The following is a 72,089-nucleotide window of genomic DNA, read 5'->3' as shown; positions in this document are numbered from 1 at the left end:
TCTCATCCTTCTGTGCCACACATCACCTTGGCTGCCTTTGTAGACAAGTTGTGCCGGGGGTAGCGACCTGGGAGCTGCCTGCCGCAGCAAGTCCATCCTGCTTTGCGGCGGGCTCTGGTGAAAACCAGCGGCTCCTTAGACTCCGCTCCCTGGTGAGGCTCACGCCAACGTCCACTCAGGTACAGCAGATCCACACCACCAGCCGTTACAATGAGAAGTGGTGGGTGCTTGTGTCAATTATTGCGTGATGTTACCGATATTGCGTGTGGGTATGGTCAGTACAAGAACCCATCCACTCCTCTCCCGTTACAGTATTCTTCTGAGATGTCCATGGAAAAGAAGTGGAGCACTCGGAAGCAGAACAGGTATGACCTTTTCTGCTTCCCTGACCACCCACTTATTTTCCGTTGTGGTGGTGCTGCAGGGAAATGGAACACTTACCATGAGGGTTTTCCCACAGAAAACAGCTGATCCCTAATACCCCACACATTGGACCCTGTACCTTATAGATGCAGAGAACAATGTTCTGACACTGTTCTGTTGTGTTCTTTGCAATGCCACACTAAGAAAACAACTTTGATTAGCTCTTGATAATGTATGGACGCATATGCGTTGTGTGCACCACTTAATTTGGGTACAATAGTGTCCTATTTCTGGGACCAGTGGAGGTCCCAGTGGTTAAAGGGGTACTCCAGTGGAAAACCTTTTTTTTATTTTTTATTTTTTTTTTAAATAAACTGGTGCCAGAAAGTTAAACAGATTTGTAAATCACTTCTATTAAACAATTGTAATCCTTCCAGTACTTATTAGCTGCTGAATACTAGAGGAAATTCTTTTTTTTTTTAACACGAGCTAGAGCTCTGCTGACATCACAAGTACAGTGCTCAGTGCTGACACAGTACTGACACCTCTGTCCATTTTAAGAACTCTCCAGAGTAGGAGAAAATCCCCATAGCAAACATATGCTGCTCTGGACAGTTCCTAAGATGTCAGTAGAGAGCACTGTGTTCAAAAGAATTTCCTCTGTAGTATTCAGCAGCTAATAAGTACTGGAAGGATTAATATTTTTTAATAGAAGTAATTAACAAATCTGTTTAACTTTCTGGCACCAGTTGATAGAAAAAAAAAAACGTTTTCCACCAGAGTACCCCCTTTAACCCCTTAAGGACCACGGACGTATGAGTACGTCCCTGCGCCCTGGGTCTTAAGGACCAGGGACGTACTCATATGTCCCAGCGAATTTTGCATCCCGCCGCGCGGGTTGCAAAACCAGACGCCTGCTGAAATCATTCAGCAGACGTCCCAGGCATACGCCGAGGGGGGTCCTGGGACTCCCACATGTCAACGATCGCTGCAAATCACAAGTGAATTCACACTTGCGATTTGCGCGATTCCGGGTCATTACGGATCTATGGTGACCCGGAATATAAGGGGGATCGCGGCTGTCTAAGACACCCAAAATCCCCCTGAAAAGATAGGAGTGAGGTGGCAGGGGTGCCAACCCTCCTATCCCTGCTATTGGTGGTCTAGATGCGACCACCAATAGCAGATCGGGGGCTGGGGGGTTAACTTTCGTTTTCCCCGTTCTGCCCACCCACAATAGGCGGGGCAGAATGGGGAAACGACAGAGGACCGGCGCTGGAGTCCACTTACCGATCTGTGGAGGCTGCGGGCGACGATCGGCGTCGGAGATCGGCGGGCGGCGATGTCGTGCAGCAAGCTCCCTGGATCCGACGGAAGCCGGTAAGTTGCCTAGCAACATCTGGAGGGCTGCAGTCCGAGACCACTATATAGTGGTCTCTATACTGTAGCACTCCAGATGTTGCAAAACTACAACTCCCAGCATGCCCAGACAGCTGTTTGGGCATGCTGCGAGTTGTAGTTTTGCAACAGCTGGAGGGCTACAGTTTGAGACCACAATATGGTAGTCTCTGAACTATAGCCCTCCAGATCTTGCAAAACTAGAATTCCTAGCATGCCCACACAACTGTTTGCTGTCTGGGCATGCTGAGATTTGTAGTTTTGCAGCATCTGGAGGGCCACAGTTTGCAGTGGTCTCTATACTGTAGCTCTCCAGATGTTACAAAACTGCAAATCCCAGCATGCTGGGAATTGTAGTTGCGATCCCTCCAGCTGTTGCATAACTACATCTCCCAGCATGCCCTTCAGTGATCAGTAAATGCTGGGAGTTGTAGTTTTGCAACAGCTGGAGGCACACTGGTTGGAAAATATTGAGTTAGATAACAGAACCTAACTGAAGGTTTTCCAACCAGTGTGTCTCCAGCTGTTGCAAAAGTACAACTCCCAGCATGCACGGTCTGTCAGTACATGCTGGGAGTTGTAGTTTTGAAACAGCTGGAGGTTTGCCCCCCCCCATGTGAACGTACAGGGTACATTCACAAGGGCAGGCTTACAGTAAGTTTTCTGCTTCAAGTATGAGCTGCGGCAAATTTTTCGCCGCAGCGCAAACTCCTAGCAGGGAACTCACTGTAAACCTCCGCCAGTGTGAATGTACCCTAAAAACACTACACTACACTACACTAACACATAATAAAGGGTAAAACACAACATATACATCCCTTAAACGTAATTAAAAACATATTGTAATTAAAAACGTATTGTACGGCACTGTTTCCAAAATGGAGCCTCCAGCTGTTGCAAAACAACAACTCCCAGCATTTCTGGACAGCAAGTGACTGTCCAGGCATGCTGGGAGTTTAGCAACAGCTGGAGGCACACTTTTTGGGAATCACTGGCGTAGAATACCCCTATGTTCACCCCTATGCAATCCCTAATTTAGTCCTCAAATGCGCCTGGCGCTCTCTCTCTTCGGAGCCCTGTTGTATTTCAAGGAAACAGTTTAGGGCCACATATGGGGTATCTCTGTACTCGGGAGAAATTACACTACAAATTTTGGGGGGCTTTTTCTCCTTTTACCCCTTATGAAAAGGAAAAGTTGGGTTCTACACCAGCCGTGTTGCCCTTTACTTTTTATTTTCACAAGAGGTAAAAGGAAAAAAAGACCCCCAAAATTTGTAACGCAATTTCTCCTGAGTACGGAAATACCCCATATGTGGGTGTAAAATGCTCTGCGGATGCACAATAAGGCTCAGGAGTGAGATCGCACTATTTGCATTTGAAGCCTAAATTGGTGATTTGCACAGGGGTGGCTAATTTTACAGTGGTTCTTACATAAACGCAAAAAAATAAATACCGACATGTGACCCCATTTTGGAAACTACACCCCTCACGGAATGTAACAAGGGGTATAGTGAGCATTAACACCCCCCAGGTGTTTGACAAATTTTCGTTAAAGTTGGATGGAAAAATGAAAAAATTATTTTCTTTCACTAAAATGCTGGTGTTACCCTAAATTTTTCATTTTCACAAGGGAAAATAGGAAAAAAGCCCCCCAAAATTTGTAACCCCATTTCTTCTGAGTAAGAAAATACCCAAATGTGGATGTAAAGTGCTCGGCGGGTGAACTACAATGCTCAGAACAGAAGGAGCGCCATTGGGATTTTGAAGAGAAAATGTGTCCGGAATTGAAGGCCACGTGTGTTTACAAAACCCCCATAGTGCCAGAACAATGGATCCCCCAATATGTGACCCCATTTTTGAAACTACACCCCCCACGTAATGTAATAAGGGGTGCAGTGAGCATTTACGCCCCACAGGTGTCTGACAGATTTTTGGAACAGTGGTCCGTGAAAATGAAAAATTTAATTTTTCATTTGCTCAGCTCACTGTTCCAAAGATCTGTCAAACGCCAGTGGGGTGTAAATACTCACTGCACCCCTTATTAGTTTTCCCTCAAGTTTAGACAATGATATTAGGATTAGAATGGATTAAAGTGACTAAAGGCTTCATTGCTAAATCAAAAAATATTAGAGATATATTAATATACAAAGTTATTTTTTGTCTTTTTGTTCCTCATGCACAAAATATATCAACATTACGTCATATTAAACAATATTAGGATATAAGCACCCACCCTCTATCCCCTGGTGGAGACATTTAGACCTGACTTAATATCTCTATCCCCGACTTCCATTTTCTTTATAAACCAAATTGAGCTTATTACATTTTTCTAAATATATAGCTTCTCGCATGGCCTAATACCAAATTAATATATTTTTATTCTTTTACAGTTGGATAATTCCTTACAATTACTTGTTGTGCTACATAAAGGTCTTTTACATATGGAAAGTCTAAACAGGACCAGTATGTGACCAAAATCTATATCGTCATTGTAGTCATCAAAGACTTTTTTCAAACCAACACTTAAGACAGTCAGAACAGTATTAGTTATATAGAGGTCCCCCAAAGTGAGAAGCCCCCATCTTATCATATCAACAGTTTGTGTATAGAATCCTGCATGGTTTAATACATTAGGGAGGTATTCAGTGTCAATAACCCTGAATAACCCTTGGTATCAATGACCAAGACCACAAAAAAAAAAAAAAAATAAATAAATAAAATAAAAAAGGAATTACAATATAGTGTATAATGTGACATTTCTTCCCTGCATTTACAATAGAGTTCAGCTTTTTAGGAATAAGGGGGCTTTTTGTTAAAAGGATTAATGTAAATCCTCTAGATAAGATTGAAGAAAAGATTCTTATCCTTTAGCATTTTGCTACTGCTTTCAGTTAACATTACAGGTTAAGGTTCCCATACATATTAGGTTAAAGATAAGGAAAATAGTCGATTGCAACCAAAATAATCATTTGCCAGGTGAAATTTAACAAAGAACAATTTATAGACAACCAATGACAAACCACCACCATCTTTGACCTAGTTGGCCATGTTTTAAATGCTCTATCACAATCAATCTTTTAGTGAAAGAACATTTGCCAGGCCCTAAGCTTGATAGAGAATTCACTTATTATGTATTTTACTTGTGTATGTGTTTCATGTCAGGTCAAAGGCCTGAAGAAGAAATAAAGAATAGAATTGTATTGAACAGTCATGAACAGGAGGGGGGCAGTGAGAAATTAGTCCTAAGTTGTCACAAGAAACACTCTCCCTGCCTACTTGCCCATCCACCCTAAACGGTCAACAACTTGTAGCCAGTGCCTTCCTGCGCTAAAGTGAAAACATGGAGGGAGATTAATACCAAAGCCAAATAGACTCCTAGCCAGCATGCACTCTGCACTGAGTGATCAGGGTACTGGCCTAGAAGGAAACAGAAATACTAAATACAAGTAAACACTGGTACAGGACAAGACTAACTCCTAGATAGATTGATTAGCACTAGGCTCATGAATACTATCCTAGGAGTAGCAGGAACTATCAAGGTCAAAACAGAACTGACAAAATGCACTGTATGAGTTCAGACTAAGGCAAAGCAAAGTAAATGCAGGACAAACATACATAAATACTAAAACCCGACAAATGTACTAAAACTAAACAGGATAAAATCTATATCTCAAACAGGACAGGTAACCATGGTTAAAAACTCAGGAAATATACTAAAACAGACAAAACATAGCTTAGGTGCATAATAAACAGAGATGGTCAGAGATAGCTCAATTACCAGCCCAGAGTTCCAGCAGTGCTCGGGTTTTAAAACCACACCCAAGCTGCCATAGGCTGAGAGCATTAAATGGGTTATCCAGGAAAAAACTTTTTTTTTATATATCAACTGGCTCCAGAAAGTTAAACAAATTTGTAAATTACTTCTATTATTTTTTTTTAATCCTTTCAGTACTTATGAGCTGTTGAAGTTGAGTTGTTCTTTTCTGTCTAAGGGCTTTCTGATGACACGTGTCTTGGGAACCGCCCAGTTTAGAAGCAAATCCCCATAGCAAACCTCTTCTACTCTATGCAGTTCCCGAGACAAGCAGAGATGTCAGCAGAGAGCACTGTTGCCGAAAACAACAACTCAACTTCAGCAGCTGATAGTGATTGAATGGATTAATATTTTTTAATAGAAGTAATTTACAAATCTCTAGGAAACAAAAGAGGAAGAAATATGTGCAGCTCACAATTATATCACCAACCGAGGACAAATGCCTATGGTGCCAATAATAAATATTAGAAAAAGAGACAAAAATACCCAGACCTCAAGGAAGGTAAACTATATAAATAAATTGAAGGAAACAAGGATCGTGCTTCAATTATAATAGGATATACAGATTTTATTAAAAATTGATATAAAATATAAAATATTCCACCTCACAAGGGGCCCCTTGTGAGAGGAGTAGACAATGACCTAAAATAGACTATCACTGGTAACTAATTAATATCACAGAATGCACTAACACATTTCAAGGTATATGAATGGAAGAAGAAAGGGTCCATTCATATACCCTGAAATGCGTCTAGTCAGTTTGCGGACTATCCCTGACTGTACTTGGCACTTAAATTTTATCTGGACTTACCTCTGTGGCCTTGCTGGTCCGGTCCGGAGACGACCCTGTTGATCTTGCCGCTCCGGTCCATAATTTAAATCTAGTTTTGAGTGGATCCCCAGCGAGCTGTGGAATCAAAGCACATCCTGCAGGTGCTGGCACTGACATCACACGCCACCCTCACGAGGCAGAGGCATCTACTATCGGTCTGCTGCAGACCTGGTCTCCACGGCAGGACTTTTCCACCAGCGAGTGCCACCTCTGAAAGTGTCCATCCCCGACGCCTGCCAGCGCCGGGACTCGGAGGTAGCCCACTTGCAGTGACCATCCAAGTGCTAGATCCATCCAGCCTCACGGGAGTCTTCCGCTCTCAGGACCGGTAATGGACCACCAATCCAGCCTCACGGGAGTCTTCCGCTCTCAGGACCGATAATGGACCACCAAGCTGCCTGTTATCTGTCCTGACATAGTGATACAGTGAAACTAGCAACTGTGAACTTTAATACTTCCTCAGTTTAACACACCAAATATTGTTTCATTGTCATCCATTAAGAGGAACTTGTTACAATATATCATCTCTCCAGTGAAAAGGACTGTTTTCCAAGAGACTTTCCGGCAATTCAAGGTTCCTTAACTCTTTCAGTCCATATCAGTATATTTTGCCTTCACTATTTCAGTGCAATTTGTCTATAACTGTTCCAGTTTAATAGTGCATTCTGTGATATTAATTAGTTACCAGTGATAGTCTATTTTAGGTCATTGTCTACTCCTCTCACAAGGGGCCCCTTGTGAGGTGGAATATTTTATATCAATTTTTAATAAAATCTGTATATCCTATTATAATTGAAGCACAATCCTTGTTTCCTTCAATTGATTCATATAGTTTACCTTCCTTGAGGTCTGGGTATTTTTTGTCTCTTTTTCTAATTTACAAATCTGTTTAACTTTCTAGAGCCAGTTGATATAAAAAAAAGTTTTTTCATGGAATACCCCTTTAACTCTTCCAACCCAAGGAAGAATTAGCACAGAAACTGTTCAGACATAAAAACAAAGTCTGAACAGGACCTAAAACCTAAAACAGAAAAATGCTAAACCACAGAAATGGACATTATAATAACCTTTTGAGCCAAGGCTGGACACAGGATATCTCTGGCTAAATGATCAAACCAGGCCATGAAACTAAGAAGGAGATAACAATCTTAGACCTGGACCAGTCAGGCATTGGAGATGCGAGTTAGTGGGCCCTAAACTAGGAAGATTGATTGCCCTTGATCTTATTATGTATGGCCCATTTTACTGACTGTAGCAACCAATACATAGTGAAACCTTTATGAGGAGATCTCCCGAATTTGCGCAAAAAAAGGGGTCCTTTATATAGGTGGTCCAGAAGGATGGGTAAATGAGGAAGTCAACAGGCATGTATAGCACAAACAAACACGAGATAGGGAAAGAGCAAAAAAAAACAAAAAAAAAACATGTCTTTTATTAGGCTGCATTACATGTTCACATCATGGTTTGCCCTCTAATTCATGGTCCTTGTACTGACACTTTTTTCTTTCCTAGTCCCCACCACCGCTCTTGATCTGATTCATAGTCCCCAGCAAGGCTACTAATGTCATTCCTGGTGCCCAATCTTACTCACCATCTCATCATTTTTAGTTCCAAGCATTGCTCCACATCTGATAAATAAACCTCAGAAAGGCCACCAATCTCATTCCTGGTCTCCAGCTTAGCTCACCATGTCAGTCCTCGTCCCCAACATGTCTCTCCATCTCATTACCGGACCCATGCAAGGTTTCTGCCTAAATCATGGGCCCAGTATGGCTCATCCCTGCTGCCTGCCCCTTATCCAATGATGCTTGCTGATGCTGGAAATTCTTCTCCTCCAGCCTTTTCAGCTCCAGTGATGAGGAATGATGCTGGCAATACCCCTCCCTTGATGTCCCTTAAAAGTTACTGCCTCCTTGCTCCAGTAGAAAATCCCTTCCTATGTTAATGTTAAAACCTTCTTTCCTCTACATGTACATGTGTGGTGTCCCGGTACCGTACCATGTACCGTACCTTGTGTTCTAAGTCCCCAAAGTCAGAGTTCCTGCGTACTGGTAGGATCCTCCTAGTGGGATAACTCCTTGTCACCTCTTCCTTCTTTAATTTTATATGTTTGATGTGTATGATTGTATATAATTTATAGATACGTATAGTACTTCCAGGACCCTAGGTCACATGACTACTAAGCCTACTGTTAGGTTAAAGGGGTATTCCATTAACCTGTTAGGTTAAAGGGGTATCAACTGGCTCCAGAAAGATAAACAGATTTGTAAATTACTTTTTAAAAATCTTAATCCTTTCAGTACTTATGAGCTCCTGAAGTTAAGGTTGTTCTTTTCTGTCTAAATCCTCTCTGATGACACCTGTCTCGGGAAACACCCAGTTTAGAAGCAAATCCCCATAGCAAACCTCTTCTAAACTGGGAGTTTTCCAAGACAGGTGTCATCAGAGAGGATTTAGACAGAAAAGAATAACCTTAACTTCAGAAGCTCATAAGTACTGAAAGGATTAAGATTTTTTAATAGAAGTAATTTACAAATCTGTTTAACTTTCTGGAGCCAGTTGATATATAGAAAAAAGTTTTTCCTGGAATACCCCTTTAAGCTTAAGGACCTTCCAGGTCACGTGAGTGGGTCACATGATGTACCACAATGCTTTGTGAAGGGACTGACAGTTGGTGGAACCAATAAGCTATGAGCCTGCCCCCTTTCCATATAAAGGCGCTGTTACCCAATCATCGCTCTCTTGGGTTCTGGACTAGCAGAGAGAGAGGAGTTCCGTGTATACCTGCAAGACAAATCTAGGCCTGAAGCCTGCTAACTTCAGCCGAATACTAAACCGTGAGTTCAACTAAACTCAATCCTAAATCTACGTGACAACTGAACCTAAAACTAAATCCTAAATTCAGTGGAACATCGTAAAGCAAGCCTCAGAGCTTATATTCCCTACAAGGTCCCAACCAACTGTGAGGAACCTAAAGTCCTGTCCTAGGTAAAGACTGTTACTATTTTTAACCTGCATACAAGTTGCAGTAAAGTTATCTTCAGTTTACTAAACCTCCGGTTGTGGACAATCCTTTATTCCTCCGGGTGGCGGTGGGATATATTATATATATATATATATATATATATATATATATATATATATACTGAGGAAGAACCCGCACCCTGGCATCACGACAGTTAAGGGTTAAGCCAACACCCTTTCATCACTGCACAGCTACACCCTACCTACCCTACATCCCCAAAAGCTCACCACACATGAATCCCCTCTTTTTTTTTCAACTGTAAATGTTTATTGAAGTTTTACAATTTGTCAAACAAAAGTACAGATAACCTAGACAAAAGGCACAGTACTGCAAAGGCAGGGCAAAATCAGGATAGTTCAACAATAAGAAAGCCTCTGACTAAAAAATTAGATAACTCCTGGACGTTCCAGGAGAGCTAAAGTCGGATACATCCGTATCACCAAAGACAACACAATTAGACAGGGGAAGACATACAAACACACGTTAGACAAAGGACCGCAAAACAGAAAAAAGGGAGGGGGGAGAGAGGAGGTAGGGGAGTGGGGGAGGGCGGAAGGGAGGAAGAAGGAAAGAAAACAGGCTAGGGAGGCTGCTGGTCCATGAACCTGTCCCAGGGTTCCCAAACTGATAGGAAAAGAGGTTGAGTGTTATTAAGGGAAGCTGTGAGGGACTCGAGGGAACAGATCTCACGAATTCTGGCTATCAATTCAGATTCTGATGGGGAAAGGGAGATTTCCAGTGCTTAGCAATTAGGGTTTTAGCAGCTAGGACCATGCGCATGAAGAGCTTAAATGGTTTCTTGGGAAGGGATCTACAGGAAAGAAATAAAAGGTATACCATAGGGTCCTGAGGTACCTCAGTCCCCACCACCTCCCCCACCAGGCCCCTCACCATCACCCAAAAGGGAACAACCAGGGGGCAAGACCCGAAGACATGGAAAGTCGTACCTAACCCTACACCACACCGCCAGCATTGGGGTGGGAGACTAGGATTCAATTTGTTTAGAAGCTCAGGGGTGTGATACCAGCCCATCAATAGTATATATTGCGTTTCCCTATATGTGGTACAGATGGACGCTCGGGAAGCCCGCTCCCAAATAGATCACCACTGAGGAAGGGTGATAGTGGTATTTAGAACCTCCTCCCAACGGCTCATATAACGGTGGGTTGGGGCATCTCCCTCCGGAGGTGCTATAAGAATAGAGTAAATATCAGAGAGTAAGCCTTTCGTTTGTGGCCCAGACCGGCATAGTCGCTCAAAGGTCGAAGGCCGGGAGACCTCGTAGGTCCCCAAGTCCGACATCATAAAATGCCTGAGCTGGAGGTAATGGAGGGAAGACCAAAGCGGGAGACCAAATCTTCAAAGGGTAACAGTATACGGGTGAGAGGATTAACCAAGTCCGCCCAACAGAAAAGCCCCCTACCCCCCCCCCCCCCCCCCACACTCCCTGACCACAGGGGAAGTAAGACCCGGGGGGAAAGATGTATGGTAAAGGAAAGATTGCAAAGGGGAGATGGGATGAAAAAAAAAATGTTTTTAACTGGAATACCCGTTCAATAATACAGTGGTCCCTCAAGTTACAATATTAATTGGTTCCAGGACAACCATTGTATGTTGAAACCATTGTATGTTGAGACCAGAACTCTATGGAAACCTGGTAATTGGTTCTGAAGACCCAAAATGTCATCTAAAAATAGGAAAAAGTGAAAATGAAAGAAAAATAATTAGATAACTAATATAGATAAAGCAAATCCATACATATAAAAGTAAGAAAGATCTGCTGAGAGCTGTAAATCACTGTCTATGTCAGTGTTTCCCAAGCAGGGAGCCTCCAGATGTTGCAAAACTACAACTCCCAGCATGCCCGGACAGCCAAAGGCTGTCTGGGCATGATGGGAGTTGTAGTTTTGCAACAGCTGGGGGCGCCCTGCTTGGGAAACACTGGTCTATGTAGAGGAAAGGATCTTCTTCGGGGTCCAGTACAGTACAGGCAGTGTCCTAAAAAAAGTTACATGGAGTCGCCCTTACCTGGTGTCCAGAGGAGCAACTAACCCTGGTACAGGTAAAGTGTACAGAACATGTAATACCTCCCTGTACTGTTGAGGGAGCTACCAGACACCAGTCAGTGTATGCGCTTCAGGAATACAAGGGTTTTACCAGTAAAATGCCCATTCTGATTGGTCGGTTCTTCCGGCTATTGACATGTTTCACAGATCTGGACTGTCCGTAGCATTGTATGTTGAGTCTGGTTTCAACTTACAATGGACCAGAAAAGACCATTGTATGTTGAAACTATTGTATGTTGAGGCCATTGTAAGTTGAGGGATCACTGTATAACTAATGTTAACCCCTTACAGTTTTTTTTTTATTCTTTGCCAATTAAAAACCTGTTGCTTCCAATATTCTGTCTTTATCCAAGAGGTCTTGATCTTTGTTCAACATTATTTGTTTGGTCTCAGTTATGAAAAGTAGGAAACATTCTTCAGTAATACATTAACAATCCCACCATATAAGTAAAAAGTGTATATCTTTGTGTGCCTTGATGCCATCTGGGAAATCTGGAGTGTAATGCCACATAAGTTGATTAAAAAAAGAGAAAAAAAAAAGATTTCAATGTGATTGATGTATATTTAAAGGAATCCATCAATGTATCCTGCCAGTCCTCTGTTAAAAAGCATCCAGTGACATCTCTATTCCACAGTAGTATAGGACTTTAAAAAAAATCTCAACTCATTCATGAAATTCTTATGAATTATGGAAAGTGCACCTTTTGTACTTTTATTCTTACTTTGAGTCCTAGTGAATTGAAATGAGTTGTGCTGCCCTATCTATGCAATATTAAGAACACAGCTTCTTATTTAAACAAACATGTCCTTTAGATTGAATGCAAGTAGGGGAGAGGAAACCAGCTCACCTGTCCAATAGTTGGTAAAATCTGCGGTGCATGGATCTTACCTGCACCCAGTGCAATGGACTGTAAGGGTGAAAGTGCAAAGTGATCCAGCAAAGATGTGGTGCAATAAAATTACCTTTTTCAGTAGAAAACTTTAAAAACGAAACATGGAAAGTGTAGCTTACTAAAACTGGAGTCAATGCTGCACCCATGGCTTATCCCCTTAACCCCTTAAGGACAATGGACGTACTCCTACACCCCCGTTTCCGAGTCCTTAAGGACCGAGGACGTAGGAGTACGTCCTGTCCATTCCCGGCCCCCCGCCGCTAGCCGGAGGGGAGCCGGTGCCCGATGCCTGCTGAAATCGTTCAGCAGGCATCGCGGCATAACGCCCAGGGGGGTCATTATGCCCCGCCATGTCGGCGATGGCCGCAGATCGCTGGACAATTCAGCGATTCCGGGTCAATCGGGTCTCCAGTGACCCGGTGACCCGGAAATACTGGCTGATCGGGGCCGTCAGAGACGGCCCCGAACAGCCATTGCCAGCAGGGGTGAGGTGGCACTGGTGCCACCTCACAATCACCCTGATTCGTCGGCCGGATTACCGGCCGACCAATCAGGGCGCCTGCTGCGGGTGTCACTCCCACAACCCGCTCCGCCCCTCTTCCGTAGGACGTGAGCGGGTGAGGGACGTGCACCCCGGGTGCTGGGGACCCCGATCCCCGGCGTGAATGTTGGGATCGGGGCCCCAGGAGCAGCGGCGGCGGCGGCGGCAGCAGCGGGACTGACCTGCGCAGCGTGGATCGTTGGAGGTGAGTGACAGCCTCCTGCTGTTGCTTAGCAACAGCTCCCAGCATGCAAAAAGGGCATGCTGGGAGCTGTAGTTAAGCAACAGGAGGAGGCAGACCACCACAACTCCCAGCATTCCCTTATGGGCATGCTGGGACTTATGGTTTTGCAACAGCTGGAGGCACATTTTTTCTATGGAAAAGTGTACCTTCAGCTGTTGTATAACTACAACTCCCAGCTTGCACAATCAGTTAAAGTGCATGCTGGGAGTTGTAGTGGTGCATCTGGTGGTTGCATAACTACAACTCCCAGCATGCCCGTTGGCTGTCGGTGACTGCTGAGAGTTGTAGTTTTGCAACAGCTGAAGGCACACTGAGTTAAGTAGCAAACCAGTGTGTCTCCAGCTGTTGCATAACTACAATCCCCAGCATCCCCAGCCAAAGTAGTATGCCTCCCGCTGTTGCATAACTACAACACCCAGCATGCCCTTCCGCTGTCCGTACATGCTGGGGGTTGTAGCTTTTGCAACAGCTGAAGGCACACTGGTTGCAAAACACTGAGTTTGTTACCGTACATGCTGGGAGTTGAAGTTTTGCAACAGCTGGATGTTTCTCCCCCCCCCCCAATGTGAACGTACAGGGTACACTCACATGGGCGGAGGATTACAGTAAGTATCTGGCTGCAAGTTTGAGCTGCAGCAAATTTTCTGCCGCAGCTCAAACTGCCAGCGAGAAACTACTGTGAACCCCTAAAAACACTACACTAACACAAAATAAAAAGTAAAAAACACTACATATACACATACCCCTACACAGCCCCCCTCCCCAATAAAAATGAAAAACGTCTGGTACGCCACTGTTTCCAAAACGGAGCCTCCAGCTGTTGCAAAACAACTACTCCCAGTATTGCCAGATAGCCGTTGACTGTCCAGGCATGCTGGGAGTTTTACAACAGCTGGAGGCACCCTGTTTGGGAATCACTGGTGTAGAATACCCCTATGTCCACCCCTATGCAAGTCCCTAATTTAGGCCTCAAATGCGCATGGCGCTCTCACTTTGGAGCCCTGTCGTATTTCAAGGCAACAGTTTAGGGTCACATATGGGGTATCGCCGTAATCGGGAGAAATTGTGTTAAAAATTTTGGGGGGTATTTTCTGCTATTACCCTTTTTAAAAATGTAAAATTTTTGGGAAACAAAGCATTTTAGGTAAAATTTTTTTTTTTTTTTTTTTACATATGCAAAACTTGTGAATCACCTGTGGGGTATTAAGGTTCACATTACCCCTTGTTACGTTCCCCGAGGGGTCTAGTTTCCAAAATGGTATGCCATGTGTTTTTTTTTTTTTGCTTTCCTGGCACCATAGGGGCTTCCTAAATGCGGCATGCCCCCAGAGCAAAATTTGCTTTCAAAAAGCCAAATGTGACTCCTCCTCTTCTGAGACCTGTAGTGCGCCAGCAGAGCAATTTTCATCCCCATATGGGGTGTTTTCTGAATCGGGAGAAATTGGGCTTCAAATTTTGGGGGGTATTTTCTGCTATTACCCTTTTTAAAAATGTAAAAATTTTGGGAAACCAAGCATTTTAGGTAAAAAAAAATTTTTTTTTTTACATATGCAAAAGTCGTGAATCACTTGTGGGGTATTAAGGTTCACTTTACCCCTTGTTACGTTCCCCGAGGGGTCTAGTTTCCAAAATGGTATGCCATGTGGGGTTTTCTTGCTGTCTTGGCACCATAGGGGCTTCCTAAAGGTGACATGCCCCCCAAAAACCATTTGTCGCTCCTTCCCTTCTGAGCCCTCTACTGCGCCCGCCGAACACTTTACATGGACATATGAGGTATGTGCTTACTCGAGAGAAATTGGGTTTCAAATACAAGTAAAAATGTTCTCCTTTCTACCAGTTGCAAAAATTCAAAAATTGGGTCTACAAGAACATGCGAGTGTAAAAAATGAAGATTGTGAATTTTCTCCTTCACTTTGCTGCTATTCCTGTGAAACACCTAAAGGATTAATACACTTATTGAATGTCATTTTGAATACTTTGGGGGGTGTAGTTTTTATAATGGGGGCATTTATGGGGTATTTCTAATATGAAGACCCTTCAAATCCACTTCAAACCTGAACTGGTCCATGAAAAATAGCGAGTTTGAAAATTTTGTGAAAAATTTCCAAATTGCTGCTGAACTTTGAAGCCCTCTGGTGTCTTCCAAAAGTAAAAACTCATAAATTTTTTGATGCAAACATAAAGTAGACATATTGTGTATGTGAACCCAAAATTTTTTATTTTGAATATCCATTTTCCTTACAAGCAGAGAGCTTCAAAGTTAGAAAAATGCAAAATTTTCATTTTTTTCATCAAATTTTGGGATTTTTCACCAAGAAAGGATGCAAGTTACCACAAAATTTTACCACTAAGTTAAAGTAGAATATGTCACGAAAAAACATTCTCAGAATCAGAATGATAACTAAAAGCATTCCAGAGTTATTAATGTTTAAAGTGACAGTGGTCAGAATTGCAAAAAACGATCTGGTCCTTAAGGTGTAAAATGGCCTGGTCCTTAAGGGGTTAAGGATACAGCATTAACCCCTTAAGGAAGCATTTTTCCATTTTCATTTTTTCCTCATCACCTTCTAAAAATCATAACGCTTTCAATTTTGCACCTAAAAATCCATATTATGGCTTATTTTTTGCGCCACCAATTCTACTTTGCAGTGACATTAGTCATTTTACTCAAAAATTAACCGGGAAACGGAAAAAAATCATTGTGCGACAAAATTGAAGAAAAAATGTCATTTTGTAAATTTTGGGGGCTTCTGTGTCTACGGAGTGCATTCTTTGGTAAAAATTACACCTTATCTTTATTCTGTAGGTCCATATGATTAAAATGATACCCTACTTATATAGGTTTGATTTTGTCGTACTTCTGAAAAAAATCATAACTACATGCAGGAAAATGTATACGTTTAAAATTCTCATCTTCTGACCCCTATAACTTTTTATTTTTCTGCAAATGGGCCGTTATGAGGGCTAATTTTTTGCGCCGTGTCCTGAAGTTTTTATTGGTACCATTTTTGTATTGTTCGGACTTTTTGATCGCTTTTTATTCATTTTTTCATGATATAAAAAGTAACCAAAAATACGCTATTTTGGACTTAGAAATTTTTTTGCGCATACGATACGCCATTGACCGTGCGGTTTAATTAATGATATATTTTTATAGTTCAGACATTTACGCATGCGGCAATACCACATATGTTTATTTTTATTTACACAGTTTTTGTTTATGGAAAAAGGGGAGTGATAAACTTTCATTAGGGAAGGTGTTAAATGACCTTTATAAACTTTTTATTTCACTTTGTTTTTGCAGTGCTATAGCTCCCATAGGAACCTATAACACTGCACACACTGATCTTTTACCCTGATCCCTACAAAGCCATAGCTTTGCATGGATCAGTGTTCTAGGGGCTCGATTGCTCAAGCCTGTAGCTCAGGCTTGGAGCAATCAAACGCCGATCGGACGCGACGGAGCAAGGTAAGGGGGCCTCCGCTCGCGCCCTAGCTCATCGTAACATCACGATTTTATCGCGATAGTCCCGATCAGCCCGACTGAACTGCCGGGAAGCTTTTACTTTTGTTTTGGACGTGGCAATCAACTTTGATCGCTGCGTCTGAAGGGTTAATAGCGTGCGGCACAACGATCTGTGCCGCGTGCTATGAGCCCAGGGTCCCGGCTATCATTAGCAGCTGGGACCGACCCGGTATGATGCGGGGTCAAGGCGTTACCCCGTTTTAAATACCGGGACCGGGCGCAGGGCATACAGATATGCCCTGCATCCTTAAGAGGTTAAGGATGTCATGTTTAAGGGTGCAGCATTGGCAACAGAAACACAGATGTGTGATTTCGTTGTGATTTTTAACAATAAAGGCTTTTCCATTGTCCCATATGTGTTTGATCACTTTGCAGTTTGACCATTTAGATTAATAGTTGCTTTAATTCCTAAATGGTGCCTAGGATATTACTTATATATAGCTATAAAGTGTCTACTCCAACCATACAACAGGGTTTGATGCACAGGATCTGAATAGACTGGGCTATATCTGCTATACTAAAATCTTTAAAATAATAATCTTCTGTTAATAAGTATCTGATACTAAACATAAAAAACCTTCCCACCAAGAACACCGTATTATGCTTACTGACACAAACATTTTTTTTGACCATACACATAATATATAGGTCCTATTATATTTCCTTATCAGGTCATTCACACATAAGGAAAAAAAATAAAAAAAAATAACCCCAATAATCTTTTTGAGTACTTCCGTCTACATCTACTAATGTCATTTCATTTAGCATAACAGTTCTTACAAACACTCACCATGAGTCTTGTTCTCATTGCACAGAATTTACGCCCATTGCTTGGTAAGAAAAATAATGCATGGATGCCCCATCAGACTCTAAAGGGGTGAGGGAATAAGATGTCTGTTCGTGGGTCCTAGCCGGCAGTGGCGGCATCTGGAACATGGAAGCTTGGAGCTTCCACTTTCGTGACGTCACACCATGCCCCATCCATTCATGTCTATTGGAGGGGTTGTAATGGCTAGTATGTTACCCTCATGCCTCCTCCCATAGACATGTATGGTTGGGGGGGGAGCTGTAGTCACCAGTCATCCAGCACGGAACAGAGTTCGCTCTGTGCATGGATGACTGGGGTGCAGTGCTGGAGATCACAGGGGTCCCCAGTGGTGAGACCCCCATGATCAAACATCTTATCCCCTATTCTTTGGATAGGGGATAAGATGTTTTACGGCAGAGTACCCCTTTAATGATATATGGGTTCAACAATAGAAGGTTTTGATCCAGCACCTGGCCCATAAAAACTTCCAATGCTCTGTTCTAAGAAACCTTAATAATACATAATTACTGTTACATGTCCTGGGGAAAACAAAACTTTAAGAACACCTGTGTTCAAAATGCGTTGGTGTTGAAACTTTATGTTTTCCATGACATGTAAGAAGAAATATTTTTATGATGAAAGCTTGATGATGGTGGTTTATATGGACTGAGCGCTGGATCAAATCTGCTCCTTCACAAGTCTCTAAATCCGCTCAAGCTCTTATTATGCATTTCTTGTATGCCGATGCCCAAAACTGCAATCAGTATTCCATATGTGGTCTAACTAGTGAGGTAAATATACAGTACAGACCAAAAGTTTGGACACACCTTCTCATTCAGAGTTTTCTTTATTTTCATGACTATGAAAATTGTAGATTCACACTGAAGGCATCAAAACTATGAATTAACACATGTGGAATTATAGACATAACAAAAAAGTGTGAAAAGATGTCATATTCTAGGTTCTAGCCACCTTTTGCTTTGATTACTGCTTTGCACACTCTTGGCATTCTCTTGATGAGCTTCAAGAGGTAGTCACCTGAAATGGTCTTCCAACAGTCTTGAAGGAGTTCCCAGAGATGCTTAGCACTTGTTGGCCCTTTTTGCCTTCACTCTGTGGTCCAGGTCACCCTAAACCATCTCGATTGGGTTCAGGTCCGGTGTCTGTGGAGGCCAGGTCATTTGGTGCAGCACCCCATCACTCTCCTTCTTGGTCATATAGCCCTTACTCAGCCTGGAGGTGTGTTTGGGGTCATTGTCCTGTTGAAAAATAAATGATGGTCCAACTAAATGCAAACCGGATGGAATAGCATGCCGCTGCAAGATGCTGTGGTAGCCATGCTGGTTCAGTATGCCTTCAATTTTGAATAAATCCCCAACAGTGTCACCAGCAAAGCACCCCCACACCATCACACCTCCTCCTCCACACCAGCACACCTGTGAAGGGAAAACCATTTCAGGTGACTACCTCTTGAAGCTCATCAAGAGAATGCCAAGAGTGTGCAAAGCAGTAATCAAAGCAAAAGGTGGCTACTTTGAAGAACCTAGAATATGACATATTTTTAGTTGTTTCACACTTTTTTGTTATGTATATAATTCCACATGGGTTAATTCATAGTTTTGATGCCTTCAATGTAAATCTACAATTTCCATAGTCATGAAAATAAAGAAAACTCTGAATGAGAAGGTGTGTCCAAACTTTTGGTCTGTATTGTATATATAAAAAAAGAAAGACTATTTGTGTTCCAATTGTTTGAAAATACATGTCTGTCAAAAAAAAAAACTGCTACATCCGTCTGATGCAGTGAAAGGAGTGCCATCTATAGACAGCTGCTCCATACTTTCCTCACTGCACTGAACAAAGACATTACAAAAGGTCAGGCGAGTGCGGAGTAAGAGCCCGTCACATGTATCTTTCATGTCATCGGCAAGAGGAGTGGTGAGGATGGTTATACTGCACTAAGGCAGGAGCAGTATTAATGGTGCATGATATGTTTGGTTTTAAGAAACTCAAAGAGCAATTCTTATCATACACTAGTCTAGTCTTCTCAGCTACATTTATGGCATATCCACAGGATATACCATATACATTTCAGCACTGCAGAAAGATGTAGACAGCCAAGTAGATCAGAGTGTTAAATGTGTAAGAGAAAGTAGTCTGTCCTGGGACACCTGATTTCCTGAGAACCAAAGGATGAAATAATCACCTATCAGATGCCTCCTAGCAGCTCACAGATCACTACCCACTTCTCCTCTCCCAGCTCTATCTGTATGCTGCTGCTGTCATTTCTATGGTTTCAGGATATATAGTAGTTATACACCTCCCCTTCAGAGTGTGTTCACATGTTGTGTTTTGACACTTTTTTTGTTTTGCTGTAGCTTTTTCAAAATTGATGCAAACATGATGCTATTTTACCGCAATTTTTCAATTCACAGTAAAAAAAAAAAGTGTGGAAAATGCAGTGTGAACAGTGTAAACTTTTAAAGTTTTCATAAATCAAAAACAAATCAAAAGCAAAACATGTAAGCAAAACAAAATCAAGCTTGTCTTTACAAAATACTGTTCATCCAATAGAAAGGTATTACAAGATTCTGCAACATTCAATGATTTTGCATTTGCAAAATAAATCAGTCAATAAATAAAAACAATCCCGGAGTGCTTCTGTAAAAAATCCTTAGGTAATGGACTCTAATCTTTGAAAAATGTAAAAAAAAATGTTCAGGGGACAAAGATAGGGGAAGGAACACATATTTCATATTTAGTTCATATATATATATATATATATATATATATATATATATATATATATATATAGATATATATATATATATATAGAGAGAGAGAGAGAGAGAGAGAGAGAGAGAGAGAGAGAGAGAGAGAGAGAGAGAGAGAGAGAGAGAGAGATTGAAAAACTAGTATGGACTGCACATAAGATGTATTTAAAGTTAAATATGGTGCTCGGCTGTTTGACAGAGCGTAAATCTATTGTCTTCTTGCTCTGTCAATTACTCTTGCCAGCCACAAGGGGCCAAACATACCTTTCTCTGTACTCCTGCACAGAAGAATTACGTCACCATTTGCTGGAGCACACACCGGAGGAGGAAGGGAAGTAGAGAAGACATGCAATGGACTGCGTGCAAGCCAGATGAGTAGGTTTTTTTGTTTTAAATTCTGGCAAGAGGGTCTGCATTCACCTAAATGGGGCGTCTACTACTAATAATACCTAAATAGGAGTTCCTACTACTAGTGCTACCACTGAAAGGGGGCTTCTACTACTACTACATAAAGAGGGCTGTCACGATGCCGGCTGGCAGGTAGTGGATCCTCTGTGCCAGAGAGGGATTGGCGTGGACCGTGCTAGTGGACCGGTTCTAAGCCACTACTGGTTTTCACCAGAGCCCGCCGCAAAGCGGGATGGTCTTGCTGCGGCGGTAGTGACCAGGTCGTATCCACTAGCAACGGCTCACCTCTCTGGCTGCTGAAGATGCTGAAGATAGGCGCGGTACAAGGGAGTAGGCAGAAGCAAGGTCGGACGTAGCAGAAGGTCGGGGGCAGGCGGCAAGGATCGTAGTCAGGGGCAACGGCAGGAGGTCAGGAACACGGACTAGGAACAGACAAGGGAACGCTTTCACTAGGCTCTAGGGCAACAAGATCCGGCAAGGGAGTGCAAGGGAAGTGAGGTAATATAGGGAAGTGCACAGGTGATTACCCTAATTGGAACCACTGCGCCAATCAGCGGCGCAGTGGCCCTTTAAATCGCAGAGACCCGGCGCGCGCGCGCCCTAGGGAGCGGGGCCGCGCGCGCCGGGACAGAACAGACGGGGAGCGAGTCAGGTAGGGGAGCCGGGGTGCGCATCGCGAGCGGGCGCTACCCGCATCGCGAATCGCATCCCGGCTGGCAGCGGGATCGCAGCGCCCCGGGTCAGAGGACGTGACCGGAGCGCTGCAGCAGAGAGAGAGAAGCGAGCGCTCCGGGGAGGAGCGGGGACCCGGAGCGCTCGGCGTAACAGTACCCCCCCCCTTGGGTCTCCCCCTCTTCTTGGGGCCAAAGAACCTGAGGAAAAAAAACTCAATTTTTCCGTGATGAGGTCCGATGCAAATTAGGAGGGGTTCTGTGTGGAAACGTACGAGACAGTCCAATCTTTTATTGTAACAACAATAGATGTAGAGGGGTCTGGCGAGACTGGTCACAGGAACGTAGAACCTGTTGATGAGAGAGGCCAAAAAAAATTTTCCTGCAGATCCGGAATCCAAGAAGAGCATAGTAGAGAAGGAGAAGGTAGAGGCAGATATCCGCACAGGCACAGTAAGGCGTGGAGAAGCAGAGTTGACATCAAGAACTGTGTCACCTTTGTGCGGAGTCAGCGTACGTCTTCCCAGGCGGGGAGGACGGATAGGACAATCCTTCAGGAAGTGTTCGGTACCGGCATAGTACAGGCAAAGATTCTCCATGCGGCGTCGTGTCCTCTCTTGAGGTGTCAAGCAAGACCGGTCAACTTGCATAGCCTCCGCGGCGGGAAGCACAGGAACAGATTGCAGAGGACCAGAGGAGAGAGGAGCCGGAGAGAAAAAACGCTTCGTGCGAACAAAGTCCATATCCAGGCGGAGCTCCAGACGCCATCCGGAAGAACGCATGTCAATGCGAGTGGCTAGATGAATGAGTTCATGTAGGTCAGCAGGAGTCTCTCGTGCGGCCAGAACATCTTTAATGTTGCTGGATAGGCCTTTTTTAAAGGTCGCGCAGAGAATCTCACTATTCCAGGACAACTTGTAAGCAAGAGCACGGAACTGAATGGCGTACTCGCCAACGGAAGAAACACCCTGGGCCAGGTTCAGCAGGGCAATCTCGGCTGAAGAAGCTCGGGCAGGTTCCTCAAAGACACTTCGAATTTCCGAGAAGAAGGAGTGTACAGAGGCAGTGACGGGGTCATTGCGGTCCCAGAGCGGTGCGGCCCATGACAGGGCTTTTCCAGACAGAAGGCAGAACACGAAAGCCACCTTAGACCTTTCAGTAGGAAACTGGTCCGACATCATCTCCAAGTGCTGGGAACATTGCGAAAGAAAGCCACGGCAATACTTAGAGTCCCCATTAAATTTGTCCGGCAAGGACAGGCGGAGGCTAGGAGTGGCCACTCGCTGCGGAGGAGGTGCAGGAGCTGGCGGAGGAGAAGATTGCTGGAGAAGTTGCGACTGAAGTTGGTGCGAAATGGTGGACATTTCCGACAGCTGACGGGTTAGAAGGGCGATCTGTCGGGCTTGCTGGGCGGCCACCGTGGTGAGGTCAGCGACAACTGGCAGAGGAACTTCAGCGGGATCCATGGCCGGATCTACTGTCACGATGCCGGCTGGCAGGTAGTGGATCCTCTGTGCCAGAGAGGGATTGGCGTGGACCGTGCTAGTGGACCGGTTCTAAGCCACTACTGGTTTTCACCAGAGCCCGCCGCAAAGCGGGATGGTCTTGCTGCGGCGGTAGTGACCAGGTCGTATCCACTAGCAACGGCTCACCTCTCTGGCTGCTGAAGATGCTGAAGATAGGCGCGGTACAAGGGAGTAGGCAGAAGCAAGGTCGGACGTAGCAGAAGGTCGGGGGCAGGCGGCAAGGATCGTAGTCAGGGGCAACGGCAGGAGGTCAGGAACACGGACTAGGAACAGACAAGGGAACGCTTTCACTAGGCTCTAGGGCAACAAGATCCGGCAAGGGAGTGCAAGGGAAGTGAGGTAATATAGGGAAGTGCACAGGTGATTACCCTAATTGGAACCACTGCGCCAATCAGCGGCGCAGTGGCCCTTTAAATCGCAGAGACCCGGCGCGCGCGCGCCCTAGGGAGCGGGGCCGCGCGCGCCGGGACAGAACAGACGGGGAGCGAGTCAGGTAGGGGAGCCGGGGTGCGCATCGCGAGCGGGCGCTACCCGCATCGCGAATCGCATCCCGGCTGGCAGCGGGATCGCAGCGCCCCGGGTCAGAGGACGTGACCGGAGCGCTGCAGCAGAGAGAGAGAAGCGAGCGCTCCGGGGAGGAGCGGGGACCCGGAGCGCTCGGCGTAACAAGGGCTACTACTACTTAAGGGGGTTGCTGCTACTAACACCTAAAGGAGGCTGCTGCTGCTACTATTACCTAAAGGGTGCTGCTGCTACTACCTTAAGGGGGCTGCTACTACTACTACTACTTAAAGAGGGCTGCTATTTTTACTACTACCCTAAGGGGGCTGCTGCTACTACCTAAAGGGATCTGCAACTAATAATACTGAACGGGGGCTGCTGCTGCTATTACCTAAAGGGGGCTACTGCTACTATTACCTAAAGGGGGCTGATGCTACTACTTTTGTAAGGGGGCTGATATTACTACTACTTCTAATACTATTACTACTACCTAAAGTGGGCTACTATTACTACTACCTAAAAGAGAAGACGTCACCTAATGTAACTGTATGTAATGATTTATATGGTCTGCAGAGCCTATATAGAGCTATTATTTACCACTAAATGGTCACTGTTTGGGGGGAATATTCCATCATTGTATACTGGTATAATTGGTAATACTGGTCTTAGTATACAGGATTTGGTCAGTAACAGTATGATTGCAATATGTTTTGTGATAACATTCCTCCTTGTATACTTGTATTTTAGGTAATATTACTGCGGTGTCCCAGTACCGTATTGCATCCAGTACCTAGTGTAGAGGTCCCCAAAGTCAGAGTAACTGTGTTCAGGTAGGGTTCCTCAGAGGGGCAGCCCCTAGTCGCCTCTCCTAAAGTCTATCTTTAATATTAGTAAATGTATATATTAATAATTATAAAAAATAAATAAATAAAAAAGAAAAGGAAGAGCAGCACTACTATTTCAGTTTCATAAAGTAAAAGGTGCACGCTGAAAATAAAGACCTTGGTAAGGGGTCCTCACTTAAGTAGAAATCCAAGAATTCAGCAGCACACAAACTTGTGAAAAAATAGGTGGGTGTTCATTACATCACCAGAAAAACAGAAGCAACGTTTCCGCGACCTCTCGCCGCCGTTTTCAAGCTCAAGTGTTTGACCAAAAAGTGCAACATTATATGTGCTTTACATAATTGAATAATTACATGATTGTTTTACAGTGACAATTATGTCATACAAAAACAAAACAGTGTACATACAGAAATAAACAATCATTGTTGCAGTGATCGGTGTCATAGCGTGCTGTACATATTCATATTCATCATACAGTGGATCCCTGTGTGTTCTCCGTGCTGAGTGTTGGTGCTTCATAAATAATTTGCTTGAAAAATATTCATATATACATGAAAGTTGCACTTACCCAACAGAACTACTTTGCCTCGTGTATCACTGTGCGGCATTTGTGTATCTCCTCAGTGCGCAGCTGTGGTGGGCCACACCAATCGCATGTGAACCTCACCGGCCGAGGCCGGCCAATCGGAACTTGCGCTTCGTGTAACGGAGCGCGCATGCGCATTGAGGAGCACATAGAAATTTTGCCATCTTGGCTATGGGAAAAACTTGCCCATACTCCATGAATCTTAAGCATTTTAATGAGTGGTAATGTCAATGGTCCCTCGTTCAGCTTACAGGGATATAGCAAGTAGAGCTGGCATGGCTCAAAGAGGTAACAGAGACGGAGTAATGGTGCTCACTCCGGTGCGTGTGATGAATGAACGCCACTCGCCCGGGGCGGGGAGTCACCGGAGTCGTGGATGCCGGCAGGCAAGCACATCTCCAGATATGCCAATCACCCTCCGTCATAGTCCTCCACTTATTCTGCGCCCTTGGAACAATTCAGACCTATTGATGTAGTAGTGGAAATAAAAATGAAAATGGCTCTTCACATCAAGTGTATACACGGTATTCAGGCAGTTCTGTTGGTGGCAGGTACAGCGTAGATTCATGATAATCTGTAATTAAACAGAAAAAAAACAATGTTAGTTTGGTCTCAAATTAAGTATACTGAAGGCAACATATTACAGGCAGGGGCTACGTATTGGAGATTATCTTCTGCACATTCCCGGTGTAGTCTTGAACTCTGCATTGAGACCGATGGGTCTCATGGAGTTCAGTTTAAAAATCCACATCAATTCTCGTTTTTTAAGAAGAGTAATATGGTCCCCTCCACGTTTGTGGGGGGGGGGGTATGTGGTCAAGAATCATGAACCTCAAGTCTTTTTCTTTATGATTGGCTTCAGTGAAGTGTTATGCAACGGTCAAGTCAAGTCTTTTCTTTCTGATCATATAACGATGTTGGTTGAGACGAGTTTTTAAGTCTAAACTCGTCTCGCCAACATATAACTTCATACAGGGACACCAAAGTAGGTACACAACATGGTTCGAATTGCAAGTTAGATAAAATTTAATATCATATACTTTTTTTGGTTAAGGGATGTATAAATGTTGAACCCTTTGTCATATATTGGCAATTCACGCAACACCAACATGGAAAACTCCCTTTAGTTTGTGCAGTCAAATATTTTTGCTGTGGTCCTGATCGGTTAGAGATATCGGTCTTAACTATTTTATCCCTCAAGTTTGCTGATCTGCGGAAAGACATTAAGGGAAGATCTTTAAATTCTTCCACTTGTGTATGGGCATCTCTTACCAGATGCCAATGTTTTCATATTGTCACGATGCCGGCTGGCAGGTAGTGGATCCTCTGTGCCAGAGAGGGATTGGCGTGGACCGTGCTAGTGGATCGGTTCTAAGTCACTACTGGTTTTCACCAGAGCCCGCCGCAAAGCGGGATGGACTTGCTGCGGCGGTAGTGACCAGGTCGTATCCACTAGCAACGGCTCAACCTCTCTGACTGCTGAAGATAGGCGCGGTACAAGGGAGTAGGCAGAAGCAAGGTCGGACGTAGCAGAAGGTCGGGGCAGGCAGCAAGGATCGTAGTCAGGGGCAACGGCAGGAGGTCTGGAACACAGGCTAGGAACACACAAGGAAACGCTTTCACTGGCACGATGGCAACAAGATCCGGCGAGGGAGTGCAGGGGAAGTGAGGTGATATAGGGAAGTGCACAGGTGATCAGGCTAATTGGAACCACTGCGCCAATCAGCGGCGCAGTGGCCCTTTAAATCGCAAAGACCCGGCGCGCGCGCGCCCTAAGGAGCGGGGCCGCGCGCGCCGGGACAGGACCGACGGAGAGCGAGTCAGGTACGGGAGCCGGGGTGCGCATCGCGAGCGGGCGCTACCCGCATCGCGAATCGCATCCCGGCTGGAGGCAGTATCGCAGCGCCCCGGGTCAGTGGATCTGACCGGAGCGCTGCAGTGAGGAGAGTGTAGCGAGCGCTCCGGGGAGGAGCGGGGACCCGGAGCGCTCGGCGTAACAGTACCCCCCCCTTGGGTCTCCCCCTCTTCTTAGAGCCTGAGAACCTGAGGAGCAGACTTTTGTCTAGGATATTGTCCTCAGGTTCCCAGGATCTCTCTTCTGGACCACAACCCTCCCAATCCACTAAAAAAAAGGTTTTCCCTCTGACCTTTTTTGATGCCAGAATCTCTTTGACGGAGAAGATGTCCGAGGAGCCGGAAACAGGAGTGGGAGGAACAGATTTGGGAGAGAAACGGTTGATGATGAGTGGTTTAAGAAGAGAAACGTGAAAGGCATTAGGAATACGAAGAGAAGGAGGAAGAAGAAGTTTGTAAGAGACAGGATTAATCTGACACAAAATTTTGAAAGGACCAAGATAGCGTGGTCCCAACTTGTAGCTAGGGACACGGAAGCGGACATATTTAGCGGAGAGCCATACCTTGTCTCCAGGGGAAAAAATGGGAGGAGCTCTTCTTTTCTTATCCGCGAACTTCTTCATGCGTGATGAAGCCTGTAAGAGAGAATTTTGGGTCTCTCTCCATATGATGGAAAGGTCACGAGAAATTTCATCCACAGCGGGCAGACCAGAGGGCAAGGGGGTAGGGAGGGGGGGGAAGAGGGTGACGGCCGTACACCACGAAAAATGGGGATTTGGAGGAAGATTCAGAGACTCTGAAGTTATACGAGAATTCGGCCCATGGAAGGAGATCTGCCCAGTCATCCTGGCGGGAGGAAACAAAATGTCGTAAATAATCACCCAGGACCTGGTTAATTCTTTCTACTTGTCCATTGGATTGGGGATGATATGCAGAAGAAAAATTTAGTTTAATCTTGAGTTGTTTACAGAGAGCCCTCCAGAATTTAGACACGAATTGGACGCCTCTATCCGAGACGATCTGCGTAGGCAACCCGTGAAGACGAAAAATGTGTACAAAAAATTGTTTAGCCAACTGAGGCGCTGAAGGAAGACCAGGAAGAGGGATGAAATGTGCCATTTTGGAGAATCGATCAACGACCACCCAAATAACAGTGTTGCCACGGGAAGGGGGTAAATCAGTAATAAAATCCATACCAATCAGAGACCAAGGCTGTTCGGGGACAGGCAGGGGATGAAGAAAACCAGCGGGCTTCTGGCGAGGAGTCTTATCCCGGGCACAGATAGTGCAGGCTCGCACAAAGTCCACAACATCCGTCTCCAGAGTCGGCCACCAATAGAAGCGGGAGATGAGTTGCACAGATTTCTTGATGCCCACATGACCTGCGAGATGGGAGGAGTGACCCCATTTGAGGATTCCGAGGCGTTGGCGTGGAGAAACAAAGGTCTTTCCTGGAGGAGTTTGCCTGATGGAGGCTGGAGAAGTGGAAATCAGGCAGTCAGGAGGAATGATGTGTTGCGGAGAGAGTTCAACTTCCGAAGCATCCGAGGAACGAGAGAGAGCATCGGCCCTAATGTTCTTATCGGCAGGCCGAAAGTGAATTTCAAAATTAAATCGGGCAAAGAACAGAGACCACCGGGCCTGGCGAGGATTCAGCCGTTGGGCAGACTGGAGGTAGGAGAGGTTCTTGTGATCGGTGTAAATAATAACTGGAAATCTTGATCCCTCCAGCAGATGCCTCCATTCCTCAAGTGCTAATTTGATGGCTAGAAGCTCTCGATCCCCGATGGAGTAGTTCCTCTCCGCCGGAGAGAAGGTCCTAGAAAAAAAACCACAAGTGACAGCATGCCCGGAAGAATTTTTTTGTAGAAGAACAGCTCCAGCTCCCACTGAGGAGGCATCAACCTCCAATAGGAAGGGTTTGGAAGGGTCAGGTCTGGAGAGCACGGGAGCCGAAGAAAAGGCAGACTTGAGTCGTTTAAAGGCGTCTTCCGCTTGAGGAGGCCAAGACTTGGGATCGGCATTTTTTTTGGTTAAAGCCACGATAGGAGCCACAACGGTAGAAAAATGTGGAATAAATTGCCTGTAATAATTGGCGAACCCCAAAAAGCGTTGGATAGCACGGAGTCCGGAGGGGCGTGGCCAATCTAAGACGGCAGAGAGTTTGTCTGGATCCATTTGTAGTCCCTGGCCAGAGACCAAGTATCCTAGAAAAGGAAGAGATTGGCATTCAAACAGACATTTCTCAATTTTGGCATAGAGTTGATTGTCACGAAGTCTCTGAAGAACCATACGGACATGCTGGCGGTGTTCTTCTAGATTGGCAGAAAAAATCAGGATATCGTCCAGATATACAACAACACAGGAGTATAAAAGATCACGAAAAATTTCATTAACAAAGTCTTGGAAGACGGCAGGGGCGTTGCACAGGCCAAAGGGCATGACCAGATACTCAAAGTGTCCATCTCTGGTGTTAAATGCCGTTTTCCATTCATCCCCCTCTCTGATGCGGATGAGATTATAAGCACCTCTTAAGTCCAGTTTAGTAAAGATGTGGGCACCTTGGAGGCGATCAAAGAGTTCAGAGATGAGGGGTAGGGGGTAGCGGTTCTTAACCGTGATTTTATTAAGACCGCGGTAGTCAATGCAAGGACGTAGGGAGCCATCTTTTTTGGACACAAAGAAAAATCCGGCTCCGGCAGGAGAGGAGGATTTACGGATAAAGCCCTTTTTTAAATTTTCCTGGACGTATTCAGACATGGCAAGAGTCTCTGGGGCGGACAGAGGATAAATTCTGCCCCGGGGTGGAGTAGTGCCCGGGAGGAGGTCGATAGGACAATCATAAGGCCTGTGAGGAGGTAGAGTCTCAGCTTGTTTTTTGCAAAAAACATCCGCAAAGTCCATATAGGCCTTAGGGAGACCGGTTACTGGAGGAACCACAGAGTCACGGCAAGGGTTACTGGGAACCGGTTTTAGACAGTCCTTGGAACAAGAGGGCCCCCAACTCTTGATCTCCCCAGTGGACCAATCCAGGGTTGGGGAATGAAGTTGAAGCCAGGGAAGTCCAAGGAGAATTTCAGAAGTGCAATTGGGGAGGACCAAAAGTTCAATCCTCTCGTGATGAGATCCGATGCACATTAGAAGGGGCTCCGTGCGGAAACGTATGGTACAGTCCAATCTTTCATTGTTTACACAATTGATGTAAAGGGGTCTGGCGAGACTGGTCACTGGGATGTTGAACCTGTTGACGAGAGAGGCCAAAATAAAATTTCCTGCAGATCCAGAGTCCAAGAAGGCCATAGTAGAGAAGGAGAAGGCAGAGGCAGACATCCGCACAGGCACAGTAAGACGTGGAGAAGCAGAGTAGACATCAAGGACTGTCTCACCTTTGTGCGGAGTCAGCGTACGTTTTTCCAGGCGGGGAGGACGGATAGGACAATCCCTCAGGAAGTGTTCGGTACTAGCACAGTACAGGCAGAGATTCTCCATGCGGCGTCGTGTCCTCTCTTGAGGTGTCAGGCGAGACCGGTCGACCTGCATAGCCTCCACGGCGGGAGGCACAGGAACGGATTGCAGGGGACCAGAGGAGAGAGGAGCCGAGGAGAAGAAACGCCTCGTGCGAACAGAGTCCATATCTTGGCGGAGCTCCTGACGCCTTTCGGAAAAACGCATGTCAATGCGAGTGGCTAGGTGAATGAGTTCATGTAGATTAGCAGGGATTTCTCGTGCGGCCAGAACATCTTTAATGTTGCTGGATAGGCCTTTTTTAAAGGTCGCGCAGAGGGCCTCATTATTCCAGGATAATTCTGAAGCAAGAGTACGGAATTGTACGGCATAATCGCCAACGGAAGAATTACCCTGGACCAGGTTCAACAGGGCAGTCTCAGCAGAAGAGGCTCGGGCAGGTTCCTCAAAGACACTTCGGATTTCCGAGAAGAAGGAGTGTACAGAGGCAGTGACGGGGTCATTGCGGTCCCAGAGCGGTGTGGCCCAAGACAGGGCTTTTCCAGACAGAAGGCTGACTACGAAAGCCACCTTAGACCTTTCAGTGGGAAACTGGTCCGACATCATCTCCAGGTGCAGGGAACATTGGGAAAGAAAGCCACGGCAAAACTTAGAGTCCCCATCAAATTTATCCGGCAAGGATAGGCGTAGACCAGAAGCGGCCACTCGCTGCGGAGGAGGTGCAGGAGCTGGCGGAGGAGATGATTGCTGAAGTTGTGGTAGTAACTGCTGTAGCATAACGGTCAGTTGAGACAGCTGTTGGCCTTGTTGCGCTATCTGTTGTGACTGCTGGGCGACCACCTTGGTGAGGTCAGCGACAACTGGCAGAGGAACTTCAGCGGAATCCATGGCCGGATCTACTGTCACGATGCCGGCTGGCAGGTAGTGGATCCTCTGTGCCAGAGAGGGATTGGCGTGGACCGTGCTAGTGGATCGGTTCTAAGTCACTACTGGTTTTCACCAGAGCCCGCCGCAAAGCGGGATGGACTTGCTGCGGCGGTAGTGACCAGGTCGTATCCACTAGCAACGGCTCAACCTCTCTGACTGCTGAAGATAGGCGCGGTACAAGGGAGTAGGCAGAAGCAAGGTCGGACGTAGCAGAAGGTCGGGGCAGGCAGCAAGGATCGTAGTCAGGGGCAACGGCAGGAGGTCTGGAACACAGGCTAGGAACACACAAGGAAACGCTTTCACTGGCACGATGGCAACAAGATCCGGCGAGGGAGTGCAGGGGAAGTGAGGTGATATAGGGAAGTGCACAGGTGATCAGGCTAATTGGAACCACTGCGCCAATCAGCGGCGCAGTGGCCCTTTAAATCGCAAAGACCCGGCGCGCGCGCGCCCTAAGGAGCGGGGCCGCGCGCGCCGGGACAGGACCGACGGAGAGCGAGTCAGGTACGGGAGCCGGGGTGCGCATCGCGAGCGGGCGCTACCCGCATCGCGAATCGCATCCCGGCTGGAGGCAGTATCGCAGCGCCCCGGGTCAGTGGATCTGACCGGAGCGCTGCAGTGAGGAGAGTGTAGCGAGCGCTCCGGGGAGGAGCGGGGACCCGGAGCGCTCGGCGTAACACATATTGTGTTGGTAATCTCATGTGAAAAATCATTGTAAGTGGTAATAAAGGGTATGCGTTTGGATTTTGCTGTGGAAGTAATATATATTGTGCCCTTATTGTCATGTCCAGAATGCCTGTGATGTCTAAGGGACCTGACCCTAGTTTTGGACTGCTCAATTAGTCCAACTGGATATCTCCTACTTACAAAATCCTTTGTCATTTTATTTAGGGCATTTTCCAATTTTTCATCATTATCAGTGATTCTTTCGGCTCTGAGCATTTGGCTGTATGGAAGTGCTCTCACAAGTGACCTAGGATGTCCGCTGTCGTACCTAAGCAAGGTGTTACTATCAGTCGGTTTGTTGTAAAGGTCAGTGCTCAGTCGATTGCATTGTTTAGTCACACTAACATCCATAAAGTTAACACATGTATTTGAATGTGTTAATGTAAATTGTATGTCTGGTTCAATGTTATTGAGGAATTGATGACATTCTAAAAGTTTATCCTCAGGGCCAGTCCATAGGAGGAAAATATCATCAATGTATCGCCACCACTTCAGCACTTGGCCAAAGTGGGGCGACACACAGACAAGCTCCTCCTCCAAGTATGCTACAAAAATATTGGCATACGTAGGTGCCACGTTACTTCCCATCGCTGTACCCCTTGTTTGCATATAGTAGGTATCATTGAAAAGGAAGTAATTGCATTCTAGAACTATTCTGAGCAGTGAGATGACAAAATCTATTTTTTCAATACTGTAATCAGATAGAATCAAAGCATTTTCAATTGCAAATATACGTCTTTCGTGATTGATCGATGTATATAAACTTGATACATCTAGTGTTGCAAGGATGGTATGTTCAGGAACAATTAATTCTCGGATTTTACTTTAAAAATCCGAGGTGTCCTTAATGTAGGACTTGGCACTGATGGCAAATTTGCGTAAAAGTCTATCAAGAAAAATGGATATATTTGATGTAATTGATTGGCGGCCCGAAACTATCGGTCTTCCAGGAGGATTTTCACAATCCTTGTGGATTTTTGGAAGCAAATACAGCATAGGAGTAACAGGAAAATCCACTATAAGAAAATATTTTAAGTTCTCATCAAACCATCCTCACAACCTTTATTGACAACCACTTTGATGCGGGATGCAATGTCATTTTTCAGATCACTGTTCAATGGGGTATATACATTTGTGTCACTCAACTGCCTCTCAGCTTCTTTTAGGTTTTGGAGCTTGTCCATGACCACTATAACCCCGCCCTTGTCTGCCGGCTTAATGACAAGGCGTTGGTCATGGACAAGCTCCTTTAGTGCTTCTACTTCAGCATGGGTCATGTTAGGGTGTTTAAGGCACTTGTCTTTATGCATCAGGTTCCTGAGATCCCTCTTAACACAATCCTCAAATGTACTGATAGAGTGCGACTCTACTGGGGGCTGAAAATCACTAGGTAAATTAAGGTTAAATTCTTTTAGTGTCATCTCGGGTTGACATCTTTTGGTGTCTGCCTCCGAGATGGTACTAACAGTAGGACATTTTGGAGCTTGCATGGAGAACCACAGTTTTAATTTAAGTTTACGGACAAATTGGATTACATCAAATTCTAGATTAAACCAATCAACATACGTATTGGGACAAAAGCCAAGACCTTTACATAAAACATTTAGTTGTGTTTCGGTAAGAGTATATGAAGATATATTTACCACAGTTCGTGCTGTAGTTACTTCTTGATTTTCTTGGTACGGTCGTTCCGTTTCGGAGATGTTGTCGACTTGTTCAGATGTCGTGTTTTTACGCCTGCGTCCATGTTTGCGCCCCCCCCGCCGGATTCTTTTGTCAGTCCTATTGCCTCTAAAAAAGACTCCTGAGAGGCTGGTTGTTTATCTTGTCCAGATGGTTGTTGAACAATAGTATTTGGATCATTTGAAGAGTCCCTGTTCTTTTTATTGTTTTTCCTGAAAGAAAAGGTATTGTTAGACCAATGGTATACACGTGCTGATGCATAGTCCTGAGAGTCTCTGAACCACTTATGTCTCTAATGAGGATCGGGTTTTGGTAAGAAAATGTTGTTGTTTTTCAAAAAAGGCTGTGTATTCCTCAATGGAGACACTTTGTTTTAATGATGATTCCAAATCACCAATTTTAATCTTGGTTGTTTCCAAGTCACGCTGTAGGAACTCTAGCTGTAATAAAATAAGTTCCAGTGAGTATTGATTAGTAATCATTTCAAAACGGCTTCGATATTCGTTGTTGTTTGAATATGCACAGTCTTTAGGCTGAATCCTCATCCCCCGGGGGATCCGTGAGGCTTTATAGTATTCTCAAAGTGTTGTATAATGCAATTGTAAAGCAAGTAGTTTTTTTGTTTCAGATTCATAGTTCCTTTGCAGATCAATAGTGGATGGAACAAACAAAAAAGCAGCTTCTCCCTCCGTACTCCCCAAAATCCTGTTAACATCGCTCTCAGTATACTTAAACACACTGGTGATGGCTGTACTCACAGAATTGTCCAGATTAGAAATATTGGAATGTCCATCCATGTTGGAAAAAGTTCTTTGTAGGTGCACGCTCATGCAACCGTCAAACAAAAGGAAAAGGAAGAGCAGCACTACTATTTCAGTTTCATAAAGTAAAAGGTGCACGCTGAAAATAAAGACCTTGGTAAGCTATTAATAATTATAGTTATATTATATAGGAATGCATAGCACTTCTCTTGTTCAGCGTCGCAGGACCTTCAGTCATGTGGCCATGCTGGTAGCCTTTGTGGTGTGTTGCAGGACCTTGGGAGGTCCTTGGGTCACGTGTTACCCACAAATCTCTGTAATGGTGATTGACATCCGTTTGGACCAATTAGAGTTAGTCCAGCCCCTGCCCATATGGGGGAGCTGCATCCAGTTGTCGTTCTCTTTGATTACTGCTCTCGTGGATGCCGGACTAACAGGACGGTGTGCTACTCAACTTTCAAAGACACGCTAGGCCTCAAAACCTACGGCCTGAGCAGAACCAAAAATCGTGAGTTTTACTCTAATTTCTGCTAATGCTAGCGTGACTACTGGACCGCAACTAATTCCCCTAAATCCAGTGGAACAGCGCAATAGACTAAAAGACTTCTAAAGCAAAAGTTCCAACCATTGTCAATCTCCAAAGGAAGCTGTTGTTATGATAAGAGACTGTTATGTTAACGAAGTGTACAGAAAATCTTCAGTAAAGTTAACGCTGTTTACAGAAGCTTTCCGGTTGTGGACAATCCATTATTATTATCTACCTCAAACTTATTATCATCTACCTTCCTATCGTTCCGGTAGGAAAAGCTTTATTGAGGACCCCTCACCCTGGCGTCACGAATTAACAAGCACCCTTTAATACCCGCACAGCTACACTCCCCATACCCTACACCCCCCAATCTACCAAATTACTCTCAGTATACTGGATTTGGTCAGTAACAGTTTGATGGAAATATGTACGGTGCCCCCCGCCCTCACATACACTTGTACACTGGCAGAAGCGCTCCTCCGCCCCCCTGCCTGGTGTTCCCACCCCTTACATTAGCTCTGCCCATCCATCAGCGCTGACTACAGCTCAATGCAGCGCTGATGGTCCGAGGAGAGTGTGGCACTACTTGTTATTGGCTCTGATCGAGGTCTTATTTTTCTAAATGATTAGAACACTGGGTGCACGGCAGGCAGCTTCCTCCGATGTCCCTTCTACCTGTTTGCCTTGCGATCTGCATAACAAAGAGGAGGGGACTCACAGGCTGCCGGCCGGGCTTGGCTCCCTGTTCTATGCACGCTCCCGAGACCGAGCGCAGCATAGAACAGTTAAGAGCGGAAGCGTTACCATGCAGGCCTCAGGTGATGTCACGCTTGCGGGGGTGATGCCCCCCTGCAGCAGCAAAAGAAGAGGGACATTGAACAGATTTTACAGAGCAATAACTATAGAAATAATGGCCCAAAATGATAAAAAGAAAAAGTGCTGTGGACTCAGAATGACAAGGGTAACACAAAAAGAAGATAAGTTCCCCTATTTACTTGGTGGCAGGTACTCTTTAATGTTTAAATATATAGATTTACCCCCCCCCCCATTATGTACCCTATTATACCCAACTATGATTAAGATTTGGCCCTTCCTCTTTGTGGCTCCGCCTTCACATAGCCGCTACAATGACCAAAGTTGGCTGCTTAGTCTAATATGTCCAGACCTGTTTTTGGTTCCAGTCCAGCCCTGCTTGCATGTGTCTGTAAGATAACTGACTTTCTTGTCTGTAGTAGGACACATGGACCAGCCTGGAGCTTACCCATTGACTTCTAAAGGAGTTTTTTAGGCATGCGCTTTGACCTGTACAGAGGTGATTGTACAGGAAGGGGAAGGTGGAGAGCTGTGACCACTACCTATTGTGAATGTTGGATCCTCTGTTATTTATCGGTAGGTGCTGTAATTGTAGTCCAGGCTCTTATCATAATGAAATAACAGCTGAAACATTTCCTCTGCAGAGCGGGAAGTGTCAGCTCATTATAGCCTTACATAGTTACATAGTACTGTTGAAAAATGACATACGTCCATCAAGTTCAACCAAGGAATTGAAGGGAAGTGGTGTGGTTAGATGAAAGTGAAGGGTTGTAATTTTATATTTCTGCATATGTATTCATATTATTTTGTTCTAGGAATGAATCTAACCCTGTTTTGAAGATTTCAACTGTTTCTGATGTGACCAGTTCCTGACATAGACTGTTCCATAAATTCACAGTTCTTATGGTAAAGAAGGCGTGCCGCCCCTTAAGCATGTGAAAGGAAACAACCTATCGGCTCCGGAGCATATACATATGGGGTCGCTAGGAGCAGATGCGATGTGGGCGTCCGTATGGAGCTGATGCAGGAGGTGCAGTCATCAAAGAAAAAGTCCAACATGAATAATGTAGAGAAATGATAGAGACGCACTCACTCTTAGATGTCAGCAAACGTGGAGGGATTTATTGGAGGACAAAAGTGCAGTACATCACACAGGGGGAACGAAAAGACACAGCTCCATGAGCTCCTCCCGCAGCTCATGGAGCTGTGTCTTTTCGTTCCCCCTGTGTGATGTACTGCACTTTTGTGATCCAATTAATCCCTCCATGTTTGCTGACATCTAAGGGTGAGTGTGTCTTTATCATTTCTCTGCATTATTCGTGTCGCCCCTTAAGACTAAACTTTTTCTTCTCCAGACGGAGGGAGTGCCCCCTTGTCTTTTGTGGGGGTTTAACCTGGACCAGTTTTCCCCCATATTTTTTTTTATGGGCCATTTATGTACTTATATACGCTGATCATATCCGCCCTTTAAATGTCTCTTCTCAAGACTAAACAAATGTAATTCTTTTAATCTTTCCTCATAGCTAAGATGTTCCATGCCCCTTATTAGTTTAGTCGCGCATCTCTGCACCCTTTTCAGCTCCACAATGTCTTTTTTATAAACTGGTCCCCAAAACTGAACAGCATATTCCAGTTGAGGCCGTACCAATGCTTTATAAAGGGGTGGCATTATGTCCTTATCCCTCGAATCCATAAATCTTTTAAAACATGACCATATCCTGCTGGCCTTAGAAGCAGCTGCCTGACATTGCATGCTATTCTGTAGTTTATGATCTGCAATAGAGATGAATGAATATTAGAAAAATTTGATTCGGACGATTCGGTGAATTTTCCCCCAAAAATAGTTTCGGCCCGAATTTATTTGCGGTGAATCACTATTAAAACGGCTATTTCTGGCCTACAGAGAGCCTCAATAGGGGTGTAAAACACTTTGCCTTGCTGTAACACGCATAGGGTGTGTGCTGGGGTAGTGAAATAATACTGTTATTCAGTATGACATGCAGATCAGAGGCATCGCTATTACAATCACTGTCGCAGAGTGGCACAATGACAGAGCCTGGAGGTGGCATCAGTATGAGGATACATACAGTGGCTGAATGACACAGTGTGTAGGTGGCGGCAGCATGAGGAGACCATATAGTGGCTGAATGACACAGCCTGGAGTTGGCAGCAGCATATAGTGGCTTAACCCCTTAAGGACGCAGGACGTAAATGTACTTCCTGGTGCGGTGGTACTTAACGCACCAGGACGTACATTTACGTCCTAAGCATAACCGCGGGCGTCCTCCATTAACCCCTCAAGTGCCGGGATCAATACAGATCCCGGCATCTGTGGCAGTGCGCGATTTGAATGAATGATCGGATCGCCCGCAGCGCTGCTGTGGTGATCCGATCATTCATAACGCCGCACGGAGGTCCCCTCTCCTTCCTCCGTGCGGCTCCCGGCGTCTCCTGCTCTGGTCTGTGATCGAGCAGACCAGAGCAGAAGATGACCGATAATACTGATCTGTTCTAAGTCCTATACCTAGAACAGATCAGTATTAGCAATCATGATATTGCTATGAATAGTCCCCTATGGGGACTATTCAAGTGTAAAAAAAAATGTAAAAAAATGTAAAAGTAAAAGTAAAAAAAAAGTGAAAAATCCCCTCCCCCAATAAAAAAGTAAAACGTCCGTTTTTTCCTATTTTACCCCCAAAAAGCGTAAAATTTTTTTTTATAGACATATTTGGTATCGCCGCGTGCATAAATGTCCGAACTATTAAAATAAAATGTTAATGATCCCGTATGGTTAACGGCGTGAACGAACTACTTTTTTAATACATTTTATTAAAAAAAAAATTATAAAAAATGTATTCAAAGTTTTTTATATGCAAATGTGGTATCAAAAAAAAGTACAGATCATGGCGCAAAAAATGAGCCCCCATACCGCCGCTTATACGGAAAAATAAAAAAGTTATAGGTCATCAAAATAAAGGGATTATAAACGTACTAATTTGGTTAAAAAGTTTGTGATTTTTTTTAAGCGCAACAATAATATAAAAGTATGTAATAATGGGTATCATTTTAATCGTATTGACCCTCAGAATAAAGAACACATGTCATTTTTACCGTAAATTGTACGGCGTGAAAACGAAACCTTCCAAAATTAGCAAAATTGCGTTTTTCGTTTTAATTTCCCCACAAAAATAGTGTTTTTTGGTTGCGCCATACATTTTATGGCATAATGAGTTATGTCATTACAAAGGACAACTGGTCGCGCAAAAAAAAAGCCCTCATACTAGTCTGTGGATGAAAATATAAAAGAGTTATGATTTTTAGAAGGCGAGGAGGAAAAAATGAAAACGTAAAAATTAAATTGTCTGAGTCCTTAAGGCCAAAATGGGCTGAGTCCTTAACCCCTTAAGGACGCAGGACGTAAATGTACGTCCTGGTGAGGTGGTACTTAACGCACCAGGACGTACATTTACGTCCTAAGCATAACCGCGGGCATCGGAGTGATGCCCGTGTCATGCGCGGCTGATCCCGGCTGCTGATCGCAGCCAGGGACCCGCCGGCAATGGCCGACGCCCGCGATCTCGCGGGCGTCCGCCATTAACCCCTCAGGTGCCGGGATCAATACAGATCCCGGCATCTGCGGCAGTTCGCGATTAAAATGAACAATCGGATCGCCGCAGCGCTGCTGCAGGGATCCGATCATTCATAACGCCGCACGGAGGTCCCCTCTCCTTCCTCCGTGCGGCTCCCGGCGTCTCCTGCTCTGGTCTGTGATCGAGCAGACCAGAGCAGGAGATGACCAATAATACTGATCTGTTCTATGTCCTATACATAGAACAGATCAGTATTAGCAATCATGGTATTGCTATGAATAGTCCCCTATGGGGACTATTCAAGTGTAAAAAAAAATGTAAAAAAATGTAAAAGTAAAAGTAAAAAAAAAGTGAAAAATCCCCTCCCCCAATAAAAAAGTAAAACGTCCGTTTTTTCCTATTTTACCCCCAAAAAGCGTAAAAAACATTTTTTATAGACATATTTGGTATCGCCGCGTGCGTAAATGTCCGAACTATTAAAATAAAATGTTAATGATCCCGTACGGTGAACGGCGTGAACGAAAAAAAATTTAAAAAGTCCAAAATTCCTACTTTTTTAATACATTTTATTAAAAAAAAAATTATAAAAAATGTATTCAAAGTTTTTTATATGCAAATGTGGTATCAAAAAAAAGTACAGATCATGGCGCAAAAAATGAGCCCCCATACCGCCGCTTATACGGAAAAATAAAAAAGTTATAGGTCATCAAAATAAAGGGATTATAAACGTACTAATTTGGTTAAAAAGTTTGTGATTTTTTTTAAGCGCAACAATAATATAAAAGTATGTAATAATGGGTATCATTTTAATCGTATTGACCCTCAGAATAAAGAACACATGTCATTTTTACCGTAAATTGTACGGCGTGAAAACGAAACCTTCCAAAATTAGCAAAATTGCGTTTTTCGTTTTAATTTCCCCACAAAAATAGTGTTTTTTGGTTGCGCCATACATTTTATGGCATAATGAGTTATGTCATTACAAAGGACAACTGGTCGCGCAAAAAAAAAGCCCTCATACTAGTCTGTGGATGAAAATATAAAAGAGTTATGATTTTTAGAAGGCGAGGAGGAAAAAATGAAAACGTAAAAATTAAATTGTCTGAGTCCTTAAGGCCAAAATGGGCTGAGTCCTTAACCCCTTAAGGACGCAGGACGTAAATGTACGTCCTGGTGAGGTGGTACTTAACGCACCAGGACGTACATTTACGTCCTAAGCATAACCGCGGGCATCGGAGCGATGCCCGTGTCATGCGCGGCTGATCCCGGCTGCTGATCGCAGCCAGGGACCCGCCGGCAATGGCCGACGCCCGCGATCTCGCGGGCGTCCGCCATTAACCCCTCAGGTGCCGGGATCAATACAGATCCCGGCATCTGCGGCAGTTCGCGATTAAAATGAACAATCGGATCGCCGCAGCGCTGCTGCAGGGATCCGATCATTCATAACGCCGCACGGAGGTCCCCTCTCCTTCCTCCGTGCGGCTCCCGGCGTCTCCTGCTCTGGTCTGTGATCGAGCAGACCAGAGCAGGAGATGACCAATAATACTGATCTGTTCTATGTCCTATACATAGAACAGATCAGTATTAGCAATCATGGTATTGCTATGAATAGTCCCCTATGGGGACTATTCAAGTGTAAAAAAAAATGTAAAAAAATGTAAAAGTAAAAGTAAAAAAAAAGTGAAAAATCCCCTCCCCCAATAAAAAAGTAAAACGTCCGTTTTTTCCTATTTTACCCCCAAAAAGCGTAAAAAACATTTTTTATAGACATATTTGGTATCGCCGCGTGCGTAAATGTCCGAACTATTAAAATAAAATGTTAATGATCCCGTACGGTGAACGGCGTGAACGAAAAAAAATTTAAAAAGTCCAAAATTCCTACTTTTTTAATACATTTTATTTAAAAAAAATTATAAAAAATGTATTAAAAGTTTTCTATATGCAAATGTGGTATCAAAAAAAAGTACAGATCATGGCGCAAAAAATGAGCCCCCATACCGCCGCTTATACGGAAAAATAAAAAAATTATAGGTCATCAAAATAAAGGGATTATAAACGTACTAATTTGGTTAAAAAGTTTGTGATTTTTTTTAAGCGCAACAATAATATAAAAGTATATAATAATGGGTATCATTTTAATCGTATTGACCCTCAGAATAAAGAACACATGTCATTTTTACCATAAATTGTACGGCGTGAAAACAAAACCTTCCAAAATTAGCAAAATTGCGTTTTTCGTTTTAATTTCCCCACAAAAATAGTGTTTTTTGGTTGCGTCATACATCTTATGATATAATGAGTGATGTCATTACAAAGGACAACTGGTCGCGCAAAAAACAAGACCTCATACTAGTCTGTGGATGAAAATATAAAAGAGTTATGATTTTTAGAAGGCGAGGAGGAAAAAATGAAAACGTAAAAATTTAATTGTCTGAGTCCTTAAGGCCAAAATGGGCTGAGTCCTTAAGGGGTTAAGGGGTTAAAGGGGTACGCCGGTGAAAAACTTTTTGTTTTTTAAATCAACTAGTGCCAGAAAGTTAAACAGATTTGTAAATTACTTTTATAAAAAAAAATCTTAATCCTTCCTGTACTTATTAGTTGCTGAATACTACAGCGGAAATTCTTTTCTTTTTGAAACACAGAGCTGTCTGCTGACATTACGAGCACAGTGCTCTCTGCTGACATCTCTGTCCATTTTTGGAACTGCCCAGAACAGCATATGTTTGCTATGGGGATTTCCTTTTACTCTGGCAGTTACTAAAATGGACAGAGATGTCAGCAGAGAGCACTGTGCTCGTGACTCAGCAGACAGCTCTGTGTTTCAAACGGAAAATAATTTCCACTGTAGTATTCAGCAGCTAATAAGTACAGGAAGGCTTCATATTTTTTAATAGAATTAATTTACAAATCTGTTTAACTTTCTGCCACCAGTTGATTAAAAAAAAAAAAAAAAAGTTTTTCACCTTTAACCCCTTAAGGACCGGGGTTTTTTCTGTTTTTGCATTTTTGTTTTTTGCTCCTTGCCTTTAAAAAATCATAACTCTTTCAATTTTGCACCTAAAAATCCATATGATGGCTTATTTTTTTGCGCCACCAATTCTACTTTGTAATGACATCAGTCATTTTGCCCAAAAATCTACGGTGAAACAAATTTGAAAAAAAAAACCACAGTATTGTAACTTTTTCGGTAAAATGGACAACTTATCTTTATTCTGTAGGTTCATACGATTAAAATGATAACCTACTTATATACCGTATATACTCGAGTATAGGCCGAGTTTTTCAGCACGATTTTTCGTGCTGAAAACACCCCCCTCGGCTTATACTCGAGTGAACTCCCCCACCCGCAGTGGTCTTCAACCTGCGGACCTCCAGAGGTTTCAAAACTACAACTCCCAGCAAGCCCGGGCAGCCATCGGCTGTCCGGGCTTGCTGGGAGTTGTAGTTTTGAAACCTCCGGAGGTCCGCAGGTTGAAGACCACTGCGGCCTTCAACATCATCCAGCCCCCTCTCACCCCCCTTTAGTTCTGTACAGTACTCACCTCCGCTCGGCGCTGGTCCGGTCCTGCAGGACTGTCCGGTGAGGAGGTGGTCCGGTGGGATACTGGTTCCGGGCTGCTATCTTCACCGGGGAGGCCTCTTCTAAGCGCTTCGGGCCCGGCCTCAGAATAGTCACGTTGCCTTGACAACGACGCAGATGCGTCGTTGTCAAGGCAACGGCTCTATTCCGGGCCGGAAGCGCGGAGAAGAGGCGCCCCCGGTGAAGATAGCAGCCCGGACCACCTCCTCACCGGACCACCTCCTCACCGGACAGCCCTGCAGGACCGGACCAGCGCCGAGCGGAGGTGAGTACTCAGAACTAAAGGGGGGTGAGAGGGGGCTGGATGATGTTGAAGGCCGCAGTGGTCTTCAACCTGCGGACCTCCGGAGGTTTCAAAACTACAACTCCCAGCAAGCCCGGACAGCCGATGGCTGCCCGGGCTTGCTGGGAGTTGTAGTTTTGAAACCTCTGGAGGTCCGCAGGTTGAAGACCACTGAGGGCGAATGATGAGAAGAGGATGATGAAGTGGGGATGATGAAGGGGGGTGGGGATGATGAAGGGGGGGGTGTGGGATGATAAGGGGATGATGAAGGGGGGATGTGTGGGATGATAAGGGGATGATGAAGGGGGGATGTGCGGGATGATAAGGGGATGATGAAGGGGGGATGTGTGGGATGATAAGAGGATGATGAAGGGGGGATGTGTGGGATGATAAGAGGATGATGAAGGGGGGATGTGTGGGATGATGACAAGGGGATGATGATGAGGATGTTAATGACGGGTCTGGATGATGACAGGGGGGGATGAGGTATTTCCCACCCTAGGCTTATACTCGAGTCAATAACTTTTCCTGGGATTTTGGGTTGAAATTAGGGGTCTCGGCTTATACTCGGGTCGGCTTATACTCGAGTATATACGGTAGTTTTGATTTTGTCGTACTTCTGGAAAAAATCATAACTTCATGCAGGAGAATTAATACATTTAAAATTGTCATTTCTGACCCCTATAACTTTTTTTATTTTTCTGCGTATGGGGCGGTATGAGGGCTCATTTTTTGCGCAGTGATCTGAAGTTTTTAACGGTACCATTTTTGCATTGATCGGACTTATTGATCGCTTTTTATTCATTTTTTCATGATATAAAAAGTGACCAAAAATGCACTATTTTGGACTTTGGAATTTTTTTGCGCGTACTCCATTGACCGTGCGGTTTAATTAACGATATATTTTTATAATTCGGACATTCGGACATTCGGACATTTTTTTTTTATTTACACTGTGTTTTTTTTATGGGAAAAGGGGGGTGAGGGGTTAAATGATCTTTATTCACTTTTTTTTTCACTTTTGTTTTGCAGTGTTATAGGTCCCATATGGACCTATAACACTGCATACACTGATCTTTTACATTGATCACTGGTTTCTTATAAGAAACCAGTGATCGATGATTCTGCCGCTTGACTGCTCATGCCTGGATCTCAGGCACTGAGCAGTCTTTCGGCGATTGGACAGTGAGGAGGCAGGTAGGGACCCTCCTGCTGTCCTGTAAGCTGTTCGGGATGCCGCGATTTCGCCGCGGCTATCCCGAACAGCACACTGAGCTAACCGGCATACTTTCACTTTAGATGCGGCGTTCAACTTTAAACGCCGCGTCTAAAGGGTTAATAGCGCGCGGCACCGTGATCAATGCCGCGCTCTATTAGCCACAGGTCCCGGCTGGGCCCGACCCGCTATGACACCGTGGCCCTGCGTTATAGATCGGGAGCGGACACATGACATTCCAGTACGTCATGTGTCCTTAAGGGGTTAATGACACAGCCTGGATTTGGCGGCAGCATGAGGAGGACATATAGTGACTGAATGACACAGCCTTGGGGTGGCAGCATGAGACCACCATATAGTGGCTGAATAACACAGCCTGGAGGTGGTGGAAGCATGAGGAGACTATCTAGTGGGTGAATGACACAGCTTGGAGGTGGTGGTAGCATGAGAAGACCATTTAGTGCCTAAATGACAAAGCCTGGAGCTGGCAGCAGCATATAGTAGCTGAATGACACAGCCTGGAAATTGCGGTAGCATGAGGAGAACATAGTGGCTGAATGACAATGCCTGGAGGTGGCGGCATCATGAAGAGAACATATAGGGAGAGATTTATCAAAACCTGTGCAGAGGAAAAGTTGCCCAGTTGCCCATAGTAACCAATCAGCTCGCTTCTTTCATTTTTAACAAGGCCTCTGCAAAATGAAAGAAGCGATCTGATTGGTTGCTATGGGCAACTGTGCAACTTTTCCTTTGCACAGATTTTGATAAATCTCCCCCATAGTGGCTAAATGACATAGCCTGGAGTTGGTGGCAGCATATAGTGGCTGAATGACTCAGCCACTATGAGCCTGGAGTTTGCGGGAGCAAAAGAAGAACATATATTGGCTGAATGACACAGCCTGGAGGTGGCGGAAGCATGAAGAGACCATATAGTGGCTGAATGACACAGCCTGGAGTTGGTGGCAGCATTAGGAGACCATATAATGGCTGAATGACACAGCCTGGAGTTGGCAGCATGAGGAGAACATATAGTGGCAGAATGAGACAGCCTGGAGGTGGCAGCAGCAGCATCAGGAGTCCTGAAAGTGACCCGGTGACCGGTGACCCGGTGAGTGGTGCGGTGGGTGGCAATACCAGTACCCGTTGATGAAGTGAAAAAAGAAGAAAGTGTGCACAAATAAGTATTGAGGATATGCATTACGTAAAACTTAACTTTTAATAATATGCTTAGGATAAAATTTATGGACCCAAATATTTTTTAAAATCAAACAAAAGGAAAGGTGTGCAAAAAACACCATGTGCCACTTACACCACCAAGTATTGATGTGATGCAAAGACCTCTAAAAGGTGGAAGGGAACAGCGTATGGTCAATTATAACCGGGGGGGGGGGGGGGGGGGGTAAAAACTTCCCCTGTAATGCCCTACTCTCACATTATTAATTCCCTTCTTGGCAAGTGTTACTCGCCCTAAAAAGGGTGGCCCCAAACAGAAACCTCTCCCTATTTCCACCTACAAACTGAGCCATTTCCCAGGGTTTTTAGACGGAAATAGGGATTGGTTCCTGTGTTGGTCTGCCCTTTTTAAGACGAGTAACACTTTCCTCGAAAAGGTGGAAGGGAACAACATATTGTCCATTGTAGCAGGTGGGGGCAAAAACTTCCCTTTAAGGCCTTACTCTCACCCTATTAATTCCCTTCTTGGCAGGTGTTACTCACCCTAAAAAGGGCAGTCCCACACAGGAGACTCTCTATTTTCACCTAAAAACCCTTGGAAATGGCAATGTTTGTAGGGGGAAATAGGGAGAGGTTCCTGCATGGAGCCACCCTTTTTAGGGCGAGTAACACTTACCAAGAAGGGAATTAATAATGCGAGAGTAGGACCTTACAGGGGAAGTTTTTACCCCCACTGGTTACAATGGACCATACGTTTTTCCCTTCACCTTCTTTGCATCACATCAATACTTTTGCACACTTTTCATTTTTTTTTTATTCAACCCCTTAAGGACCATGGGCATATGGATACACCCTTGGTCGCTGGTTCTTAAGGACCAAAGGCGTACCTGTACGCCCATGGAAATTACGGTCCTCGCCACACACCGGGCGGGGACCGGACCGGGATGCCTGCTGAAATCAATCAGCAGGTATCTCGTGCAAATGCCAAGGGGGGTCCTGAGACCCCCCCATGTGGGCGATTGCTGCAGATCGCCGGTGAATTCATTTGCACCCCTACTTTTGTTTTTTGGACCCAGCTGTTTTTCTCCCCCATATAACGGTGTGTGATTTTTAATCACGTATCATTATTTATATAAAGTTAACACAGATCCACGTCCGCTTGTGGGACCGTGCAGAAGAACCAGAGAGGCCTCCCTCTAAATTTTGTTCAGACACCTATGCCCAAGGGTGAGTCCTGTGCCCTTACCCATGAAAACCTGTTGCTGGTCAGGTAAAAGGATAAGAGGGATGTCCTTATGCTGACCACAATTCATGGTAATGGCAGCTCACCTGTCCCTGTGCGAGGTACCACAACACCGGTCATCAAGCCTGATTGTATTCTGGACTACAATCAGTATATGGGGGGGAGTTGATCTCTCTGATCAAGTCCTCAAGCCATACATGGCCTTGCGGAAAACACGGGTATGGTACAAAAAAGTTGCTGTCTACTTGGTACAGGTTGCCATGTACAACTCTTTTGTACTGTCCCAGTACACTGGCAACACAGGAACATTCCTCCAGTTCCAAGAAGAAGTCCTGAGGGCCCAGATCTTTGCTGACCGGGAAAGAGCAGGCCGGACTTCCCAAAAAGAAACTGGAAATATAGGTGCCAGGATCGTCCCAGGCCAACACTTTCCAGGTGAGGTCCCCCACACTGGAAAGTAGGGACGATCCCACAAAAAATGCAGAGTGTAAGAAAAGGGGGATACGGAAGGACACCACCACTCAATGTGACACTTGCCCCGATCATCCGGGCTTCTGCATTAAAAACTGCTTCAACACTTCCATGCAGTACTAAATTTTCCCTTTTCATTTTAATTTTCTATAATTTGACCCCAATGTACCAAGTCCAGAGTACATTTCAAGTTTTAACCCCATAAACCACTAAATTGCCCCAAAAACTCTTATATATATATATATATATATATATATATATATATATATATATATAAAATAATAATAATCTGATAAGACCTCTGGGGGTAATATCATCGGGGACTTTTATTTTGCCTCAAATGTGCAGCGCTCTCTTTCCACCTGAGGTTAGAGACGGCCGCACACAACACATTCCCAGAATGATGATTCAGAGCATAGGGATTGGGGTGGGCATATTTTTTTAGTTTTGGCTATGCTCTGGGTCATCATTCTGGGAACATAACCTGTTTTATGATTTTATGTCCCACTGTGCCCCATTTTAGTAATTTACCCCATGTAATGCTCCTTGAGGGGGGTCCCGCTGTTCCGGCTCTATAGGCAGCTACATAAAAGCTCAAGGCCCCTGACTGCGCTCCAAGACTGGTGTGCACCCGCAGAGTTGTTTAAGCTCAGATATGAGGTATGTCCTTGCTCCAAAGAAATGTATTTACAAATTTACGGTGACATTTTCCTCCTGTTACCACTTGTGAAAATGAAAAATGTGGGGTAACCCCAGCATTTTAATGAAAAAAATCAAATTTTTCCTTTTCACATCCCACTGTAATGAACATTTATCAAACACCCGTGGGGTGTTGAGGCTCACTGTACCCCTTGTTACATTCCTTGAGGGGTGTAGTTTCCAAAATAGTATGCCATGTGTTTTTTTTTCTTTCTGTCCTGGCACCATAGGGGCTTCCTAAATGTAACAGGCCCCCCAAAAACCATCTCAGAAAAACTCACTCTCCAAAATCCTATTGTCGCTCCTTCCCTTCTGAGCCCTCTACTGTGCCTGCCAAACACTTTACATACACATGAGATATTTCCTTACTTGAGAGAAATTGGGTTACAAACTTTAGGAAGATTTCTCTCCTTTTACCCCTTATAAAAATTCAAAAACTGGGTCTACAAGAACATGCCAGTGTAAAAATGTAGATTTTGAATTTTCTCCTTCACTTTGCTGCTATTCCTGTGAAACACCTAAAGGGTTAACACACATACTGAATGCCATTTTGAATACTTTGAGGGGTGCAGTTTTTATAATGGGGTCATTTGTGGGGTATTTCTAACATAAAAGCCCTTCAAATCCACTTAAAACCTGAACTGGTACCTGAAAAATCCGATTTTGAAAATTTTGTGAAAAATGTAAAAATTGCTGCTGAACTTTGAAGCCCTCTGATGTCTTTCAAAAGTAAAAAAAAAACATGTCAACTTTATGATGCAATCATAAAGTAGACATATTGTATATGTGAATCAATATATAATTGATATGGAATGTCTATTTTCCTTACAAGCAGAGAGCTTCAAAGTTAGAAAAATACGAAATTTTAAGTTTTTTCATCAAATCTTAGATTTTTTCCCCAAGAAATGATGCAAGTATTGACAAAAATTTACCACAAACATAAAGTAGAATATTGCACGAAAAAACTGTCTCGGAATCAGAAAGAAAAGTAAAAGCATCCCAGAGTTATTAATGCTTAAAGTGACAGTGGTCAGATGTGCAAAAAATGCTCTGGTCCTTAAAGGGTACTCTGCCCCTAGACATGTTATCCCCTATCCAAAGGATAGGGGATAAGATGTCAGATCGCTGCGGTCCCACTGCTGGGGACCCCCGGGATTGCTGTTGCGGCACCCCGCTGTCATTACTGCACAGAGCGAGTTCGCTCTGCACGTAATGACGGGCAGTACAGGGGCCGGAGCATCGTTACGTCACAGCCCCGCCGTCACGGCCCGCGCCCCTGCCATAGACTTTAATTAAGGGGGCGGGCTGTGATGTTATGAGGGGCGGAGCCATGACATCACATTGCTCCGTCCCCTGTATCGTCCGTCATTACGCACAGAGCGAACTAGCTCTGTGCAGTAATGACAGCGGGGTGCCGCAGCGGCAATTCCGGGGGTCCCCAGCAGCAGGACCGCAGCGATCTGACATCTTATCCCCTATCCTTTGGATAGGGAATAAGATGTCTAGGGCCGGAGTACCCCTTTAAGGACCAGAGCATTTTTTGCACATCTGACCACTGTCACTTTAAGCATTAATAACTCTGGGATGCTTTTACTTTTCTTTCTGATTCCGATAAATTTTTGTCGATACTTGCATCATTTCTTGGGGAAAAAATCTAAGATTTGATGAAAAAATAGGGGATAAGATGTCTAGGAGCGGAGTACCCCTTTAAGGTGAAAATAGGCTTGGTCCTTAAGGGGTTAAAAAAAATTGGGGTACATATATTTCATCCTAAAAATATTATTAAAAGTTAAATTTTACATAATACATATACTCAATACTTACTTTTGGTCTGATGCGGAGGAATGTCTGTAACTGGGGAGCAGCGCCTTAAATATGTTTAGCACTATCCATATTTAAACAACAACAAAAAACGAGGTCTCAAAAGGCTGGAGGTGCTGAAACCCAAATGCGGTTGTACATTCATACTGGGGGAGCAGATCCTGCCTTTGTATTCCGATGCTAAGGGTGATCCCCAGCATAAAAATGCATACAATGGAGGATGCCTGCAGCGGACTACAAGTATCACAATAGAATCCTACACCAGATAGACGGTGTGGATGTGTAACAATTAGAACAATACAATACAGGAATTTAGGTGCACTACTGTGGTAGATGTATACAATGACATTGGCTATCCCTCAACACTAATGTTAAAATTGAGACATTCGCCAGTATATCCTTATATAAAGGACATACCAGAGCCCGCACACCAACGCCAAGGTTTCCCAAATGACACGGGACCTAATGCTAAACCTACCTGTGCGTGATAAGCAAAACAGGGGCCAGTGGGCAATAATGGCAGCATAAGGTCGACTCACTGCGTCCTCCCAGGTTACCTCCAGCGTGGCTAAGCATACATACAATGGGAGGAGGGAGGCAGACTGCAAGCCCCACCTAAGTTGGCTAATATAGGTGCATGGCCTCACAGGTGCTACCTTAATGCTGCCTGGAAGATGTTCAAGGCGCATTAACATATGGAGTTTACACACCTCCAAGTAAAAAATTTCAACAACAACAAAAAACGTGGTCTCAAATGGCTGGAGGTGCTCAACCCCAAATGCGGTTGTGCATTTATACTGGGGGAGCAGATCCTGCCCTTGTAGTCCGTTGCTAAGGGCGATCCCCAGCATAAAAATGCATACAATGGAGGATGCCTGCAGCGGACTACAAGTACCACAATAAAATCCTACACCAGATAGACGGTGTGGATGTGTAACAATTAGAACAATACACTACAGGAATTTAGGTGCACTACTGTGGTAGATGTATACAGTGACATTGGCTATCCCTCAACACTGATGTTAAAATTGAGACATAAATTCCTGTATTGCACTATCCATATTTGTGAAGTGTTGGTGTGGCACCATGGTCAATCTACTCTGATGCATCAGGCATTGGTGGGTCATCAGTAATGGTGGATGGAGGTCCCCTCACCTGCCTCCGTCCGTCTTTAGGGGTCTTCTGCTCTGGTCTGAGATCGAGCAGACCAGAGCAGAAGATTGCCAATAATACTGATCACTGCTATGCCCTATGCATAGCACTGAACAGTATTAGCAATCAAGAGATTTCTATAAATAGTCCCCTATGGGGACATAAAAAGTGTAAAAAAAAAGTAAAACAAAAAGTTTTAAAAACGTGAAAAATCCCCTCCCCCAATAAAAATGAAAATTGTCCCTTTTTCCCATTTTACCTCCAAAAAGTGTCAAAAAAAGAAAAAAATAATAATAATAATAAACATATTTGGCATCTCCGCATGTGTAAATGTCCGAACTATCAAAATATAATGTTAATGATCCCGTACGGTGAATGGCGTAAATGTAAAAAAATTAAATAAAACATTTATTAAAAGTTTTATATACGCAAATGTGTTATCAATAAAAAGTACAGATCACGGTGCAAAAAATGAGCCATGATACCGCCACAATAATTTTCTATTATTGTACAGCTTTAAAAAAATCTCAAAAACCTCAAAAAACTTTTTTACCAAATTAGTACATTTAAAATCCCTCTATTTTGATGACCTATAACTTTTTCAATGTAATGATGGGTATCATTTTAATCTTATTGACCCACAGAATAAAGAACATGTCATTTGTACCTTGAATTGTACAGTGTGAAAACGAAACCTTCCAACATTTGCTAAATTGCAGTTTTCTTTTCAATTTCCCCACACAAATGGTATTTTTTTGGTTGCGCCATACATTTTATAGTAAAATTTGTGATGTCATTACAAAGGACAACTGGTCACACAAAAAACAAGCCCTCATACTTGTCTGCGGAGAAAAATATATGTTATTTAGAAGGCAAGGAGGAAAAAACTAAAATGCATAAATAAAATCCTTAAGGCCCGAGAGTCCTTAAGCGTAACTGTCTGGGCCATATAACCTACACACAGCCTCTGTGCTGTGTGCAGATTGTGTATTAGGCAGTGTTTTTACCTTCGGTCTGCTGTCCTTTATTACACCAAAAAACTGTTTTGATGGAAGCCACACACAGTCGGATAGGCGTGGCTGGGGTTCGCAATGCCCTGCCGCCATGCCTATCCCCTGCACATCAGCGCCACGCTGTGTGTCGTCATGCTCTGCTGTTCAAAAAAACTTTATTCAGATCAGATGTGCACCTTTATTACTGAATATCTAATAGTGCCCGCTATCCTCTTCTTTCTTCTTGCTGTGCCGGTGACCGGAGACATGCGCTCTGTTGCTTCTATTCCCAGTGCCTAGAGGCAGAAAGGAAGCGTGGTGCCAGTCTCTAGCACTGGGCATGCACACTGAGGAGGTAGGCGGCGGGAGTGAGTGCTCGCTGGGGGGAGGGAGCGCTTGCCATGATGACACACGCTGCAGCACGCTTTGGGCGTAAGCAAAGGGGCGCATGCGCTGGGACCTGTGTGTCAATCACACAGCGGTCCCAGCGCTGACGTGCAGGGGATAGGCATGCCGGTGGCAGGGTATTGCGAACCTCACGCCACACCTATCCGACTGTGTGCAGCTTCCATCAAAACAGTTTTTTGGGGTAATAAAGGACAGCAGACAGAAGGTAAAATCACTGCCTAATACACAATCTGCACACAGTACTGAGGCTGTGTGTAGGTTATATGGCCCAGATTTGATGACAATTGCGCTTTTAGGGGTTAAATAGGTACTCTGGTGGAAAACACATTTTTTTATTAATCAACTGGTGCCAGAAAGTTAAACAGATTTGTTAATTACTCCTAAATTATATATATATATATATATATATATATATATATATATATATATATATATATATATCAACAGGAGAATACAGCAGCACACTGCTAGCACAAAGATATAGATGAAACATGAGTATATAGATAAAACATGAGTATATAGATAGAACATGAAAAGCTATACAGCTGTAACGCAATAAATGAAGATATGAAACTATGAAATTATGAGGTACTTAGCTTGCAAATTTGGCGCCAAATAGCGTGGACCATCCCACCACGGTAAGGTGACCTCATCCTGGGATGGACCCTACACTGTGAATATGCCTCTGTGTGAACAGTACAGCAGGCATGCAAGGTCTGAAACATCCAAGGCACCTCACATACACCTAATAGAGGTGGGTGGGGTGCAGGAGCCAACATGGAGGTAGCCATTTATTGCATTACAGCTGTATCGCTTTTCATGTTCTATCTATATACTCATGTTTTATCTATATACTCATGTTTCATCTATATCTTTGTGCTAGCAGTGTGCTTCTGTATTCTCCTGTTGCTGTATATTTAGTCAAATAATAATTAGAACCAACTAATAAGCGTTCCAACCAGGTGTGCTTAAGCACACCTGGTTGGAACACTTATTAGTTGGTTCTAATTATTATTTGACTCTTGATGCTGAGGTGATCCTTTGTATTTGGCTAAGGCGCATAGCGTGTACATACATTGCGTTCTCTATATATGCTGTATATTTAGCCCAGCAGCCTGCACCTGCAAGCCAGGTCTTTACAATAGTTTGGAATTAATAGTGCTGGCCAACTTTATTCTTTGGTTGTATTACACATACGGGGGAGTGGCTACCTCCATGTTGGCTCCTGCACCCCACCCACCTCTATTAGGTGTATATAAGGTGCCTTGGATGTTTCAGACCTTGCAATGTCTGCTGTACTGTTCACACAGAGGCATATACAGATGAGGTCACCTTACCGTGGTGGGACGGTCCATGCTATTTGGCGCCAATTTGCTAGCTAAGTACCTCATAATTTCATAGTTTCATATCTTCATTTATTGCATTACAGCTGTATAGCTTTTCATGTTCTATCTATATACTCATGTTTTATCTATATACTAATGTTTCATCTATATCTTTGTGCTAGCAGTGTGCTGCTGTATTCTCCTGTTGCTGTATATTTAGCCCAGCAGCCTGCACCTGCGAGCCAGGTCTTTACAATAGTTTGGAATTAATAGTGCTGGCCAACTTTATTCTTTGGTTTTATCTATCTATCTATCTATCTATCTATCTATCTATCTATCTATATATATATATATATATATATATATATATATATATATATATATACACATATATATATTATTTATATATATATTAAAAAAAAAAAAATATATATATATATATATATATATATATTTCTAGATGTACGTAGTGTGATTGGCTTTATGTGATTAGCATTGTGGAGGTTTGTGGCGTCTAATTGCTGCCATATTTACCCAATACACTGATCTGTGTAGTCTGCCGTCCTGGGATTGACATCCTGCTGTGTTTATTCAATCCTCATGTGCTATGATTATGTTATCAGGCTGGCCAGGCAAAGGGGGAGGAGCAAGTCTAATTTCAAAGCAGGATTAGGTTGAAATAATGAGGACAGCACGTTTCAGTTACCATGGAAACATCACATCGTGAAATATAGTATAACTGGTGAACTGCTTCAGAAGAAGTCAGGTTATTTTCTTTTCTTTTTTTGTTATTTTGTTCTTTTATATTTTATTCAATTCAATTTTTTTAAAGACCTGATTTTATGAATTGCAGTAGACAAAAGTGTGTATATATATATTTATTAGTTAATCTATATGACTTGTTCCTTTCTTTATAAAAATTCCAAGTAAAAAGCTAACACTATTAGAATCGCATAAATCCAAGATTCTGGGTTACAAAGAGTGCAGGAGTCTGTAACGCAGCCAACAGGAGTAGTGGACACTCTTGGTCACTAATGGGTTTAGCTTTAGACTAAACAAGGGAGTGGAGTCTAAGAGATTGTATATTCGTCGTCCATGCAGTAAAGTGTGTATGTATCACCCCCAGTGTAGCCTCCATTAGCAATAGAGCATAGATCGTAAAAATCATGTTGCAATATCAAAGAACTGGGCAGAAATTGCAGTGGGACAGGAAAGGTAGAGTTTAGTCATGGTACATGGGCTGAGATCAGGGCAGGTTTCAATAAGACTTTGGCTAATATTCAAGCTAGGTCAGTACCAATTGGAACGGGAATATGACAACATTAGCAGTTAGGAACCTAAGGGATATTGGGGGGAATATTCAAAGACTTGTGTTGTTAGGGCTCTTTATTTAGCATCTCAAATAGTGTTAACCACACCTCATTTTCAGTATGTTTGGTCTTTTGAAAATTTGGGGCAAATAGCACAAATAGAAAACCATTTAACGACACTTTGTGCGCCAGAAAGTTATGCTAAACCCTTAAAAATATGGTGCTAATAGCAGAAAAAGCCTGACCACGCCCTAACCACGCCCCTTTAAAAAAACTGGCTAACAGGGTGCTTAATCAGGTTCTAAATATCTGAATATGTGGCGCTAATAGTGTGCACCACATTTTAAGCAAATGTGGCACAGTTTAAGTAAAAAAAAAGTGGCGCTAAATTCTTTGAATACCCCCCCCCCCCCATTATTATTTAGAAAGGAGAATAGGGAGAAGAGTTTGTAAAAAGCCTAGGGAACTTGGCCACTGACTGATATCAGAAGGGACTCGTATGTACTGGCCTGTTATGAGGCTGGGAACTGACATATGCAAGTGAGTGGCAGAAAGGAGACTTGAAGAAGGTCTCCAGGCACCACCACAGGTGACCCAGTGGAATGTTACAGAGATATTCCCAAGCCTGGTGTCTGAGGGGGTCCAAATGCTTTACTTCAATATAATTAGGACAAGCACATAGCAAATAGCAACAGGGAGCTGTTCTTTATCTGGCAGAGCTAGCAAGTCTACATATGACATGGTCAACCAGTCAATGAATGGCTGCCATGTAATACTACTTCTGCCCTCTAGTTGCTGTTACGTGAAAATAAGGCAGCCAATTGAGAAAATGTGTTGGTGGAGGCCCAGTGGGACACAGGTGGATGAAGGGGGTTGGAATCCCTCAGGTTGTCATGGTCTGCTGAATGTTAGAAAATGGCTGGGGTCTTTTCACCAGACCTTGGGCTGGCTCCGTGATGAATGTCAAATGACATCATGACTTCCAGTCTGCATCTATCCGGCATTAGAGTTTATGAACACAAACAGAAGAGGAGAGGTTGATATGTACCTGTTTTTTGTGCGTCCTATTAATTGATCGGTAAGGTATGAATTGTTTATAGACACATTTGATGCAGTGCATGTTTCTATAGACGAACTTAAAGGGGTACTACCGTGCTGACAACTTATCCCCTATCTAAAGGATAGGGAATAAGTTGCCTGATCGCGCAGGGTCCCGCAGCATCATCCGCTCTGGGTCTGATGACGGGGCCGGTGATCGTGATGTCACAGCTCCGCCCCTGTGTGACGTCACGCTCCACCCCCTCAATGCAAGTCTATGGCAGGGGCGAGACAGCGCGATCAGGCAACTTATCCCTTATCCTTTAGATAGGGGATAAGTTGTCAGCACGGTAGTACCCCTTTAAAGAGAAGGTGGCTTCTACAGAGCACAGCTACACATAAACACATCCAAACGAGGAGCATGTACACTTACAGATCACTTTTTTAGTTACACCTGTTTTATTGCTTGTTAACACAAATAACTAATTAGCCAATCACATTGCAGCAAATTAATGAATTTAGGCATGTATACATGGTCAAGAAAACATGCTGATGTTCAAACCCAGCAACAGAATAGGGAATAAAGGCGATTTAAGTTACCATGGTTGTTGGTGCCAGACGGGCTGGTCTGAGGATTTCAGAAACTGATGATCTGCTGGGAATTTCACACACAACCATCTCTTAGGTTTACAGAGAATGGTGCAAAAAATAAAATATCCAGTGAGAGGCCGTTGTGTGAACAAAAAGGCCTTATTGATGTGAAAGGCAACAGTAACTTAAATAACCACTCATTGCAATCAAGGTATGCATCTCTAAATACAAAACACGTCGAACCTTGAAGCAGATGGGCTACAGCAGCAGAAGACCACACTGGGTGTAACTCCTGTCAGCTAAAAACAAGAACTGAGGCTACAACTTGCTCACCAGTGCTGGACAATGGAAGACTAGTAGAATGTTGCCTGATGAGTCTCTGTTCCAGTGGTGACATTAAAGGGGTTATCCAGGAAAAAAAAAATGTTATATCAACCGGTTCCAGAAAGTTAAACAGATTTGTAAATTACTTTTATTAAAAAATCTTAATCCTTTCAGTACTAATGAGCTGGTGAAGTTGAGTTGTTCTTATAAGTCTATGTGCTCTCTGATGACACCTGTCTCAGGAACTGTCCAGAGTAGAAGCAAATCCCCATAGTAAACTTCTTCTACTCTGTGCAGTTCCCGAGACAAGCAGAGATGTCAGCAGAGAGCACTGTTGCCAGACAGAAGAGAACAACTCAACTTCAGCATCTGATAATTATTGGAAGGATTAAGATTTTTTAAATAGAAATAATTTACAAATCTGTTTAACTTTCTGGAGCCAGTTGATATATAAAAAAAGTTTTTGGAATTCCCCTTTAAGATGGCAAGGTCAGAATTGGGCATAAACAACGTAAGAGCATGGATCCATCTGATTTGTATCAACGGTTGAGGCTGGTGGTGTTGGTGTTATGGTGTGGGGGACATTTTCCTGGCACCTTTTGGGCCCTTAGTACCTATTGAGCATTGTTTAAATGTGGCACCCTACTTGAGTATTGTTTCTGTCCATCCCTTTATGGCCACAGTGTACTACTCATCTGATGGCCACTTCCAGCAGGATAATGCACAATGTCACAAAGCTCACATCATCTCAAACTGTTTTCTCTAGATTTTTGCTATTTTAACCCTGTGTGAACACTATATTTATCAAAGACCCTACCATTTTGTCTTACAGGGGTATTCCGGTGCTTACACATCTTATCCCCTATCCAAAGGATAGGGGATAAGATGCCTGATCACGGGAGTCCCGCAGCTGGGGATGCCCGTGATCATGCACGCGGCACCCCGTTTGTAATCAGTCCCCGGAGCGAACGCGCTCCGGGGACTGATTACAAACGGGGTGCCGCGTGCATGATCACGGGCATCCCCAGCTGCGTGACGCCCGCGATCAGGCATCTTATCCCCTATCCTTTGCATAGGGGATAAGATGTGTAAGCACCGGAGTACCCCTTTAATGTGAAAAAAAGAGGAATTTTTACAGCTCAACACTTTGTAGGTCTGGTTGATGGAATATCCAAGTCCAGGTGCACGGAACGAAGACACACAGCCGTTCTGTGGCACAAGAGAACTCCAATATCTGAGAAAATCCAGCACCTTGGAATAAGTTATAAAAGTGCAGAATTGGAGCGCTCCTGCACTTTGTTTAATACCTACAACCTATGTGTAGGTTCTTCTTTTTCCTTCTAGATTCCTGTCCAGTGTCTCACGACAGTGTTGTTACTTGGTGTGTGGAGTCTTATGGTGATGTAACACACATCAAATTTTGTTACAAACATTTCTATGACTGAAAATCAGTCCTATTCATCTCAATTAGGTTGTTTCTTGCTGCAAGCACATGGATTTTTGCAAGTTCCATGCAGATAAAGGAGACATTCACAGAAATTTCACCCTAAGGGTATGGACATTCTGTGCTTACAGGCTCCATAGATGTAAATCTATTCCGTTCACTGGGTTTACCAGCAGTCATTTCTATAACAACACACTGAGCCCGGCTATTATCATGTCTGGCACATAATAGCTATATGTACACAATCCATTGCAGCTAGTTTTATTTAAAGTAGAATAGATTGCCTATGTTTGTTACGCAGGCTTGTTATGGGTCATAAGATAAGACATGCAATGGAATGCAGGTAGTTGGAGAAATATGCTGGAACCTGAAAGGGCGCAATAAAATAATTCCCCAAGTTCAAGAAGATTTGTGGCATATTGGTTTACATTATTTGGAAAAACATTTTTTTTTGTAAAAAGATTATTTATTATTGTATAATGAGTGTATACAAGGGTGTATAGTACTTACCATGTAGACAGACCATGAGGCTGCTATAGGGCCCCTGTGGAATGATGGCCTAGAACCGATTCACCATATCCTTTATTTAAAGGTGTACTCCGGTGAAAACCTTATTTCTTTTAAATCAACTGGTGGCAGAAAGTTAAATATATTTGTAAATTACTTCTATTAAAAAATCTTAATCCTTCCTGTACTTATTAGCTGCTGAATACTACAGAGGAAGTTATTTTCTTTTTGGAATGCTCTCTGATGACATCACGAGCACAGTTCTCTCTGCTGACGTTATTATAATAATAATAACACTTTATTTATTGTTGTCTTTAGTGGGATTTGAACCCAAGTCCCCAGCACTGCAAGGCAGCAGTGCTAACCACTGAGCCACCATGCTGCCCTTAGCATACATCTGCTATGCATAGTTGCTAAAATGGACAGAGATGTCAGCAGAGAGCTCTGTGCTCGTGATGTCATCAGTGTTCCAAAAAGAAAGGAATTTCCTCTGTAGCATTCAGCAGCTAATAAGTACTGGAAGGATTAAGATTTTTTAATAGAAGTAATTTACAAATATGTTTAACTTTCTGGCACCAGTTGATTTAAAAGAGAAAAGGTTTTCACTGGAGTATCCCTTTAAATATTGAATTGAAGTATCTATGGATCTACTCTCCATAGGTCCTACAAGCATACTTCCATAGTTCATAAGGTTGAAAAAACACCCATCTTATATTGTGTCCCTACTGTGATGATCCAGTAGAAGGCAAAATACATTGTTGTGAGTAATCAACCCATTCACAACATTCACTGTTTTGTGCTGGAAAAATATAATTGGGGGTTAGGAGATAAGCCAAATTCATATGTGGTGGGTGACACGTGTTATATAGTTGAAACCCACCTGCAGTGGCCATCAACTCTGATCCCGGTCATTCAGCCCCTCAGATGCCACAGTCAATAGAAACCATGGCATCTAAGAGGTTACTAGATGGAAATGGCTATAGAGATGTCATGAATCATCACCCAATGATGTGATAAGGGAGTGTCGCTAGTGAAGGTCCCCAAGTATGTACTGTTTATATTCCTAATAGGACCTGCCAGGGCAGGGCTTAAAGGGGTGTTCCAGAAAGTATGTTTTAAAAATAAATTGTGCTCAGACAGGTGTTAAAAAGAAATATATTCTTTACTTGTCTTTCTCACTCACTCTACTGTGCACCACATCTGGGGTTGGGTTGGCACATTTGATTTTCTTACAATAATTGCTCACCCAGCTAACCAGGGGTTGAGACAGGACACTACTAAGGCAACTTGTGGTGGCCCAGTACAGAAACCACATGCTCTTCTGTACACCTGCCCGTCCTGTGTGGCCGATGCTGCTCGATGTCCGCCATAGATCCCCTCTCCTTAGAATTCTCTATATTGCACTTACTAATGTCATGTGACATAAGAGTTAATATATTGTATTTCTCTGCACTGTTGCCTTAAGAAATCTATAGTTGCTAAGGACCTTGTTGTTAAGGGGAGTATGCAGTGGTGAACAGGTGACTTATCTACCCAATGGGATCAGTCAAAATTGTCCCCCTTATATATTGAGGTGAGGGTTAAGCTCAATCTCTTGGAGCAGAGCTGAGGTACAGTGAAGAGAAGTCTGAGGACAAGCACATAGCAAATGGTACAGTGAAGAGAAGTCTGAGGACAAGCACATAGCAAATGGTACAGTGAAGAGAAGTCTGGTGTCCTGAAGGAGGCCTGAGGCCTAGTCCAGCAACCACACATCTGCAAGTTAACCCCTGCGCCGTGGGTGAAGGTCAAAGCCTGACAGTAGGAACTAAAAGTATTGGGGGTTCTGCTGAAGTCCAGTCCAAGTAGTCAGTCAAGTCAGTTTGTAAACAAGCGTGGGCTGCATCAGTCAATATACTTACAACTACAAGTCCCAGCAAGCTGATAAGCTTCCCTAAGTTCACCCTGCATCTCCTTAGTGCCAATCTGAGCTGTATGGACTTTAACACCTTGTCTACCTCAGTAAAGCAAGCCAGTTAACCTTAACCTTGCGTCGGAGTGATTATTTGCCCCATGCCTGGCACAGGTGAAGCTGGCCTACCTCGGTTGGTGTATAGGTCAACCACGCCCTGGCATCACGAGGAGGTTAAAACACATTACCCTGTTCGACACCACAAACTGATTGCTAGAGTGCGACTCCACTTGCTGACCCTAGTCTTAGACATGTTATCTGTTTAATTGTCTAGATGTCACTGTCAATGTTGACAGATAGAGGTAATGGTATTGTTGGTTCAGGGGTTAGATAGTCTTCCCACAACACAATCACAGGGAGCCCATCTGTTGTCATGACAGCCTGAAACCTTTACTACTTGGCTGCCATGACAGATCTGTGGTTACAGACTGCCATAGTCAGGCAGTAAAAGTAATTTGCTGATCAAATGTATCTACGCAGTAGTATTGCACTGATGTGTTCCCTAGAATGACTGAAAAAGTGTAAGAAAAAAGGCAACTTCTTTTTTCAAAATGTAAAAGAACTCCCACAAAAAAAAAATAATAATAATTCACCCCCCCCCTTTTCACATAAAAAAAAAATACAAAACAAAAATAACTTATCTGGGATCCCCACATGTTACATTATATTAATATCCTGCATTGTTAATAGCATAAACAGAAAAAAAACAAGAAAACAAGGCGCTTATGAATATTTAAATCTAGCTCCCCCCATCTCAAAGCGCAAGTCTGCGCTGGAAGAAGGGGACCTTCAGGGGATCGGTGCTCTGGACTGCAGGTAGGTATAGCAGTCCAAGACCCTGCATTGGTCTCCTGTTCATCTGCACTATAACCCGGTGTATTGGGTTATAATGCGGGTGAACGGGCGACCATTTTCCTTTAATAGAAGCTACAGATCATGGGGCAAAAATAGACAAGTCATAGGGAGCAAAATATGGTGCCTTAAAGCATAAAAAAATATGCCTTTCCTTTTTTAAAGAGTGATTTTATTATCCTCCCAGTTCTCTGCCCCCATCATGATAAAACAACCCCTGCCTTTATTTTTTATTATTTTTTAGTTTTCTACCTTGATATTGCTCTGTATTTTCTGCTCAGTCAGATTCACAGACTGGGAAAGGGCGTTACCCAGCAGGCATGACATCATCTGAAGCCATACAGGGGAGAACTTCCTCCCTCACTTTGCTGCACACAGCCCAGAGCAGTACAGTATGTGAGACAGTGGCGGATCCAGGGGGGGGGGCAACGGGGCAATTGCCCCCCCCGAGATTGCTGTCCCCCGCCCTCTAGAATGGTGGAGCCGAAGCTGTAAGCTCCCGCTCCACCATTCACTAACCTTGGCAGTCACACGCTGTGAGTACACAGCGTGTGAGCTGCGGGGACGCGATCCTCTGCAGGCCGGCGCAATGACGTCACATCATCGTGCCGGCGCCCGGAAATCCCGTCCCCGCGGCCTGCATACTGTAAGTACTTAGAGTATGCTCAGGGCCCAGGGGATTTCGGGGACAGAATATGTGCCACTGTTAAGGGCACTATATTGTACAGGGGGGGAGAGAGAAGGGAATTTTTAATGTGAGGGGCTGCAGGGCAAAGCACTGGGGGCACTATATGTGAAGAGCACCTGACAGGGGGGACCCCTGTGCTGTGCCCCTCACATATAATGCCCCCTGTGCTGTGCCCCTCACATATAATGCCCCCTGTGCCCATCACATATAATGCCCCCTGTGCTGTGCCCACACATATAAATTATATGTGTGGGGGGCACAGCACAGGGGGTATTATATGTGTGGGGCACAGCACAGGGGGTATTATATGTGTGGGGCACAGCACAGGGGGCATTATATGATATAATGCCCCCTGTGCTGTGCCCCACACATAATTCCCCCTGTGCTGTGCCCCACACATATAATGCCCCCGTGTATTGCCCCACACATATAATGCCCCCTGTGCTGTGCCCACACATATAAATTATATGTGTGGGGGGCACAGCACAGGGGGTATTATATGTGTGGGGCACAGCACAGGGGGTATTATATGTGTGGGGCACAGCACAGGGGGTATTATATGTGTGGGGCACAGCACAGGGGGCATTATATGATATAATGCCCCCTGTGCTGTGCCCCACACATAATTCCCCCTGTGCTGTGCCCCACACATATAATGCCCCCTGTGCTGTGCTCCACACATATAATGCCCCCTGTGCTGTGCCCCACACATAATGTCCCCTGTGCTGTTCCCCTCACATATAATGCCCGTGCTGTGCCCCACACATATCATGCCCCTTGTTCTGTGCCCATCACATATAATGCCCCCTGTGCTGTGCCCCACACATATAATGCCCCCTTTGCTGTGCCCCTCACAAATAATGCCCCCATCATGCGCCCCTCATATATAATGCCCCCATTCTGTGCCCCTCATATATAATGCGCCATCATGCGCCCCTCACATATAATGCCCCCTGTCCTGTGCCCCTCACATATAATGCTCCTGTCATGTGCCCCAAACATATAATGCCCCCTGTGCTGTGCCCCTCACATATAATACCCCCTGACTGGACAGGACAGGGGGCATTATATGTGAGGGGCGCATGATGGGGGCATTATATGTGAGGGGCAAAGAACGGGGGCATTATATGTGAAGGGCACAGCACAGGGCATTATATGTGAAGGGCACAGCACAGGGGGCATTATATGTGTGGGGCATATGACAGGAGCATTATATGTGAGGGGCACAGCATGGGGGGCATTATATGTGAGGGGCACAGCATAAGGGGCATTATATGTGAGGGGAACAGCACAGGGGACATTATATGTGAGTGTCACAGGACGGGGGGCATTATATGTGAGTGTCACAGCACAGTGGGCATTATATGTGAGGGACGCATGATGGGGGCATTATATGTGAGGGGCAAAGAACGGGGAATTATATGTGAAGGGCACAGCACAGGGGGCAATATATGTTAGGGGCACAGGGCATTATTATGTGGGGGGAATTGGACGGGTCATAATTATTATATGTAGGGGCACAAGATGGGGCATTATTACTATATGTGAAGGCACAGAGTGTTCTGCATTTCAGAAGTATAGTGTAGATTATGAGGAATTTCTGGGGTGGTACGTTTTTTATGGGCCACAATACATTTGGGTATTTTATTCAGAGGGTGCACTGCACAGCAAGTTATATTCAGAGAGTGCAGTGTGTGGTAGTATTAAATTTAGAGGGTACAGTGTGTGGTAGTATTATATTCAGAGAGTGCAGTGTGTGGTAGTATTATATTCAGAGAGTGCAGTGTGTGGTAGTATTAAATTTAGAGGGCACAGTGTGTGGTAGTATTATATTCAGAGAGTGCAGTGTGTGGTAGTATTATATTCAGAGAGTGCATTGTTTGGTAGTATTAAATTTAGAGGGCACAGTGTGTGGTAGTATTATATTCAGAGAGTGCAGTGTGTGGTAGTATTATATTCAGAGAGTGCAGTGTTTGTTAGTATTACATTTAGAGGGCACAGTGTGGTAGTATTATATTCAGAGAGTGCAGTGTGTGGTAGTATTATATTCAGAGAGTGCAGTGTTTGCTAGTATTAAATTTAGAGAGCACAGTGTGTGGTAGTGTTATATTTAGAGGGCACAGTGTGTGGTAGTATTATATTCAGAGGGTACGGTGTGTGGTGGTATTATATTCAGAGGGTACAGTGTGTTGTTTATTCAGGGGGTACAGTGTGTCAGAATTATATTCAGAAGGTATGTGCCAGTAATATATTTGAAGAATACGCTGTCTGGCAGTATTATAATAATTATTGTTTTCATATAGAGGATCAGAATCCGCTGACATAGTGAGGGGACGTCTGGGCATCAAGTTCTGCAGAGAGAACATTTAGCTGGAACAAGTCCCGGTGGTATGTACATCTGAATTAGATAAGGGAAGACTGTAGAGAAGACATCACCTGTAGTCACTGATATCATTCTGTATCCTCCTGTGTGTGTCCCATCAGAGCTGGAGTCACTGAAGAAGTTCTGCAGTAATGATGGGTGAAACAACAACTCCCAGCATCCCCTCACCACTGCTTAGGTCATACTGGGAGCTGTAGTTTTAAATGGTAAAAACCTCTTTAGCACTTTCCCATTCTGCGGCAATTGGTATATTTGATTATTATTCTGGCATGTGAGCACGGCCAAAAAGTCTTAAACAAGGTTAGGACTGTATGATACATTTAATAATATTGTAAGTTCTGTAAGCAACATCTTGTTTTCTGTCCGCCAACACAAAATACTCTAATAGTGCCCCTCCCGAGACTCTACTCTGGATCCGCCCCTGATGTGAGATGAGCTATGATTGGATTAGACTTCATATACCCCTCAGCACTCTAAACTGCATTTTCTGATTTTGGATTTCTGCCAGGCCAGCAGCAGTCCAAAGTCTGTGCAAGAGATGGGGGAAATGTGCTCTGGACAAGTAGGAAGACACCCAGTGGCAGCTTTTTTAACCCCTTAAGGACATAGGGCGTATCCATACGCCCCCGTTTCCAAGTCCTTAAGGACCGAGGGCGTATGGATACGCCCTGAGCATTTCCGGCCCCCACCGCTAGCCGGAGGGGAGCCGGAGCCGGATGCCTGCTGAAATCGTTCAGCAGGCATCCCGGCATATCGCCCAGGGGGGTCATTATGTCCCCCCATGTCGGCGATTGCCGCAGATCGCTGGACAATTCAGTCCAGCGATCTGCGGCAGATTCCGGGTCAATCGGGTCTCCAGTGACCCGATGACCCGGAATTACTGGCTGATCGGGGCCGTCAGAGACGGCCCCGAACAGCCAGAGGCAGCAGGGGTGAGGTGGCACTGGTGCCACCTCACGATCGCCCTGATTCGTCGGCCGGATTACCGGCCGACCAATCAGGGCGCCTGCTGCGGGTGTCACTCCCGCAACCCGCTCCGCCCCTCTTCCGGAGGACGTGAGCGGGTGCGATAAAGACGACCCCCGGTGCTGGGGACCCCGATCCCCGGCGTCCCTGTTGGGATCGGGGCCCCAGGAGCAGCGGCGGCGGCGGCGACGACGAGGGACTGACCTGTGCTGCTGGATCGTTGGAGGTGAGTGACAGCCTCCTGCTGTTGCTTAGCAACAGCTCCCAGCATGCAACAAGGGCATGCTGGGAGCTGTAGTTATGCAACAGCAGGAGGCAGACCACCACAACTCCCAGCATGCCCTTATGGGCATGCTGGGACTTATAGTTTTGCAACAGCTGAAGGCACATTCTTTCTATGTAAAAGTGTACCTTCAGCTGTTGTGTAACTACAACTCCCAGCTTGCACAATCAGCTAAAGTGCATGCTGGGAGTTGTAGTGGTGCATCTGGTGGTTGCATAACTACAACTCCCAGCATGCCCGTTGGCTGTCGGTGACTGCTGAGAGTTGTAGTTTTGCAACAGCTGAAGGCACACTGAGTTAAGTAGTAAACCAGTGTGTCTCCAGCTGTTGCATAACTACAATCCCCAGCATCCCCAGCCAATGTAGTATGCCTCCGGCTGTTGCATAACTACAAGACCCAGCATGCCCTTCCTCTGTCCGTACATGCTGGGGGTTGTAGCTTTTGCAACAGCTGAAGGCACACTGGTTGCAAAACACTGAGTTTGTTACCAAACTCGGTGTTTCACAACCTGTGTGTCTCCAGCTGTTGCAAAACTACAACTCCCAGCATGCACTGATAGACCGTCCATGCTGGGAGTTGTAGTTTTGCAACAGCTGGATGTCCCCCCCCCCAATGTGAACGTACAGGGTACACTCACATGGGCGGAGGATTACAGTAAGTATCCGGCTGCAAGTTTGAGTTGCGTTAAATTTTCTGCCGCAGCTCAAACTGCCAGCGAGAAACTACTGTGAACCCCCCGCCCATGCGACTGTACCCTAAAAACACTACACTACACTACCACACAATAAAATAAAAAGTAAAAAACACTACATATACACATATCCCTACACAGCCCCCCTCCCCTCCCCAATAAAAATGAAAAACGTCTGGTACGCCACTGTTTCCAGAACGGAGCCTCCAGCTGTTGCAAAACAACTACTCCCAGTATTGCCAGATAGCCACTGACTGTCCAGGCATGCTGGGAGTTTTACAACAGCTGGAGGCCCCCTGTTTGGGAATCACTGGCGTAGAATACCCCTATGTCCACCCCTATGCAATCCCTAATTTAGGCCTCAAATGCGCATGGCGCTCTCACTTTGGAGCCCTGTCGTATTTCCAGGCAACAGTTTAGGGCCACATATGGGGTATCGCCGTACTCGGGAGAAATTGGGCTTCAAATTTTCTGGGGTATTTTTTGCTATTACCCTTTTTAAAAATGTAAAATTTTTGGGAAAACAAGCATTTTAGGTAAAAAAAAAATTTTTTTTTTTACGTATACAAAAGTCATAAAACACCTGTGGGGTATAAAGGTTCACTTAACCCCTTGTTACGTTCCCCGAGGGGTCTAGTTTCCAAAATGGTATGCCATGTGTTTTTTTTTTTTTGCTGTCCTGGCACCATAGGGGCTTCCTAAATGCGGCATGCCCCCAGAGCAAAATTTGCTTTCAAAAAGCCAAACGTGACTCCTTCTCTTCTGAGACCTGTAGTGCGCCAGCAGAGCACTTTTCACCCCCATATGGGGTGTTTTCTGAATCGGGAGAAATTGGGCTTCAAATTTTGGGGGGTGTTTTATGCTATTACCCTTTTTAAAAATGTAAAAATTTTGGGAAACCAAGCATTTTAGGTAAAAAAAAATAAAAAATGTTCACATATGCAAAAGTCGTGAAACACCTGTAGGGTATTAAGGTTCACATTACCCCTTGTTACGTTCCCCGAGGGGTCTAGTTTCCAAAATGGTATGCCATGTGTTTTTTTTTTTGCTGTTCTGGCACCATAGGGGCTTCCTAAATGCGGTATGTCCCCAAAGCAAAATTTGCTTTCAAAAAGCCAAATGTGACTCCTTCTCTTCTGGGACCTGTAGTGCGCCAGCAGAGCACTTTTCACCCCCATATGGGGTGTTTTCTGAATCGGGAGAAATTGGGCTTCAAATTTTGGGGGGTGTTTTCTGCTATTACCCTTTTTAAAAATGTAAAAATTTTGGGAAACCAAGCATTTTAGGTAAAAAAAAATAAAAAATGTTCACATATGCAAAAGTCGAGAAACACCTGTAGGGTATTAAGGTTCACATTACCCCTTGTTACGTTCCCCGAGGGGTCTAGTTTCCAAAATGGTATGCCATGTGTTTTTTTTTTTGCTGTTCTGGCACCATAGGGGCTTCCTAAATGCGGTATGCCCCCAGAGCAAAATTTGCTTTCAAAAAGCCAAATGTGACTCCTTCTCTTCTGGGACCTGTAGTGCGCCAGCAGAGCACTTTTCACCCCCATATGGGGTGTTTTCTGAATCGGGAGAAATTGGGCTTCAAATTTTGGGGGGTGTTTTCTGCTATTACCCTTTTTAAAAATGTAAAAATTTTGGGAAACCAAGCATTTTAGGTAAAAAAAAATAAAAAATGTTCACATATGCAAAAGTCGAGAAACACCTGTAGGGTATTAAGGTTCACATTACCCCTTGTTACGTTCCCCGAGGGGTCTAGTTTCCAAAATGGTATGCCATGTGTTTTTTTTTTGCTGTTCTGGCACCATAGGGGCTTCCTAAATGCGACATGCCCCCAGAGCAAAATTTGCTTCAAAAAGCCAAATGTGACTCCTGCTCTTCTGAGACCTGTAGTGCGCCAGCAGAGCAATTTTCACCCCCATATGGGGTGTTTTCTGAATCGGGAGAAATTGGGTTTCAAATTTTGGGGGGTATTTTCTGCTATTACACTTTTTAAAAATGTAAAATTTTTGGGAAACCAAGCATTTTAGGTAAAAAATATATAATTTTTTTTACATATGCTAAAGTCGTGAAACACCTGTGGGGTATTAAGGTTCACTTTACCCCTTGTTACGTTCCCTGAGGAGTCTAGTTTCCAAAATGGTATGCCATGTGTGTTTTTTTGCTGTTCTGGCACCATAGGGGCTTCCTAAAGGTGACATGCCCCCCAAAAACCATTTGACGCTCCTTCCCTTCTGAGCCCTCTACTGCGCCCGCCGAACAATTAACATAGACATATGAGGTATGTGCTTACTCAAGAGAAATTGGGTTTCAAATACAAGTAAAAATTTTCTCCTTTTTACCCCTTTCAAAAATTCAAAAATTGGGTCTACAAGAAAATGCGAGTGTAAAAAATGAAGATTTTGAATTTTCTCCTTCACTTTGCTGCTATTCCTGTGAAACACCTAAAGGGTTAATACACTTATTGAATGTCATTTTGAATACTTTGGGGGGTGTAGTTTTTATAATGGGGTCTTTTATGGGGCATTTCTAATATGAAGACCCTTCAAATCCACTTCAAACCTGAACTGGTCCATGAAAAATAGCGAGTTTGAAAATTTTGTGAAAAATGTCAAAATTGCTGCTGAACTTTGAAGCCCTCTGGTGTCTTCCAAAAGTAAAAACTCATAAATTTTATGATGCAGACATAAAGTAGACATATTGTATATGTGAACCCCAAAAAAATATATTTTGAATATCCATTTTCCTTACAAGCAGAGAGCTTCAAAGTTAGAAAAATGCAAAATTTTCATTTTTTTCATCAAATTTGGTGATTTTTCACCAAGAAAGGATGCAAGTTACCATAAAATTTTACCACTAAGTTAAAGTAGAATATGTCACGAAAAAACAATCTCGGAATCAGAATGATAACTAAAAGCATTCCAGAGTTATTAATGTTTAAAGTGACAGTGGTCAGAATTGCAAAAAACGCTCCGGTCCTTAAGGTGAAAAAGGGCTCGGTCCTTAAGGGGTTAAACACAAATAAAGCATAGAAAACTTCAATTATTTTAAACAAAGTACATTAGAAAGAGTGCAATAGCAAAAATTTATTTTAATGATAGTGCCCATTTAAAGTAGTATAAGATCACAAAAACTATAAATTGGGTCTCATTGTAATCATACTGACCCTAAAAAAAAATGTTAAATAAAAATGTATCATGTCAGTGTTTGAAAAGCATCTTGCAGAGACATTGTTGCATGGGTTCCTAAGCAGTGATAGAGGACTTGAAAGAATTTCTTGGCTTCTAATGTTGTGGGTAACATAAGTAGATGATCTCTCTATTCTACTTTCTCCTAAATGCCTGTCCAGGTATACAGCAAGGGTCATTGCTTTGTCAAGTGAGTCAAGAGGGGGGTAACTAATTTTAAGTCTTAAAGTACATCAGAAAGTCCCTGGCAAAACTGACATGTCAATGACGGATCATTCCATTTGCACCATTTGCAAATGTCTGCATAGTACTGCTCATCAAGCCTAAGTCTGATGGAGAGAAATTAAGTGGAAGCTGTAGCTCTGTCAGATTCATCATATAACAGCCCTAAGTTAGAGGAAAACATGCTAACTACAGAAGCCAGTTTGAGAGAGTGAGAGAGTATAAGACCACTCCTGGAGATTTCCCTGAGGGAGAGACATAATTTTCCCCACTCAATGGCTCATAGACCCTGAGGACTGAGGTCTGAGTAAAGTTTGCAAGGCTCTTCTTATGCCCAGAAAAAAAAAAAACTGTCCTGAAGTTTAATCTTGGGCTCTAATGGAATCATGGAAAAAGTCAACTTTGTCCGAGATTGTGAAATCCTAAAACAGCTTAATTTAGCCAGATTAATTTAACCAGATTAATTTGTTCATCTGTTATACCAAAGCATGCAATTAATCCATATTGAAATGAGTGTCACCAGAAATTGTTTGGTCAGACTTGTGATTCTGTAATAAATAGGAGGAACCGTGCAGTCCTGCGCTAAACCCAACCCACTTTCCCTACCTACATGATTCACCTTAACAGGTGGCCCCCAATGTGTGACAGTCTCTACACTAAGTGCATTGGGTAGAAACTGCATGAGCAAAGTGGAGCATACTGGGTCAGATGTCAGAATCAGGGTCCAGTAAAAAAGCAGAAACAAGCCTTCGGTCATCAGAACCAGAGCGCAGTATAAGAACCAAGTCAGAATTCAAAACAGTACCAGAAAAAAAAGCTGGGTCAGAACAGGAAGTCTTGTCTAGACCAAATCAGAATCCAAAAGCAGGGGGTGGGGAAAACAGGCAGAAATCAGAATCCAGATACACATAAAAATATATACTACAACTCTGGTGATGGCACACATCTCCAATCACAGGCGGCTGTAGTTTAAATAATGGAAATGTAGGAAGGGCCGGCACTCGAATCTACCGTGGTGCATGTGGACTATTGCAGAACTGGTAGAGAAAGGAATCCCGGCACCCACTGTTTTCTGCCAAACGATTTGTGTTTATTTACACGGTGCAAGATACAAAGGACGCGTTTTGGCCAAAGCCTTATTCAGACTGACAGTCAGTCTGAATAAGGCTTTGGCTGAAACGCGTCCTTTGTATCTTGCACCGTGTAAATAAACACAAATCGTTTGGCAGTAGTTTATATAGAGCTCTGGGAGAAAGCATGGTACAGGGGCGCTAAGCCTAATTGGCTTAGCATCACTGATAGGACCACCAGCCAGAACTGGTTATCAGGACAAAAGAGCAAAAAGAAGTACGTTTATTTTTTTCTTTTTTTTAATGATATAACATTTTAAATGTTTTCTTTATACATTATATGGAATGAAAAATTGCGCCATAAAAATATAACTTGTCCTACAAGAAGCAAGCCATTAAATGTTGATAGAAAAACAAAATTAATTAATTAATAAAAGGTTATCGCTATTGGAAGGTGAGAATGAAAACAAAACTAAACTGAAAAAAATAAAAATAAGATTGGTTATAGAACCAAAGCGTTATCCTCTTTATTATAGCCCCATGTGCTGCAAGATATTCATCTACCCTGCTTGACTAATCTTTATCTTTGCTATATGGCCCCCCTTATCTACTGTATATGTACACCATGCTTGTATAAATCTATTCTGTCTTGCATAAAACATGTAAATTAGGAGTACATGTGCCGCATGCTTCAGTGTATATTGACAGGATTCCAAATATTTTGTCTCTGCATCATCTATGTGTGAAATTTACATAATGCTTTATAATAGATTTACATATAGGAAGCCTATAAAAAGCGAATACAATAAACATAAAATCTACATAAGTTCTCGTATAATAACACCTGGTATTTGACATGTAAAATCCATTTGCCTTTTTACGTAGCGCAAAAGTGAAAAATGTATATACACAAAACAAAGAAGTGAAGAGGCAGCAAGAGTATCAGAAACTGCTAAAAAACCATTTCAGTTAATAGTGCTTTTTAAGCCATTAGAGTTGAGTGGATGCGTTTCATTTTACATTTAGTTACCCTTGAGAGCTACTTA

The 72,089-nt window shown here is 43.9% G+C and overlaps 1 long non-coding RNA gene across 1 annotated transcript; it reads right to left on the bottom strand.

The window, feature by feature from the left end:
* Positions 1 to 24,991: 24,991 nt before the first annotated feature.
* LOC130301130 (uncharacterized) lies at positions 24,992 to 54,144 on the bottom strand. The gene is made up of 3 exons (XR_008851828.1): positions 54,067 to 54,144; positions 33,437 to 33,688; positions 24,992 to 25,395 (listed from the first exon to the last, which is right to left on the bottom strand). It is a non-coding gene; the product is annotated as an uncharacterized LOC130301130 (long non-coding RNA).
* Between the last annotated feature and the right edge of the window lie 17,945 nt (positions 54,145 to 72,089).

The sequence above is a fragment of the Hyla sarda genome, chromosome 1 (genome assembly GCF_029499605.1).
Source record: "Hyla sarda isolate aHylSar1 chromosome 1, aHylSar1.hap1, whole genome shotgun sequence".
Taxonomy (NCBI): domain Eukaryota; kingdom Metazoa; phylum Chordata; class Amphibia; order Anura; family Hylidae; genus Hyla; species Hyla sarda.
The sequence above is the reverse complement of the archived record's forward strand: the minus strand, read 5'-3'. Positions and strand labels throughout refer to the sequence as shown.